Consider the following 72089-nt stretch of genomic DNA (forward strand, 5'->3'; position numbering starts at 1 on the left):
AATGTTGTGATAACTATATTAAATGTCAAGTTATAAAGGATAGCTTACCTTCAAGAGAGATCCTAGTTACTTACAAGCGGTGGCTTGGTAACACCTAACAGTGTGCGATGATTTTCTATGTGTGTTTGTTGTGAAACATCCATTGTTGGAACAATAACCGATTCAAGGTTTATAACTTTGTTGGATTTGATATGCAAGTTTCTCTCAAGGGCGAAGCTTCATTGAGGCCCGGGTGGCCCCGCCCCCCTGTTTTTTTTCGTAGTAGTGTAAATTTACTCGTTTTTGGTCCAAATTTTTTATACGTAGTGTAAGTTTAGCCTTTTTCGGCCGAAAATTTGTGCTCCCCCCCTCCCGTGCCTCAGTCCAAGCTTTGCCACTGTCATTCTCTCTTCTATTTTTTTTTCTTTGGTATAAACCCATGTCCTCTTTCAAAATAGCAGTCTTCTTTACTGCGTGTTTGTCGGACTAGAAGGTGTACATGCTATATTTCATCAAAAGCCTGGTGGTACATGAAAGTTGTTCAATATCCAAAAATGCACCTAATTGTGGAACATATACAACTATAATTCATGAAGTCAATGTGGGTTTTTGGTTTCTAAATGTAAGAATAATTATTAGTATCTATTTATTTATATGTGATCATTATAATCATTTATATAGTATTATACTAAAATATTAATTATACCATATCATATATTAGTTCGGTAATTGCTGATAGGCTATATTACCTTTAATTAATTAATAAAAGGGTTCTCCTTGGGTATATATAAAGAGAGACAAAAATTAACATTATAACCTAATCTAAAACACACATACAATTTTGTGTGCCTCCTCTTCCAAACCGGGTTCATCTCAAGAACCCTAACACCGTCGTTAACTATATATTTTAAAAGGAAACCCGATCAAGATGACAAACATGTCGATTATATCATACTCTGTTGCGGTTACTACTCTTCATGTTGTAGTTGGTTTATTCATGTTTATTATCATTCATGTTTCTATTACTTACATGAAAAACTCTATGAATAACACTGACATCAAGCTGGGGGTTTTCTCCGTGTACGCCTAAGGGAGGTTAGCATGATGGTGGCCAAATTGGTCCGCAGGCACCCAATCAAACAATACAAGATGAAAATGTCTAAGTACGAGACCTTCTCGATGCCATATGGCGATTAACTATGGTCAATGCAATGTGGTGTAGAAACCAATAAAACAGGTCGTGGATACGGGAGCAGGGGCATGGTTAACACGCAGACACCATCGACGATTGTTGTCCAATATGTGTGTCACCCCACCCCATGGGGATCAGGATCCTTATCGATTCATCTAAGATACAATATGTTTTTCAACGACAAAGTTATAATAGTTCTAAGACACCTAAAATTCATATATAAATATACACTTGCATTTACATGGGTATGAAATCAAAACCTCCCATTAAAAGAAAAGAACATCTACCAAGTAAGCCAGCCTACATTCACCGCAAATACAATATCATAAAATTTGTCAGAGTAAACAATTAAAAAAATGTCTTAACTAAGAAGTTAGTTAAACGTTTAAGCTGAAATTCTGAAACACAAGGGTTCTAGACTTCTAGTAGGTCTAGAGATTAATGAATGTGTAAATGACCAGGTGTAAAGATATAATAACTCACTACAAATAAAAAGCTATTTAATAGCACACAAAATGTGTCACAAGAAAACAAAGAAGTGTCACTAGAGAACCTTATTGGAATGAGTGGCACACAAAAAAGTGTCACTAGAAGCACTACCACTAAAGCCTTTTAGTGACGCTTTTTTCGTCTGTCACTACAAAGTTTTGGGCTTTTAATGACACTTTTTTCTCTCTGTCACTAAAGATTTTTTAGAGTTTTAGTGGCACTTTGTTTTGTCTGCCACTACAAACCTTATGTTTTTTAATGGCACTTTTTTCCGTCTGCCACTAACAATTATTGAACTTTTAGTGGCACTCTATTTTTTTTATGCCACTATAAACTTTTGAGCTTTAGTAACATTTTTTTTATTGCCACCACAAATTTTTGGTGTTTGGTGGCACTTTTTATCAATATAAAATAAAATTAAATCTTCAATATAGAAATCATATATTACCACAATTAAAAGTTCGATCAGATGCCACTCGCATTTCAAACACGTAGCAAATTTCTAATAACTCACATCAAACATTTAAAAAGGAAAATAACAAATATTTGAATAACTCAAAACTTCATCACCCTTGTCAACCTCTTTTACCATCTTCAATCTTCATGTGAGGTACCTAACAAGAAAAGCATTTTCATTATGTATAGCAAGATGCAATTTTTATGCAAAACACTGTAAGTTCACTACCAGACATTGATTCGAGACTGCCACGGTGCCACCAATGTACCTCCCGATCTTGATACCTACAACCAATTGTACCACCATGAGTTACAAATTATTAAGTATATTTAAAAGAGGAATGTGCTTTAAGGTGAAGCAAAACACTTACCCATATCAACTAACACGTGAAAAGTCATGTGACCGATTTAGGCTGACTATATGTTTGTTGAACAAAATTAGTGTGCCTGCAAATACACATTGAAAATAAATGAGCTGACTATATGTTTGTTGAACAAAATTAGTGTGCCTGCAAATACACATTGAAAATAAATGAGCTGTAAAATGTTGACACATGCACCCGATAATAAGTTGCCCCTTAAGGCTATGGTAGTTGAGGGACTACAATAATATTAGGGCGTTTTTGTCATGTGACGCCCAGTCAGCGAAGAGATGGTTTTTGTTTTAAAGGTGTAATGGTGTTGTAGCCTAATATATATATATATATATATATATATACTATTTAATAAATAAAGCTTTCAAAATGTCACATGTCGTCACTATGTTGATCCTTAAAATTTATTCTCTCCTCTCTCTTATATTAAATACATTTCTCTTTTTAATATTTCAGTTTCAGTTTTTAATAATTTCATCCTAATCTAAAAGAATTAATACCATAAAAAAATATGTTAATTTGTTTAATATAAAATATATTGTATTAGTTATTAATATTAGATTTTTATAAGTAACTAATACGAAACGGGTGGGTTTCTTTAACCGGTTAAAGTATCAGACATTGTTCATGTTAAAACAGTTTAAGATTAGAATGAGTCCTGGTTCACGAGTTGGTTTAAAAAAGTAGCCATTTACAACTAAGTTTTGATATAGAAAATAATAAAGAAATAATTTATGATTTATGAATTTTTTAACGAATTTTTATTTCCAAATTACGTAATATGTTATTTTTTTACCGTATAATACTATAATATATCTTTATATATGTGATATATTTTTTTTTGTATTTCACATTATGTTATCATTTAAAAAAAATACTTATTCTAACATGTGTGCTATACGGGTAACTAACCAAGTATATATATATATACATCACACATAATAATATAATAATAATATTTCCAACAAACAAGCCGGCCACAAAAAGAAGTTGCCCAGCCCAATTTCGCCCATTTTGTTGCCCCCCCGGGGTGGTGCTCTCGCCCCTAATCACCCAATTTCGCCCATATTTATAGCCCATTACATATGGCCTAAGAATAACCTTTAACTCAAAACTTGATTTAAATTTATTTATTTGTGGTTGCAACTAAGAATGCGAATATCATTGGAAAAATTATAGATATATTGTCTACATTACTATATGCTGCCATAACAACTAATTTTATAATGAACTTGGATAAAATTTTTGAATGAAGCTTAATATGCATAAAATACATGCAATAGTTTTATCGTTACTAAAATGCAGTGTACTACTTTATAACTCCTTCAGATAAAAATTGTTTACAAGTTTTTTTCATGCATATAAATCCAACTTAAAAGATTTGGCCTTTCAATGAAACTTATTATTCTACTTAAATAACTTTTAGCCATGCTAGGACTTTTAAAGATGTCATAATACTATAGCTAGCAGCTCGTGTGGGCCGAGTCAGAAGGTTAATGAGCCAGGACAGGTTCAGACTTCAGATCAACATGAACAAATCTAAAAGTATATCATTTTGGTTTAACTCAGGTTTTTAGCAGTGATTCTTCCCATATTAACATTTTGAAAACAAAATACATATAAAACTCCGTAAAGTTTTCATTGAGCGGCTATCTTAACTCCTATGCTTATGGTTAAAATGTCTACGAAAAACAATCCATTAATTTCCACCATTAGTTTCAACAAACACCCTATTCACTTTTAGAATTTACTTTTAGAATCGTTTGTTTCCAACTTAGCATACAACTATTATGCATATTGTACACGCATATAAAAGACAGCAACTAACTCTGGGAATTAAACATACCATTAACAAACAAACGACCAACAACCCAGCAGTTGTATTTATATATGAATCATCCACCCAAGAACAACTTAAATCATCCCCAAAACAAAACCTGAACTTAGGAACCAGTTCGATCATCCGAAATGGCAGATGAGGTGAAGTTGCTCTCGTTACTAGGAAGTCCAAACGTTTGCAGAGTGGAAATTGCATTGAAACTCAAGGGGATCAACTACGAATCCGTCCCACAAGATTTGATCAACAAGAGTGCCGACCTTCTCAAATACAACCCTGTTCATAAAAAGGTACCCGTGCTTCTACACAACGGGAATCCGATCGCAGAGTCGCTTGTGATCATTGAGTACATCGATGATGTCTGGAAAGGGGTTCCGGTTTTGCCTCAGGATCCTTACGAGAAGGCTCAAACTCGATTTTGGGCCAAATTCATTGATGATAAGGTAATTGTTTTTATGTTTTCATTTCGTTTGAGCGCGCTTTTTATCTTTTTGAACAAAGAAAAAGAAAACATATAGTTTTATTCCTATAGAAACTAAAAACTGAACTAGCACGTTGGTTATTTTGGTTACATAAGTGACAAAGTCGTAAAGGAAATAAATAAAAGTTAGGCTATGTTTGGTTAGGGTAAATTTGTATATATTGGCAGAATCTTTAATTATCATGCTCGTCCACATAATGAAATTTTTTTAAAAACCAATTCCATAGACGAATACTAGTCCTATTATCCATCCCGAATGATTAAATGATCTTCTTTCTGTTTGTGATTCAAATAGTTTGTGATTGAAATACAAATGATTGCAAATGAGAGGAAAGAAGAATCGTTTATTAGTTTGATACATTTACAAAGAAGACAATTGAATACAATATATAGGAAAAGTAGGTGAGAGTTAAAGAAGGTAATACAATCAATTGTTCATGGCTGGAAATCCTCTCTAACGGCCTCAAGATCAAGTGTAAGGTTGGCACAATCTTCTTAATATAGGAATTGATGTGATTGATCCACTTACTTTTCCACCAAAATATTTTTATTTTCTAACACTCCCCCTCAAGTTGAGTAGTGGGATCTCCGATATTCAACTTGACGAGACAATTGTTGAAGATTCTTCCATTGACGGCTTTTGTTAATATATCTGCTAATTGGTCTTCTGATCGAACGAACGGTAACTCTATAATCCCCGTTTCAAGTTTTTCTTTGATGAAATTTATATCAACTTCTACATGCTTCGTTCGATCGTGTTGAACAGAATTTTCAGATATTTGTATTGCAGCTTTGTTATCACACATGATCCTACTGGCTTCAATCTGGGGAAACCCAACTCGGTCAAAAGTCTCCGTATCCATAGTACTTCTGCCAGACCACGTTCGATTCCACGGAATTCAGCTTCGGCGCTAGATAATGCTACCACTTTCTGTTTTTTGCTTCTCCATGTTACTAAGTTTCCTCCTAGTAAAGTAAAGTATCCTGATGTTGATCTTCGATCATCTTCATCTCCTGCCCAGTCTGCATCCGTATACAGCTGGATCTTTAGATGTTTATTTGGTTGAAAGAGGACTCCATAACCTGGTGTTCCTTTGAGGTATCTAATAATTCTCCATACTGCTTCCATGTGAGTACTTGTGGTTGATGCATAAACTTACTGACCACCCCAACCGCATATGCAATATCTGGACGAGTATGCGAGAGGTATATCAATTTATCTACCAAGCGTTGGTATCTCCCTTTGTCGGCCAGATATGTCCCTTCTTCCATATGGAGTTTTTGATTAACTTCCATTGGGGTGTCGGCAGGTTTGCAATCTATCATTCCTGTCTCAGCTAGAAGATCAAGAATATATTTCTTCTGACATATAAAAATACCTTGTTTAGACCTTAATACTTCAATTCCAAGAAAGTACTTCAGTCTTCCCAAGTCCTTCATCTCAAATTCTTTGAACAAATTTGTCTTTAAATTATTCATTTCTTCCTCGTCCTTCCTTGTAATGATCATGTCATCAATATATATAATTAAACAAGTTACAAGTTTACCTCTTTGTTTAAGAAATAATGTATGATAGGAGTTGCCTTTTCGAAATCCATATCTCTTCATTGCATGAGTAAATTTGCCGAACCAAGCTCGAGGAGATTGTTTAAGCCCATAGAGAGATTTTTTCAAACGACATACTTCCTTTGTCTTGAAATTTTTTGTGTATCCAGGAGGCACGTCCATATAAACTTCTTCCTTTAACTCTCCGTGTAGGAAGGCATTCTTAACATCAAATTGGTGAAGAGGCCATCCCTCATTTGCGGCAATAGAGAAAAGAACTCAGATAGTGTGAATCTTGGCTACCGGAGAGAATGTCTCTGAGTAATCAATTCCGTATGTTTGGGTATAACCTTTAGCTACCAGTCTTGCCTTATATATTTCAATAGTTCCATCAGGTTTATGTTTGATTGAGAAGACCCATATGCACCCCACTGGTTTCTTTTTTTGTGGGAGGTCACATTTTTCCCATGTGTTATTCTTTATTAGCGCTTTCATCTCTGTATCCATAGCATCTTTCCAATTTTTTGAGTCAAGGGCTTGTTCCACAGTGGTTGGGATTTGTTCAGCGTATAGCGAAGAAGTAAAGGCTTTGGCTTCTTTGAATAAGTTCCCTTCAGCTATGTTTGCTATGGGATACTTGGAAGGCCTAGTCTTTTTTTCTGGGGAGTACCGTTTAGCTGGGATTCCTTTGTTTACCCTTGGCGGGAGAGCATATCTCTCGGTTGTTTCTTCTTGCGTTGTTTCTTGTTCTTGTTTCTCCTGCACTGTTTGTTCTATTTCTATCTCACAATTGTTAGAGATATCAATATCATGAGTTTCTTCATTTTGTATATCTTCATGTGTTTGAGAATTATTTACCTCAGACGTCAGGTTGGGGGAATTTTGGTTTGGGACACTGATTGTTGGTTCGTCCGATTGTTGTGAAACTAGTGACTCATCTTGGGTACCGTGATCTACTTCAGATGATGGTTGGGTATTGTGATTGGCTTCTTCTGACGATGAAACCCATTTTGGAACCCATTTTAGCCAACTCAGTGTGTCATTATCCTCTTTCCCCCCCACCCCCGAACACTGTGTTGGGAGGTATAGAAAAACTCGGTTTCAAGGAAGTCACAGTTCATAGTAGTGTACATATGACGTCTTTTTGGACTATAACACCGATATCCTTTTTGGTTAACACCATAACCCACAAAAACACATTTTTCAGCACAAGGATCGAGCTTGGGTCGGTTTATTTTAGGTATGTGGACAAAGACGGAGCACCCAAATATTCGTGGTTGTAACGTAAGCGTGGGTGGTGGTTTAGTAAATTCAGAAAGAGTTTGAAGAGGGGTTTTTAGGTCAAGGGCTTTGGTTGGTAGCCGACTGAGAAGGTAAGTGGCAGTGGCGAAAGCATCAGGCCAAAAAGACTTGGGGGTTTGAGATTCAATTAGAAGGGCCCTTGTTATTTATAAGAAAATGCAATTTTTTCGTTCGACCGTCCCGTTTTGTTCGGGGGTGGGAACATGACGTTTGGTGAATTATCCCTTTTTCTTGACAAAATTGTGTCATTGAGGTGTTAACGAATTCTCCCCATTATCGGATCGAAGAACCTGGATGTTGGTTTTAAATTGTGTATGTATCATGGCATAAAAATTTTTAAATTTATCAAAAACTTCAGATTTATGTTTTACAAAATAAATCCATGTCATACGAGTACAATCATCAACAAAAAGAACGAAAAAACGAAAATTTTGCCCCTCAATTACTTCAGCTGGACCCCATACATCTTAATGAATAAGTGAAAAGGGTAAATTAACTTTTGTGTTATTTGAAATAAATGCATGTCTATGAATTTTAGCCAAAACACAAGCTTCACAATTTAACGTTTTATTTAAAGGAAATAGTTTTGGAAACAAAAGATATAAATAACCGATAGATGGATGTCCCAGTCTTCTATGCCATAACCAAGCTTCTCTGTCTATATTTCCATGAGCAAGCATCACGGTACCATGTTGAGTCACTTGGTCCACATAATACAATCCATGACGTTCAGTGCCACGCCCAATAATCGCTCCTGTTCTGATGTCCTGTAATATAAAAAAGGTAGGGTGCATTAAAACAGAGCAGTTTAACTCTTTTGTTACATGGCTAATAGATGACAACTTGTGTGACAAAGAAGGAGCAAAAGACAATTTGAGAGTTTTAAAGTCGGGGAGATTTCAATAGTTCCTCCACCTTTTACGGGAACTATTCCCCCATTTGCGATTTTATTGTGGTCAATTTTGGGTCTGGATTTTGAAATCATATCTGATAATTCAAAATTCATGGTGTCGATAGCACCACAATCAAATATCCATGATTTATTTATTTGTTAACAAGTTTTAACCATATTAGCTTGACTAAAAGAATTGTTTTCTTCTAAGATGGGTTCATCAAAATTTTTATGGTCTGTTGTGTAAAAAATATCATTTTTTGAAAAATTATTTTCTTTTGTTATGGATTCATGAAAAGTCTTTTGGTTAGTTTCATAAAAAATAGACTCTTGAGAAATTTTATCTTGTAAAGTCATATTACTTTTTGAGTTATTAAATATATGTTGGTCAGCACCTTTTGAGTTATGTTCACCACTTTTCAATATACGTTGGCCAGTATCAATATTTAACTCATTACTTTTTGAGTTATTTAACTCAATATTTTTTTGAGTTATACGATATATCAGTATTGTATTTAACATCTCTATTGAATTCATTTAACATATTAAATATTGCAGGGTTTAAAAAAATAGGGTTCAAAAAAGAAGGGTTTGAGATAAGGTTCTTAAACCCGATAACTCCATCCATGTCGCAACCCAAATCTGCTTCGCTTCCATCTCCAGCAGACGCCATCCCACCGAATCCACTATTCCTCCCTTCGACAGCGCGATGGTTGGCGGTGCTACTAGTGGTGGTTTCTAAATTGCCTACAATAGAAGCAGATTTTCCCCCTTCTTTATTGTCCTTCTTGTGACCATCATTCCACCAATCGGGGAAGCCGACGAGTTTGAAACACTGGTCTTTGGTATGTTTTGACATCCCATAATGAGTGCACTTCAAGTTAGACTTATCAATCCGAGATGATGAACTACTAGTACTCTTACAAACCCAACCATCCTTTTGACAAGAACCCTAAACCTTGCCCTTCCGAATCGTGAGACCCTTTGGCGGCCAATCCCGCCGCCACCCCGTTTTGAGACGACGAACTATCTGTGAGGTTTCCTAGTATTCCTTGATGTGCCATCTCTTTTCGAACGGCTGCGTAAGCGCCCTCAGCCAAGGGTAACGGGTCCCATCGAAGGATTTCCCTTTCTTTGGCATCATATTGTCGGTCAAGGGCATTGTGGAACTAAAATAGTTTTTGTTCTGACCGGATCTTGTTGTAGGTTGCAATGTCAATTGTGCAGGTCATGGGATTCGGATCTCGCCTCCCCGAACGCCCTGCATAACGATCCAAAAATCCTCTAATGGTGACCCATTCTACTTGATTCCATTCGCCTTAACATGAAGATCAAAGGTTTGCAATTTATCTTTCCCGCTACTGTAGGTAACCACCAAAGCATCCCATAAGGTTTTGGCTGTGGGAAATTCAGTTAAGTTGCTTGCATGAGCGGGTTCGATATTTTGTATTAACCAAGAGAACACGACTAATTCGTCTTGTTCCCATTGTTCATATGTTTCATCGGTTGGTTCCGGTGGTGGCAGGTTTCCCGATAAGTGACCCAACAAATGTTTCGATTTACCACCGATGGCTACTAGAATCATTCGAGCCCATAGGGCGTAATTTTGACTGTTTAGCTTGAGGCTAATTTTCAAGCTATCGGAGAGGTTTTGTTTTGAGGTTTGATTTTTGTTGTTGAGGCTGCTCTTGAGAAGGTTTGTTATTTGCAACGCGAGCTCATCATTGTTTTTCCCCGGTCATGATGATTGCTCAAAGGTTTAGAAAGAAAAAAATATTTGGGGTAGATGTTGAGTGGTTATGAACAGGTTGATCCTAAGATCATACACCATGCTTTGATACCATGTTTGTGATTCAAATAGTTTGTGATTCAAATACAAATGATTGCAAATGAGAGGAAAGAAGAATCGTTTATTAGTTTGATACATTTACAAAGAAGACAATTGAATACAATATATAGGAAAAGTAGGTGAGAGTTAAAGAAGGTAATACAATCAATTGTTCATGGCTGGAAATCCTCTCTAACGGCCTCAAGATCAAGTGTAAGGTTGGCACAATCTTCTTAATATAGGAATTGATGTGATATTGAACCACTTACTTTTCCACCAAAATATTTTTATTTTCTAACACTTTCACTGCCATTTGTCTAGAACTGATGTTACATTATATGGTGTATTCAGTGCACTCCTGCAATATTGAAGGCTTTTGGCATGGAAGGAGAACAAGATGCTACAGAAGCTAATGAGCAGCTTCAATTTCTAGAGAATGAACTGAAAGTCAAAGGCAAGAACTTTTTTGGAGGTGATAGCATCAACCTGGTTGATATTTCTGCTTGTTTCTTAGCCTTTTGGGTTGGAGCAATTGAAGAAGCGTCCGGAATACAGCTGGTGACAAAAGATAAGTTCCCAAAGTTAACAAAATGGTGTGATGACTTTGTTGACTGTCACGTTGTCAAAGATAGCTTGCCTCTAAGAGAAGCCCTAGTTGCTTTCTTCAAAGGAAGGTTTGATAACAAGCAATAAATAGTGTCGTGGTTATAAATGTGTCCATGAAGGTGACGTTTGTGTGTAGATCGAACATCCGTCTATGTTCCAATAAGCAGCTCGTAAATGTTGATTTGTCTTGTATGTACAATATTGTATACAAATTGCGGGCGACAGTTATAAATGTGTGTTTATGAAGTTGGCGTTAGTGTGCAAAACATCCATAGATGTTTCCATAAGCAACCCGTAAATTCATGCTGATTTGTCTTGTAAAATATTGTTCTCATTTTATTTATGTTTTTGCGGGAGCTGACATGCAAGAGTCTACAACTTCGGTGGCAACAAAATCTTCAAAAACCGTCACATCAACGTCAAATCAGATTCTAAACTCTTTTTTTAAAACTTACTTATTTTAACAACAAAACTTCACAAACTACCACATCATCACCTAGAGAGTCCCACTTCTTGTAATTGCCACTTATCGTTTGTGTGGCCATCTTGCCTTGTAGTTACCTTGGATAATTTTTTGTTTCGTTACTCCTTGAACAAGTTTTAAGTACACTTTTAATAATATTTCTATTATTGCTTGCTTTACTAATCTCATTTTATTTTGAGGCTAAACCTCAAAACTGTATTTATAAGATAGATATTCAAAGAGACAATAACGTATATAATTTTTCTAAATGTATCATATATGACATTAATAATACATTTCTATGGCATTGCTGACTTCGCCACATAAGCAAGGCACAAATTTAAAGGTTCCAATCCGAGGGGATTCTTGAATCCACCAGACTAGACTCCTTTGAAGATTACGAATCTTCCTTAGTTGTCACACTCGCCAAGGAATCCTTCACCCATATTAATGAACGAGCTAAGGATCTGATATGACTTATACATACTGATGTATATGGCCATTTCAGAACATTGTCTAGAAATCATGAAAGATACTTCGTTTCTTTATCGACATTTATATACTTATGTCTTTCTTATGAAACACAAGCATGAAACTTTTGAAAAGTTCAAAAGTCTCAAAACGAAGTAGAATACCAAATCAGTAAAAAGATTTAAACACCTCGATCAGATCGACATGGAGAACCTTTCAGCTAGGAATTAATCCATCATATAGAGAGCGAGGAATTGTTCCACGGCTCACTCCACCAGGCACACCACAACATAATGGCGTGAGCGAGAGGAGAAATCGAACACTGCTGAACAAGGTCCGATAAATAATGTGTAGAACTAACCTGCATCACTTCCTTTTGGAGCTTTCCTCTTATAACCGCTGCCCACATTATCAATCAAGCATCGACTAAGAAGGTAAATAAGACACCATATGAGATATGGCATGGCTTAAAAACCAATTTGTCTTACCTTCGAGTTTGGGGATGTGATGCTTATGTCACTAGCGAGTATGGTGACAAGCTCAATCCTCACGGCGTAAAAGTTGTTTTCGTCGGATACAACCAAAGTGAAAATTATTTTAATCATCTTGATGAAAATTGATTTCTATCGAAAGGATGGCCAATTCCTCGAGAATGAAAATTCTCAAATGAGGAACTGAAAATCATATTGTCGATCTTGAAGAAATTCGAGAACCACAAACAACCAGTAAGAAAGTCGAAGAGTCTAATCAACAAGTAGTTGTTGCTGATAAATCAGACATAAACACAAGTATTCACAGAAGTAGTAAGGCTCGCGAAGAACCTAGTACATACCTATTGACATCTAAATGGTCCCGAAGTCCTATTAGTAGTTGAGTCTAATGACGAACCTGCTAACTACAAATATGCTATCATAGATCCGGAATCCGAGAAATGGAGAGAAGCTACGAATGCCAATATGCAATATATGCATGATAATCAAGTCTTGGACTTGGTTATGCTACCCCCCGAGTATCGGGCAGTAGGGAGCAAATAGATTTTCAATATACAAACCTGACATGCATGGAAATGTATGTACCTATAAAGCATGGCTAGTTGCGAAAAGCTTTACTCAAACTCAAGTTGTTGACTTTGATGAAACTTTCTAGTCTGTTTTTTTGATCAAACCGATTAAGGTGTGCAAACTGAATAAGTCCATTTATGGACTTAAACAGGCATCTCGCAAGTGGAATATTTGTTTTGACTAGAAAATCAAAGAGTGTGGTTTTGTCAAGAATGAAGATGAGCCTTGTGTTCACAGAAAGGGCTAGTGGGAGCATATCTCATTCCTCACCTTGTATGTGGTTGACATACTGATCATTGTAAACAACTTTCTTATGCTTGAGGAAGTCAAGAACCGGTTGGGATCTTGCTTCGCAATGAAAGATCTTGGAGAAGCTGCTTATATACTGGGAATCAAGATCTACCGAGATAGATCTAAGCGGCTTCTAAGGCTAAGTCAAAGTACATACATAGACAAAGTAATGACACGTTTTTCGATGGAAAACTTTAAGAAAGATGGGGTTCTCATTGCTAAAGGAACCATGTTGACAGATCTCAATCTCCTTCTGTCACACCCCCATCTTAGGCCTAGGCGTGCTTCCAATAGTTGGTACCACATTTGTAAATAAATCAGAGTTAAGGCCGTTAGCGGAAGTCTTATAAAAACATAAGGATCAAAGTTGTAAATATTTACATTACAAAAGATGGACGAAAGTTCCATATACGTTTACTTGTTTTTACAAAACCACCATATTTAATATTTTAAGATTAACAAAAATATCCGAGCCATCGGATTCTTAAGCCCTTCGTCTTCACAAGCTCTATTCTTGATTACCTGCAAAATGTTAGAAAATACGTCAACAACGAATGCTGGTGAATATGCCGACGCAAAAATATTTTTCTTTACTTAATCACCCCTCGAGACCACGTAAGTCTTGGCCCATCTTGGCTTAGGAATAATCAAGTTAAAACAATATCATTATAAACTCGAGTCTCTACACTAGGTCACCTCAGCAAAACACCGCAACGTTTCGACATTACTTAGGTACCATAAATATAGACATGTTCAGTCTCACTCGAACGTACTTAGGTCCGGCCCATCGTGGCTGGAGGTCGTGACCAAGCATGGTGTGATGTGCCCACCGCATTTTACCACATATGTAAGGATCCAGACAAACGTATACTACAGCCTGAGGGCTAGGCTTATACTCTTATTTACAATGTTTTTAGAGACACTTAGTCTCATGTAAAGTTTTACACATAACAAGTTGACTTGTTTGAAATCTAGTTTATAAAAGTTGGGGCATATTCACCTTTTGATTGGGATCGGCTTCAAACACCGTCTGTGGGTCTTTCCCTTGCTATCTCGCACCTATAGTACGAGTATAACTTTTTGTTAGTCGGATATACAATCCGGCTTAAGACTTTTAGTCTTAGTTTTATAATCGCCACCTCGATTTACTTTAAAACCTTTAGTTTACAAAGTAATCCCTTTATGTTCTTTTTAAACCTTTAATTTAAAATATCTTTCTTTTATAAGATAACCTATAGATATCTTATTTTTAAAACCCTACGTTTCTTCTTCTTTAAGAAACGTATACCTTACTTTTATTATTTAAGAATACTCATCATACTTAAATAATATCTATAACAAAGAATTATATATATATCTACACATGTATTTGAATATAATTTATATTTCTTTCTTTTCTTTTCTTTGTTATTTATTCTTTTATTTATCGAGGTATCGAGTATAACCTCGACTTTAGGGTTAAGCCTTTATAATATTTTATTATTATTTTATTTGGGCATTACGCCTACCTTTTCTTGGCTTAACAACCCTATTCACTGGAGCAGAACTTCGTTGCCGTTTGATTTCCTTTTCCTTTGATTAACACCTTTTCCTTGCACGCAACTTGAGGTACACCAATACTTCTTCCACGTCGGCACGCTTTACGAGGCACCCATTCTTCACGGTTGACACTTCAAAATGATCGTTGGGACGTCGGAACGACACCACTTCCTTGTTTATAATATCGTCGGGGAGTGACACGATTTTCGAGGTATGGCACGTAAAACGAGGGATTAAGAACACGTTAATCAAGATGGATCAAAGGCACGATTATCGAGGTGTAGAGAGATGTTAGAGAGAGAGTTAAGTGTGTGAAATTTGGTGTGATTTGTGAAGATCCCGGGCTTGCTATTTATAGGCAAATTTTGGAAGCCTGTCGCGGTACGCGACGGCCTCTTTGGCACCCGTCGCGTATCGCGACGTAGGTCGCCTGAGTCACCACATAGACCTGACACGTGGCGACACGTGGCAGGCATTGCACCACGTGGCGGCCATGTTGCCACGTGGCGACACATTGTGCCACCGTTTGCCACGTGGCACATGTGTCAAAACGTGCCAGATAACCCATCGCGCTACGCGATGGGTCTCTCTTATTGATTCATAGCGTATCGCGATGGGTCTGGAAAACAGATTTTACATATTTAACCCTCGCGTTTGGAAATTAACCGTTTTGGTCCTTTGACTTTGGATTTTGGCATTTTTGGCTCGAATTTTTCCGTGATGTTACACCTTCAACGGACATTGAACCTAAGCATATGAAAGAAATTCCATATGATTCAACGATTGGTTCTATCATATATGCTATATTATGCACTAGACCTAACGTCTCATATGCTTTAAGCGTGACTAGTCTTTTTCAGCAAAGTCATGGCGCTGCCCTTTAGACTGTAGTAAAGAACATTCTAAGGGACCTGAAAAGAACCAAGGATATGCTTTTATGTTTGGAGGAGTGGAAGAAGAGCTCAGTGTAAGGTGTTACACTGACACTAATTTCTAGAGTGACTGATATGTTTCTCGCTCACAATCTGTTGGATGAAGAAATTCATAGTAGACCTCGATCTGGTTCTAAGTTTTTGGAAACTGATCGGCGTAATTTGTCATTACATAGGAGCTATTGCTCAATCCAAAGAGCCTAGATCTTATCACCGAACCAAGCACATTTTTAGAAAGTTCCACTATAAATGGGAATTGTTGGAACTTGAAGACATTATAATAAGCAAAGTAAACACAAATCATAACCTAGCAGACCCGTTCACTAAGCCGATGACTCAGGACAAGCATGACCAACACAGGAATGCTGTCGGTCTTAGATTTTCTAGCCATATGTTTGGATTTAGTATTTGGATGTACGAATATTAAAACATTTGTACTTTTTAATTCACTTTTAATTTACTGGTTAAATGCAAATTTTGAATTCTACAACTGTGTTTGATTTTAATACGTTTAATCCATGAATCTTGCATTCTAAATTATCCGTAATCGGTCAGACTCGTGGGAATGACTCTGAGTTAAGACTATTCTGACTTTGGATTCAAAGAGTTGAATTCCAAACTCACAGGCCTCATTTGAATGATGTTGGATGCAACTCGCATCAAATCATCTTCATGGATCTTAGTCATAAGATGCTTTGATATTGGTATACTCATTTAGTCTCCTCTAACCTAGGATACATGATGGAGGCCCAAGTATTGAAGAGTGTGCCATGTTGTATTTGAAGGTCCATGATCGTGCTTCCAAAGGTGGCCCAAAAAAACGGGCATAACTTGGCCTACGAAGCTCCGTTTCTGGACCACGACCAGTCAAATCGAAGCTTAAGACGAGGAGCATGTTGTGGCAAAAGGCCTACAGCGGTTTGTCCCTTATCCAAATCCCAAAAATGTCTCCTAAATAAATTTATGGGCCTTTTTTATGTTTTTTCAGCAGTTTTTGCATTTTTATTTTTGGGTTTGTGTTTGGCCCATGGCCATTTTTGGGCCCATTTCGAATTTGAAAGTCTATTTATATGTTGCTTATGTGATCTGAAAATCTAGACATGAATTTTATCAATAAATATGTTTTTTCTTCATTTTTCTTGACTTTTGGGTGGGATTTGGGAGTTTGAGAAGTTCATCACGGAAGTTCATCAATACATACTAGAGCTTTTGTTTACCAAATACTATTCTTTGATTAGTGAGAACCGCTGTCGCGTAATTTCCAGCCATAAAGGCATTGGTTGGGAGTAGTTCTGAAGTTCGGTGGAGTTGTATGTAGTCAATATGGGATTATGTATTCTTACATTATATGCAACAGTTAGACATTGTGGCGCCCTCATTAATTCAAACTGGTGAATTATAAAGCCTTATCCAAACTTACTGTGTGTTTTATTTGACCACTTTGATTCTAAATCGAGAACAATAATAATTGAACACCATACGAAATTGATTTTTATCCATGTCCCATTGTTCAAATGATGTCTTATATGGAAAGGATATATGACAACGATTACCATAAGCTCATTATCTTGCAACGGGATGTTCCAAGATGTTTTGGCTAAAGACTTTAAAGTGCCATACCTTTGTTGGGAGCAACCATGTGTAGCTAGAGCACCGCTGGTTGTTTGCATTATGGAACTTAATCGAAAGCCGTCTAAGTGCGAGACTGTTGGAAATTATGGAGCGATCTGATTAAACTAATGCGGGCGACCGAGTTATAACGTGTAAGAGTTACACCTCGGGCAACGAATATAAACTTGCTTAACTCGCTTAACTGGTAATGACGAACAACGAATCAAACGGATTATGTTTATATAACTATATGATATATTTATATACATATGCGTAAGATGGATTTTATTATTTTTACTTAATATAAATAATAAATATACTTGTTTATTTACTAATTTAATAAACTGGTTTGGGCTTTAAAAAAGAGTTGAAACATACTGTGTTCCCAAGTTCTACTTAACAGAGGAAAGGAAAGAAAATGGATGGAAAGATTGAGATGTTTGTGTTTCCAAGTTTCATTTAAGGAGGGAAAGGAAATGAATGAAAAATATTTGTGTTCCAGAGTTTTATTAAAAGAAAGAAAAGAAAGGAAAGGAAAAGAAAGAGTAGAGAAAAAAAGAGTAAAATGGTGGGGTTTGGTTTATGAAGAAACATGAAATCTCACCCCTCCTGGGTCAGACGGATGTTCTCTTCGGTTTTGAACACGAACCCGCACCTCGATCTTCTTCTCCAATTGCTCGAGACCTGTCATGGAAAGACCGCCCCGGGGGGGAGGGGGGGGTAGAGGTGACTGCTAAAAGTAAACTCTTTTTTATAGACACAAAACTATTGGTGGAGACCAAGAGAGTCTAAGAGATGATCCGCTCAAATGAGATATGAAGGTTCTTTATATAGGGGACTCCATGGCAACCATCATGAACCCTAACCTTAATGGTCCAAGGCCGGTTAGGGTTACCTCCACAACCCCCTCGGCCCATTGGGCCTTAGTTAGTAAACAATACTAATATAACAAATACGAAACGTAATGCAATAAGTAAAGGGTCGTACTGGGGGTTTAGGACCCTACCCTTACAAGTCCCCCAAGTCCGTAGTTGCTCTTTTTAAAGAAAGGGGAGCTATGGACTATCAAGAGTGCTTTAGGGTTAAAATTAAAGGGTTTCAAGAGGTTTTAAAATCATGATGGTGAATTTGGGTGGAGCGTCTCCGGGGCGCGTGGGACAGATCGCGTCCGTCTTGAACAAGACGTGTCCGGGGCACCAATGAAGAAACATGAAATCTCACCCCTCCTGGGTAAGATGGATGTTCTCTTCGATTTTGAACACGAACGAACTCGCACCTCGATCTTCTTCTCCAATTGCTAGAGACCTGCCATGGAAAGACCGGGGGGAGTAGAGGTGACTGCTAAGTGTAAACTCTTTTTTACAGACACAAAAATATTTGTGGAGGCCCAAATTAGAAAGAATATGAAGGAAAGAAAGTAGAGGAGAAAGGAAAAAAGAGAGAAAAGAAAGAGAAAAGAAAAAAAGGAAAAACATTCCTTTTCTTTTTCTTTCTCTTCTTAATTAAACTCGGGAAAACAGGCCCGGTTAGTATTTAATAATTTAAATACATGATTATCATAATAATCGGATGATTATTATAATAACAAGAAACCCATGTATCTTGAACAAGAGTTTAGGGAGCCGGCCAGAACTCCAAGAAAGTTGGAGCAACAAAGGATATTCATCTTCTTTTCGTGGCATCTCGTTGTTTTACGGCAACCACAAATGGCCACCGACTAACGCTATTAGACGTTGGAAGCCACCATTCAATCAGTGTCACTCGCTGTCGCTTCTGAAATTGCGTGCCGGAAGTTACTGCTGCTACCGTGTACTTGTTGTCGCCGCCGCTGCTGTCATGCACCACCAGCCGCCACCTATATTGTTCGGTTCGTCAACTAGCAAACGTTCGTTGAACCTCGGTGTATCAAACGGTTAGTTATTAACCGAAAATGTATATCTATCTCATCGGTACATTGGATTAATTATTATTTATTCTGTGCTCGTATCGTTTGTAATCGGATCCTATCGAGTTTAATTTTGTTTCTGATTACTCATTTATTTCCGTTGCACACATATTAATTAATTTGATTAGTTATTATCTGACATATATATTGAACCATATTTTAATAAATAATTTTTTTCCGATCATCACCTAAACCCAACATATTGTTCCTTTGACTATGGCTGCATTGAATAGTAAACATGATCATTTGAATTTTATCAGTTCTTTAATTAATTTATTGCTTACAGCTGATTACATTTTATTGAAGCCTAAGAGCTTCGAGATCGATGCATGCTTTAAAAGGGACATTTTGTGCTCTTATGGTTAGTGGCATATTGCTAAACGTCGGCACTAATTATGTATGGACATGCTAAATCTTGTGCAAATGAACGATTATCGGCTATAACTCTATAAGTCCTCAACAACGTATGACGAATTAACTAATAACATATAATCCAATATGGTAAAAAATAAAAACAAAATGTAAGAATAAATATATTGTATATATTTATTTATATGGCCATCATTATCATTTATATTATATTAGATTAAAATATTAATTATACCTTATCATATATTAGTTTGGTAATTGTTGATGAGTCATACTACCCTCACTAACTAATAAAGGGTTTTCCATTGTGTGTATATATAGAGAGAATAAATTAACATCATAACCTAATCTCACACACATAAGAAAATCATGTGTCTCCTCTCTCTTCTAAACCAGGTTCCTCTCAAGAACCCTAACCATCCTTAACTATACATCCTAAAGGGGAACTCGATCAAGATGACAAACATGTCGACTACATCATACCCTGCTGCGGTTACTACTCTTCATGCTGTAACAGGTTCATAGGTTTAATATTTATCATGTTTTATGTTACTTACATGAAGAACTGAAGAACATGTGGCATCAGAGTGATGTTGATTAATCAGTTCTTCATGTTTTCTCTAAATCTGGAATTGATTCAGAAGACATGACTAAAACTTGATAAACCCTAATTTTTTAGGTTTCTTTTTTTTCATGTTCTATTACGAAAACAATACACGAAACTGTTTAAAATCTCTAAAATTCATATTTAGTAAACTCTAATATTTTCGAAATCTGTTAATTTCATGTTTAAAGATTTCGATTCCAAGTTTTATTTTTATGTTTAATTGTTAAAATTTTCGATGATGTTCTTCGTGTTCATCATTATTATCGAAAATTATACATATGTTGGTTCAAAATCTAGATTAAAATTTGTTAATGATTATTTAGGGAAATATTTTTTCAAATCTTGGATAACTTAGAAGTTTTAATATTTTCTTAAAAGAATTGAATCCCCTTAAAATAGGAAACAAATATAATTGTTAATCATTAAAAATATTTGAACCAAATCGTATCATTATTAATTTAGTTAATAAAGATCATGGGTTAAGGGCTTTAACCAGTTTACGGGTTCACGGGCTATTTAAAAATAATGTATTATGGGCTTAAAATAGCTTATGTGTTTTAAGAGTTTGTGAGTTTCTAAAATGGTTTGGGGTCATAACCCATAAACCCGAAAACTCACTAATACCGAAATCAACATTTTCCATAAAACTCCATAAAATCATGTAAACACCCAAATACTGAAAAACCCACTAAAAGCCGGAAACTGGCAATTCTCGGGAACCCAAAATTTTCGAGAACAAATTCCGCAAAATAAGTTCCTACCGGAAACTTAAAAATCCTTACTCTAAACATTTTCCGCTATTAACTAATTAAATGTTTTGTAAACCTTAAATATTATAAAATTTTACAAAACATAAAGGCTTAACTTGAATGAACTTTTGATGTAACACTTCTGCCTAAATGTGATGAGTTACATTTACCATATCATTCAAGAATAACTGAAAAGTTTTTGTTAGTTTTGCCTAACATGATACAAATGTCTCACTTCTGCCCAAAGGTGATTTGTTACATTTTTATTTAGCAAAACTAGCCCGTGCATAATTAAAATAATTGTCTCACTTCTGCCCAAAGGTGATGTGTTACAATTGTTTTGCACATATACTTAAATAAATTTTAATTCTGCCCAAAGGTGATTTATTTTTTGTTTAAGTAGAACTATTAATTATAGTCTATTAGTTTGATGTTAATAATAGACATATCACATCTTCAATAAAATATAGTGATCCTCATATTAATGATTATTTATTAATCTAATGATCATAAACTTTAATCTATATTATTTTAATATCCCATAATATTACTCACTATATTTTCTTCCATAAATAACGATCTCATCCAAATCATCCACTCTAATCTTAAAATACAATTGAATTTTGTCTCATAAAGAGTTTTAATAACATTTAGCTCTTCTCAATATTAATTATTCATTAAGACATAATATGGTTATCCTACTGCTCTTTCTAATAACAATCATTATATTAAAAACTAGAGCATAACAAATGAGATGCGTCAATCATAATGTCTCTTATAATAATAATAATTAATAATTTATTTAAATAAATGCTATCACTAGAGTTATTCTTGATTTAGTTTTTCCTAAGACTAATCAAAATAACTCATAAGATGCATGCATTCTTTCTTGAAAATTCTAACTATAAGGTAAAATGGCATTACTGAATACATCATAATGTAAAATACCATGACCCATAAAATTAAGAGCTTACACATGGAAATAAATACATTTTTTAGTACATTACATACTAAAATTTTCAGCAATACAATTTGGTGCCTTACGAATCAACTATAACACTCAGAAGTACCAAAGGAAAATGAGTGTGTTGATCAGCAACATATGTACACGAAAAGAAATGTCTGGTGCTAGAAATAAGATGTTATTCAACTCACTACCACTAAAACCTAAAAGAGGATAATTCTAAGGTTCATAGACAAAATACAAGTATTACTTCCAGCTTTATGTTTCTTGAGGAGAAGTCCCATTGCAAAAATATGTCATTAGATTAGGCATAGACATTACAAGACTGTCCATAATTCAAAAGAACAACTGGCTAAAATTGATAGTTGTATAATAATGATACATAAGTCTTCTAATCCTAATATTCCCATGAACACATGATTTGTTGAGTCTAGTTCTATATGTTTACCCGAAATCAACAAATAACTAACATGAGTGTTAGTGACAAATTTAAATGTTAAGGTTATTAGAACCATGATAAACTGTCTTTTAATTACACTTTATGATACCTTAAATATTCTGAAGATTAATCAGAATTTAGTATCAATACTTAAGTTACATTATGACAGTTATAAGGTTTGCATAGCCAACATAAATCACTCTTATCTTAAACTCTTATATTATTTGTTATCAATATCTGGATTGAAACATTTATAAAATAGAACTAGATGATAATGTATACTTTCACAACTTTTGTTATAATGCAAATAAAAATTTCAGGTTAACTCCGTTAATTCAAACTCCGTCAATTCAAACTTAAGATCACTAGAACTATAACACACATCTCATTACATTTAAACTAGGGTTTTAAATGACGCTTGACAATCACTACACATGTAGTCTTTCGGGATTGCACCGAAACGCAAACGAGTTGACACAAACCATTGGTGAACAAACGACAAACATCAAAACAATAAGTAATTGATAATTATGTGTTAGGTTTATGTGTTATTTGATATTTATATGTAGAACATTAACTCGAGATGCAAAAGTTTATTTTACACAAGAAAAGTAATAACTAAAAGTAGAGGGGCCATTGTGTAATATAATTAGTATTAATTAATAACAAAACCCTACACTTCCTCCCTCTCCCTCACAACCGATCGGCCTCCCTCTCCCTTCCCCTTGGCTGCCGTAAACATACACACACATACATACAACCTCTTTCAAGTTTTGTTGAAGAATTAAGGTGCTAGGAAGGTAATTAACAACTACTCTATGCATTTTAAGTGTTTAATTTTCATATTGAATGGGTTAATCAAAACCCTAATTCACGAAATTGATGATTAAGATGAGTTAGGGTTTGATTATATGCTTGATGATGATTTGCTAGTGAATTGATAACTAGTTGTGCTATTGTTGTTTGTTAATCATTGTTCTTTGATTTTAAACTTTAAAGAAAAACCCTAACTATGTGTGAAATGTGAGATTGATATGCATGGTTGGTAAATATTGTGTCTAGAGTGTTATATGCATGGATTATGGTTCATAGATTGTTGTTATGTTGAGTTTTGATGTAAATTGGTACTGGACAGATTGTTAAGTTTATGTTTAGAAGACTTTAAATGAATGTTAATGTGGTAATTGGTCGAAATTATTAACACTACAGTGTACTAGGTTGAGTCTAGTTTCTAAAGAGTCCAAATTTGTAATTTTTGGACGTGTAAAAGTTAACTTTTATTATTTTACAAAACTGAAATGCAAGTCTGAATTGTGAGGTCTGCTGTTAGGATGTTTTGTAATTATCATATCTCATAAACTACAAGACCAAATGGGTTAGTTACACTTCTGGAAGTTAACATATTGAGTTAAGAATCTAACCCAATTGGTCTTGCATTAATTGAATTTACCATTTAACGGGATTAACAAATATCATTATGTTGCGCATGATTTTGACTGCTGTGAGTTTACTGCAATGTTTTGGTTATTGTGAGAAATCTATGTGGAATAAAAATACAATAAAAATATTTCTGGAAACCAAACTCATGTGTGCTTTTGTGACCATTTTTGATAAATTAATTGATATGTTATGGTCTGTTGAACTGAGTAATCTTTCCAAGTAAAATTCTGTCTTGATAAAACTAGCTGCTGAACTATGTGAAAATACATGAAACGTGTTTGTTGATCGATAATTGCTATGTTTTGACTAAATTGCCCCTTGTGGGTAATAATTTACTAGTAATGTACAATGTTAGTATTTTATGCTTAAGTAGTTGTATACATATGTAACGTGTCACTAATGTGTTTGTTGGGTCACACATAATTCACAAACGAAACACGAAACGTATCTCATGCATAGGTATTATGTGCCGAGTCTAGAGACTCAATAATAGTTCCAACACTTAGAAAATCTCATTCTTGTTTTAGAGCGCTAGTGAGGATTTTCTGTGACGCGCATCTCTCGGTTGACTTGTTTTTGAATTCTTTGCAAACAGTGAGTTTCACGTTCTCCTTTTAACTCTTTTAAACGTTTTTTATTTGGGAGAGATAACATACTCCAAAACGCTTTAGATGTTGTTATTAATTATATATCACTTGTAAGGCTAAGTGGCAAACAAACCAACAAAAGTCCTTCATAACATCGAACCGTTTAGTATTTGTATAATAGCGAGTCACTGTTGAGTAGTACTACTGGGTTTGACAAACCCCACCCAACTCTAAACTCAACGGCAGGTCGAGTGGGTGTAATTTTGGCTAACACATTTTCCATGGTCGTGGTAGACATGGTGGCAAGGCAATTGATAAACAGTCAGCTTCGGTGTCGAACACTTAGTAATACTTGTTTTATAGGCTAGCTACCTATGGATATATAATTGACATAACATTATCTGGTAACGCAAATGCAAACACTTAAACGCAAACATTTTCTCTATTTATATATGTGAACTCACCAACCCCGTGTTGACACTTTTAGTATGTTATTCTCAGGTAGCCGAGGCGGGCGCGCGATATTGGAACATGCATTCCATTGAACTCTATCTTTTTTGCAAACTTGTTTTTAAACCGTTATTAATTGGGTTTTAAGTCGTCCTGCGTGACGCAACACTTGGTTTATGAATTTACGCTTCCGCACTTATTTAAACTTAAATGTTTCGTGGTTTGAAAACTTTACTTATGGTGTTGATTATAACTAATGATTCCGATCCTGTTAGTTCACACCCTCTGACGGTAAAACTCCGTTAGTGGATTTTGAGGGTGTGACAGATTGGTATCAGAGCCATTGGTTATAGCGAACTAGAATTTGCATGCATACTAGACTATAACCGCAACGACCCATTAGTTATAATTTCTACGCATTGCATATATATTTTATTTAGTCTTTCGTTATCTTTATCTCCTTACCTCATTCACTCATACGCGCGAATACACGACTTACCTGTAGGGATGTCGACGCCACCATCATCATCATCCGACCAGGTGACTCATGCCCATGGAAAGGAACCACAACCACCTACCTCGTCGCCACCCCGAGTAGCCCCGGAACTAGAAGCCCCTGCACCGATGAGGTATCGCCTATCTGGAGGCATGTACGACGACGACATTAGCTGGGATTGGTACCCGAGTCTGATCAGGCGTATGGTTTATCGCGAACAAGTTCCCCCACTACCTCACCCGAGCCGTCCTGCATACCCTAACACTCTACCACCCATAACCGAGCCAATAGAGCGTGTTCTCGCAGCTGTTGTTTCCTGTTTAGAGCGTGACGCGGGTTTTATGCGCTCGGCGAGAGCGAACGTTTCCGGATTGATAAGAGATGGAACCGAGGCTAGGGAGGAAATTTCCCGCCTGACAGCGGCTATGAAGGAAGTGCAGGATGCTAATGACCAGCAGATGAAGATTATGAGAAAAATGCAAGCAGAGATGATAGATTTGCAAGAGCAACTCCTTGTGGCAAGATCCCGGACAGAGATAGCACAAGAGCGTTGCGATATCTTACAGACGCAAATTGCCCAGAATGCAGCAGAACCTGAGGAAGAACCTGAGGAGGAACCCGAGGAAGATCCCGAAGAGGAACCGGAAGAAGAACCGGCTGAGCCGGAGGCACACTCAGAGGTGTCCTCAGACGATGACATCCAAGAATGATAACACCTAGATGGAGGGGTTGTCTCCATCCAAACTATTATTTTCTATGATTTTAAGGATTGGTTTTAAATACTTTGTAGCGAATACAATGGTTTTAATCATGAATTATTATTTGGATTATTATATGGTTGTGATGTGATGTTTGTTTCTTTTATTTTTCTTTCTTACCTACCTTTTATTACATGTATGGTGTGTTGTATATGAAACCGAGAATTCATGTCTAACATTTTATGCTGTGATTCTAGGAAATGGCTGGAAGAAACACTGGGCATGGTCGCGGTAACATCAACCTAACCGCAGCGGAACTCCAAACCCTATTGAATGACCATGCGGTGGCAGCTCTAGCCGCACATGTTCAGAATCAAGCCAGAGGTCCAGCCGGAGCCTTTACTTTCAAGAACTACTTGGATTGCAAGCCCAATTCGTTTAAGGGCAATGAGGGAGCCATAGGCTTCCTGCGTTGGGCTGAGAAGGCAGAATCAGCTTTCGAGATGTGTAACTGTCCACCCGCCAGTAGGGTCAAATTTGTTGCTGGAACACCGGAAGATTCTGCTCTCACTTGGTGGAACTCCAACGTGCAAATTCTTGGATTGGAATTGGCGAACGCTATGAATTGGGAAGAGTTCAAGAATATGATGCGAGAAGAGTACTGTCCTAGAGAGGAAATTGCGAAGTTGGAATATGATTTTTGGTCGTTGAAAATGGTGGGTTCCGAGATTGAAGCCTATACCACCCGTTCCCATGAGCTAGCAGTAATGTGTCCACGGATGGTAGACCCGCCGAGTAAGAGGATCGAGATGTATATCGATGGGTTGGTACCACAAATTCAATGTATGGTGGCATCTTCCAAACCAGCTACAATTCAACAAGCGATCTGATTATCTCACAAACTGACGGACCAGGCAGTGACACAAGGTGCGTTACCACCTAGAGGTTCCACCTCTAAAACCCGAGACAACTCAATCACTGACAACAACAACAATAACCCGAGCAATGGAAAGAGGAAATTTGACAACACCAGGTCCTCATCATCGAACCCCCCACAGCAACAACACTACCGTAAGTCTGAACTCGCTCGGAACTTCAATAATCAGGTTTCCAACAATAACAGCAACGGTGCCGGGCAGGGTTCGAGTGGCTATGCTGGGAAGTACACGAAATGCAACAAGTGCAACTATCACCATGCTGGCTCATGCGACCGTATCAAGTGTCTGAGATGCGGAAAAATGGGTCATCAGGCCAAAGACTGTAGGGGAGACCTAGCGGCAAAGGGTGCTCCTAAACAGCCTACGGGGACTAAAGGGTGTTTCGAGTGTGGTCAAGAGGGTCATTTTAGGAAGGATTGCCCCAAACTAAAGCAGAATGAGAACAATGGAGGCAACAACGGTGGCGGAAGTAGTGGTAAGGGTAGAGCTTTTGTCATTGGGTCGGGCCAGGCCCGCAGCGATCCGAATGTGGTTACCGGTAAGTATCCTGTGAAAGACTGTTTTGCTTCTGTTTTGTTTGACACTGGAGCTGATAGGAGTTTTGTATCGAAAGCCTTTAGTAAACTCTTAGACTTAACTCCAACCCCGTTAGATGCTAAGTTTCCTGTTGAATTAGCTGACGGTAAGTCTATAGAAACAACTCATGTACTTGCGGGATGTAAGTTGAAACTGTCGGGTTATACTTTTGATATCGACCTCATACCTTTTACACTTGGTAGTTTCGATGTCGTTGTCGGCATGGACTGGCTATCCGAGAACCGAGCTGAGATTATATGTCACGATAAGATAGTCCACATCACTACCCCTTCCGGAGAAATCATCTCGATACATGGCGAGAAGAGCGGCATGACTACAAGTGTTATCACCCTCATGAAGGCGCAGAAATATTTACGAAAGGGTCATCCAGCAATTTTAGCCCATCTTGTCGAGAAACCCGTGGAGGAGAAGCGAATCGAAGACATACCGATTGTGCGAGATTTTCCGGAAGTCTTCCCGGAGGATTTGCCTGGACTCCCACCTGTTCGACAAGTCTAGTTCCAAATCGAATTGACCCCCGGTGCTGCACCCATAGCACGAGCCCCGTATCGGCTCGCACAGGCAGAGCTTCAGGAATTGTCCACTCAATTGCAAGATTTGTTGGATAAAGATTTTATCCGACCTAGCTCATCACCATGGGGAGCCCCTGTCTTATTGTCCGAAAGAAGGACGGGAGTTTCCGCATGTGCATCGACTACCGAGAACTGAACAAGGTAACGATCAAGAACCGTTATCCCTTACCCCGAATTGATGATCTGTTCGACCAGCTGCAAGGATCGAGTTACTACTCGAAGATCGATCTGAGATCTGGTTACCACCAATTAAGAGTGCACGAAGAAGATATTTCAAAGACGGCTTTCAGAACTCGGTACGGTCACTACGAGTTTTCAGTTATGCCTTTTGGCTTAACCAACGCACCAGCCGTATTTATGGATCTCATGAACCGAGTATGCAAGGCGTACCTCGACAAGTTTGTGATTGTTTTTATTGATGATATCCTCGTCTACTCCAAGAACAAGGCCGACCACGAAGAACATCTGAAGTTGATCCTAGAATTGCTAAAGAAGGAACAACTGTACGCTAAACTCTCGAAATGCGAATTTTGGCTTCGCGAGGTTCACTTCTTAGGACATGTGATCAATGAGAATGGTATCCATGTCGATCCCGGCAAGGTAGAGGCCATCAAAAACTGGGAAGCACCTAAGACTCCGACTGAGGTGCGACAATTCCTAGGACTGGCTGGCTACTACTGACGTTTTATCGAGGGATTTTCAAAGATTGCTCAACCCCTCACCGCCTTGACGCACAAGGGTACTAAGTACAATTGGGGTGACGCGCAGGAATCCGCTTTCCAACTGTTGAAAACCAAACTCTGTAGCGCCCCTATCCTAGCCCTTCCCGAGGGAACAGAAAATTTTAAGGTACATTGTGACGCATCGATACAAGGTCTTGGTTGCGTGCTGATGCAACTCGAGAAAGTTATAGCCTATGCCTCTCGACAATTACGGATTCACGAGAAGAACTACACGACCCATGATCTGGAACTCGGAGCTGTGGTGTTTGCTCTTAAGATATGGAGGCATTACTTGTACGGTACCAAGTTTACCATTTACACCGACCACAAGAGTCTCCAACATATCTACGATCAGAAGGAGCTGAACATGCGAAAGCGTCGTTGGGTCGAGCTGCTCAAGGATTATGATTGTGCCATCAAGTACCACCCTGGCAAGGCCAATGTAGTGGCCGATGCTCTTAGCAGAAAAGAAACCGATAAACCTAGACGAGTGCGAGCATTACAACTCACGATTCACGCCAACTTACCCGATCAGATTCGTGATGCGCAACTCGAAGCCTTGAAAGACGATAGTCTCTCATCATAACTCATGCGAGGCATGAAAAGGCAACTTGAAACCAAATCGGACGGGGTCCGATATTTTGAAAACCGGATTTGGGTCCCTCGATACGGAGAGCTGAGAACCCTAGTGATGGAAGAAGCACACAAGTCCCGATATTCCATCCACCCTGGCTCAGATAAAATGTACCATGACCTAAAGGCACTTTACTGGTGGCCAAACATGAAAGTCGACATTGCCACTTATGTGAGCAAATGCTTGACTTGTGCAAGAGTCAAAGTGGAATATCTGAAACCATCTGGTCTGCTACAGCAACCGGAACTTCCAACGTGAAAATGGGAACACATTTCCATGGATTTCATCACGGGATTACCTAAAAAACCGACGGGATGCGATACCATCTGGGTGATCGTTGACCGGTTGACTAAGTCTGCACACTTCTTAGCAATCAAGGAATCGGACAAAATGGAAAGACTGACTCGCATCTATATGAATGAAGTAGTGTCTAGACATGGAGTGCCTGTCTCAATTATATCTGATCGAGATTCCCGTTTCACTTCGCACTTCTGGAAGTCACTACAGAGTGCACTAGGCACCCGCCTTGATATGAGCACAGCATACCATCCTCAGACGGATGGGAAAAGTGAGCACACCATTCAGACCTTGGAGGACATGTTGCGTGCGTGTGTGTTGGATTTCGGAAAAAGTTGGGAACCTCACTTGCCTTTGGTAGAGTTTTCGTATAATAACAGCTACCACGCAAGCATTAAAGTCGCGCCGTTTGAAGCTTTGTACGGACGAAAGTGTCGATCACCTCTTTGCTGGGCAGAGGTGGGTGAAAGCCAAATCACTGGTCTAGAACTAGTACTTGAAACCTCTGAAAAGATTGTCCAAATCCGAAATCGCATGGCAGCAGCACGAGATCGCCAAAAGAGTTACGCCGACAAGCGCCGAAAGCCTCTTGAATTTCAAGTGAACGACCAAGTATTACTCAAAGTCTCACCTTGGAAATGTGTGGTTCGCTTCGGAAAGCGAAACAAACTCAATCCACGATACGTTGGCCCCTACCGGATAACTGAGCGCATTGGTCCGGTAGCGTACCGGCTGGATTTACCAACAGAACTCAGTAGCGTACACAATGTATTCCATGTATCCAATTTGAAGAAATGCCTTTCCGATTAAACCCAAGCAGTTCCTTTGGACGAGTTGCAAGTTGATGAACAGCTACGCTTCATTGAAGAACCAGTCGAAGTTTTGGATTGGGAAACCAAAACACTCAAGCACAGCAAAATTCCAATCGTTAAGGTTCGTTGGAACTCGAGACGTGGACCAGAGTTCACGTGGGAACGCGAGGACCAAATGATGAAAAAGTATCCTCACCTTTTTGAAGGGTTGACCAAACACCGAAAACCGCGAAAGCCGTCAAACCGTCAGAAATCACCAGAGGTATGAATTAAATTTCGGGACGAAATTTCTTTTTACTAGGGGATGATATGACAAACTGAAAATTTTTCTTGCTTTTTCAGACACCCATCGCGATTTGACTCAAATTTTTGGGACGAAAATTCTTTCAACATGGGAATGATGTGACACTCGTCAATTTCAGGTTAACTCCGTTAATTCAAACTCCGTCAATTCAAACTTAAGATCACTAGAACTATAACACACATCTCATTACATTTAAACTAGGGTTTTAAATGACGCTTGACAATCACTACACATGTAGTCTTTCGGGATTGCACCGAAACGCAAACGAGTTGACTCAAACCATTGGTGAACAAACGACAAACATCAAAACAATAAGTAATTGATAATTATGTGTTAGGTTTATGTGTTATTTGATATTTATATGTAGAACATTAACTCAAGATGCAAAAGTTTATTTTACACTAGAAAAGTAATAACTAAAAGTAGAGGGGCCATTGTGTAATATAATTATTATTAATTAATAACAAAACCCTACACTCCCTCCCTCTCCCTCACAACCGATCGGCCTCCCTCTCCCTTCCCCTTGGCTGCCGTAAACATACACACACATACATACAACCTCTTTCAAGTTTTGTTGAAGAATTAAGGTGCTAGGAAGGTAATTAACAACTACTCTATGCATTCTAAGTGTTTAATTTTCATATTGAATGGGTTAATCAAAACCCTAATTCACGAAATTGATGATTAAGATGAGTTAGGGTTTGATTATATGCTTGATGATGATTTGCTAGTGAATTGATAACTAGTTGTGCTATTGTTGTTTGTTAATCATTGTTCTTTGATTTTAAACTTTCAAGAAAAACCCTAACTATGTGTGTAATGTGAGATTGATATGCATGGTTGGTAAATATTGTGTCTAGAGTGTTATATGCATGGATTATGGTTCATAGATTGTTGTTATGTTGAGTTTTGATGTAAACTGGTAATGGACAGATTGTTAAGTTTATGTTTAGAAGACTGTAACTAAATGTTAATGTGGTAATTGGTCGAAATTATTAACACTACAGTGTACTAGGTTGAGTCTAGTTTCTAAAGAGTCCAAATTTGTAATTTTTTGACGTGTAAAAGTTAACTTTTATTATTTTACAAAACTGAAATGCAAGTCTGAATTGTGAGGTCTGCTGTTAGGATGTTTTGTAATTATCATATCTCATAAACTACAAGACCAAATGGGTTAGTTCCACTTCTGGAAGTTAACATATTGAGTTAAGAATCTAACCCAATTGGTCTTGCATTAATTGAATTTACCATTTAAGGGTAATAACAAATATCATTCTGTTGCGCATGATTTTGACTGCTGTGAGTTTATTGCAATGTTTTGGTTATTGTGAGAAATCTATGTGGAATAAAAATACAATAAAAATATTTCTGGAAACCTAACTCATATGTGCTTTTGTGACGATTTTTTGTAAATTAATTGATATGTTATGGTCTGTTGAACTGAGTAATCTTTCCAAGTAGAATTCTGTCTTGATAAAACTAGCTGCTGAACTATGTGAAAATACATGAAACGTGTTTGTTGATCGATAATTGCTATGTTTTGACTAAATTGCCCCTTGTGGGGAATAATTTACTAGTAATGTACAATGTTAGTATTTTATGCTTAGGTAGTTGTATACATATGTAACGTGTCACCAATGTGTTTGTTGGGTCACACATAATTCACAAACGAAACATGAAACGTATCTCATGCATAGGTATTATGTGCCGAGTCTAGAGACTCAATAATAGTTCCAACACTTAGAAAATCTCATTCTTGTTTTAGAGCGCTATTGAGGATTTTCTGTGACGCGCATCTCTCGGTTGACTTGTTTTTGAATTCTTCGCAAACAGTGAGTTTCACGTTCCCCTTTTAACTCTTTTAAACGCTTTTTATTTGGGAGAGATAACATACTCCAAAACGCTTTAGATGGTTTTATTAATTATATATCACTTGTAAGGCTAAGTGGGAAACAAACCAACTAAAGTCCTTCATAACATCGAACCGTTTAGTATTTGTATAATAGCGAGTCACTGTTGAGTAGTACTACTGGGTTTGACAAACCCCACCCAACTCTAAACTCGACGGCAGGTCGAGTGGGTGTAATTTTGGCTAACACATTTTTCATGGTCGTGGTAGACATGGTGGCAAGGCAATTTATAAACAGTCAGCTTCGGTGTCGAACACTTAGTAATACTTGTTTTATAGGATAGCTACCTATGGATATATAATTGACATAACATTATCTGGTAGCGCAAATGCAAACACTTAAACGCAAACATTTTCTCTATTTATATATGTGAACTCACCAACCCCGTGTTGACACTTTTAGTATGTTATTCTCAGGTAGCCGAGGAGGCCGCGCGGTATAGGAACATGCATTCCATTGAACTCTATCGTTTTTGCAAACTTGTTTTTAAACTGTTATTAATTGGGTTTTAAGTCGTCCTGCGTGACGCAACACTTGGTTTATGAATTTACGCTTCCGCACTTATTTAAACTTAAATGTTTCGTGGTTTGAAAACTTTACTTATGGTGTTGATTATAACTAATGATTCCAATCCTGTTAGTTCACACCCTCTGACGGTAAAACTCCGTTAGTGGATTTCGAGGGTGTGACAAACATATATATGACAGATTCCCACGTCATGTACATCATTGAAACTTCTCTTGTATTTTACCGAGAGATATTAAAGATCAGTGGGAGCCTTAAGTGTCTCAATCATAACTTACAAGATTTGCAAGTGGTGGCAGAGTGAAAACTTGATATTATCTCAAATACACCTGTTGTACAAGACACTGCTCCATCATAACACAATTCCATCAAAACTTATCTTTTTAGAATTTACTACTACTCTTACAAAAGTTTCATTTTTGCTTAAACGTGGACAAATTCAGATTTCTAACTAAATTAATCCTCACCAAGAGAAACTGCAACAACTTATATTATTAACTTGTTTCTCTGTTAGAATCTATTGGTCTTTAAATACTGACCCTAAGTATGCTAATTTCCTAAAGGTTTCTAAGGTTAGTGGGGAGCAGTAAAAGTCTTTATAATGACTTGTTAGAAGTACAAGAGGCCGGGGGAAGAGAGATATTTAATTTTACTCCAATTACACCTCTTGTACACCATACTGTGCCAAATCTTACACACTTAGAATCCTGAAAATGATAGCAACCTAACTAAGAGCTAATCCATAAAACCGAGACTTTTAAAATTACCCAATAATCAACTTAAGAGGCCATCTAGGTTTTAAAACCTATTAAATTTGATGCTTATGTAACCTCCCTAACTAAAGTTCAATTGGATGTTGGAAAGTTTAATGATCATACCCCTTATAATTAAACCATTATCATCAATCATAATTGACTCCATAAGTCGCTAAAGTTTTGAAATTTGGTTGAACCACCTACAGGTGTTCATAACTAAACTAAATCCTAACACAAACGTTAAGACACTAAGAAGCATAATTGATTATTAAAGGTTAGCTTCAAAAGGGAATAAATCATCAAAGAATCTTATAACCTATATTATAAAACATTTCTTTGAAGATCATCGTTCAAATAGCTTATAATAGTTAAAGAGCTACGTTAGAAGAACATTAAAACAAATTTCCCTAATAACTGACTTACATATCTACATGCTCATAAAACAACCTAAATGTTATAAACTGGAGGTTAATGAACATTTAGTATATAAGTCAATAAAATCCATATATGGGTTAATGCAAACATCAAAGTTTGATGAAATATTTATACAATTATTTTCATCAAAAACCAAGTGGATTAATGTACCTACCTCAAGATGAGTGGGAGCAACTAAAAACAAACTTGTCCTTATATAGATGACATTCTTCTGACAAGTATATGTTACATAAGTCAAAGCATTGTTCACACACTTTGATATGAAATATCTCAAAGATATCCCTTACATAATAGATATCATAACATTCTGAGATAGACCCAAAGGGACATTAGTTTTGTTCTATAAGTTTTATCTTAAATGGGTCCTTACACATGTAACAAACAATATTGCTCTATTTAGAGGATAACAGGATCATTGAGATTATTACCTTATGCTTCATTAAGTAGAAGCCTTATGTAGGTTCAAGTCTATACTCGTTCAGATATTACTCAAAATTGTAACACACTAGATATGCCTAGATTAATGTGAAACATCTAAAAGAGTATTAAAATATCTTTAAAAGAAACGAAAGACTATAATTTAAAAGAAGAAGTGAGAATTCAAACCGGTATATTACTCTAAACTTTGTCATATTCAGAGATAAGAAAATGTAATTTTCGGGATATATTCTTATGTAAGTAGATAAATCTATCTCATGAAGGAGTCATAATGAACTGATAACAAACAACCTTAAGTCATAACAACATAATATGTTGATTAATTACAACGTTGTTGTCAATAAATGTTGTTGAATATTTATTAGTGGACTCATAAGTTTTATTAAACTCCAAATAACTTATATATTGAAGACTAATTGTGATAACGTTAGCTACCATGTTTTCTCAAACAGTAACAGTTTGATAGGTGCTGCATTAAATTTTGATATGAAATTAATTATTCGTTTATGAACGAATTGAGGAATCTAAATTTTCATATCGAATACATTCATGATATGCTTAAGGATCCTATAACTAAAGGTCTATTACCCATAGGTATTATGAAAGCGCTTATAATCATGAGGGGTTTATTAATGACCACGTACAACTGCATATCGTACTATGAATGATTAACTATTAAATTTTCTCACCAGTTTTGATTTTGTACGTCTCTTAATATGTTTAGCATGCATAATGACATATAGACGAATTAATATACAAATCAAACGTTCTGAAGGGATTACTTGAAAATTTCGATCATAACTACTTAGGTTTTAAATAAGGACTGCAGTATGATTAATGGGGGTCTTGAGCTGATGTTAAATTCAATGACTGTATTTCTCTGCTCCAGTTTGAGTTTAAAACTAAAATGAGTGTTAACTCCTGATCAGGCTTATCTAATACTCATAATAAATGATTACTCGGCCAAGTAGGAGAATGTAAGAATAAATATATTTTATATATTTATTTATATGGCCATCATTATCATTTATATTATATTAGATCAAAATATTAATTATACCTTATCATATATTAGTTTGGTAATTGTTGATGGGCCATATTACCCTCACTAACTAATAAAGGGTTTCCCCTTGAGTGTATATATAGAGAGAATAAATTAACATCATAACCTAATCTCACACACATAAAAAAATCATGTGTCTCCTCTCTCTTCTAAACCGGGTTCCTCTCAAGAACCCTAACCATCCTTAACTATACATCCTAAAAAGGAACTCGATCAAGATGACAAGCATGTCGACTACATCATACCCTGCTGCGGTTACTACTATTCATGCTGTAACAGGTTCATATGTTTAATATTTATCATGTTTTATGTTACTTACATGAAGAACTGATCAACACAAAACAAAAGTGCTAGAAGAAACAAAAGTGAACACGTTCATTTAGATTATAAATAAGTCAAAATCACGAAACCAAGAATACCAAGTCAAACATGGCTTATAGGTGTGTCTTGTTTGTATCTACTCCTGTTCACCAAATGGGGTTGTATCAAATATATGTCAAAGATAACTCTAAGGGTGACATAATTTAACCCATTTTTCAAATTACATTATTGACCGTACCTTCATATGTATTTTCTAAGAAGAAATGATAAATACTTTATACAATTTTTCCAAACCCTTTAGTCATAGGCTGACTGTGAACACCTCAAATCTCAAATCTAAGGCTTAATAAACTATATAACGGATCTAGTTCATGATGCTCTATATTGATGATATGTTAATGTTATGTATAAGTATTGGTTATATATATATATATGTGTGTATGTATAATATTAAGGTGAAGCTTGAGAGAGGATCTGGACAGAGGTTCGATATATTAATCTCTAAAACTTGAATTAACAGTGGATGAAACCACTATATATAGAAGATGGGTCTAGTTCGTTACACATTCCGTAACGAACTAGCTACCCACTTCGTTACATTACATTAAATGAACAAACATAACGAATCAACCCCTGATTCATTAAACATCCTTAACGAATCAGGAGGGAACATAATTTATAGTCTAGTTCGTTAAACATCCTTAACGAACTAGAAGACTACCTTAACAAACTAGCTCAATATCTTAATAATTATTGCATTAAATAAACGGTAAATACAATAACGAGAATTACAAAGACTCGAGATGCAAAACTGTGTACTAACAGACACCCCCTCGTCTTGAGCTCTTTGTCTTTAATTTACTTGAAGCGCTTGCTCTGCCAATCTCTGCAGCTGTGAATACCATGTTCATGGCACACACGAACAACACGTTGAAACTGCACTGCTCGGTCATAGTTTTCACGGCGCTCAAATAAAATCTAATTCTTGAAAAGCACGTCGTTGTCTGTCTCTGTCAAGTTCACGAGCCACATCGGATCGATGATCTTTATCAGCTCGGTCTATAACCCTTTACCCAAGACAATAACCGCCTCGCCAGTTCGGTTGTCGTAGTACCAGCGGTTGAAAGATAAATACATGTGTTGATTTAACGTCTTCACCGGTACACGTTTCATTGTCTTTGGTGGCTTTACTTTAAGAACCAACTTCCTCCAACCTGTCCTTGGATCAATCTCATCGATACGCTTTCGGGTTGGAACCTGTGGTTTGAAAAATTTAAAGCCATGGTTGACTTCGAACAACAGATGTTGATGAAACCAATCTGCATGTCGATCACCCCCACGGTTCATGAATGGTTTACACGCGAGGGTACGAACATCCCAACGCGGTAAAGAGAGAACATCGGTAATATTTTCATAGTATTGAATGCCTCTCTCCCATTTAACAATACAAACTTTCAAATCAGGATCAAAGAGCCACGAAATAATATCACCTTGTATTTTAGATACAGTTTTGAAGGATGTCATCTGATTTGCTTGGGCTCGAGCAACAACTTCAACCTTCTGCTCTTGATCCACATACCGATATGCCTTAATAATTTTACCAGATTTCTTGTCACGATAACCAAACCATCTCTGAATGTCAGCAACAGTTGGATCTCGTATCGAATTAAATCTTGTATCAACAACGTTCTTTCCCTCTGACACCTTTTCTAAATGATCCTCATCTTTTTTGACCGTTTCCTCAGTAAATACAAGAGCGCCCTGATCAACATTGGTGTGTTAAAATAGATCAGGATATTCCTCAGCAGTCATATCCTCTATCTCCACTTCCTCGTCTTCATAAATAAAAGCCGTGTTGATCTTAATAGTTGGATCATTTAAGATCTCTTCATCGTTCTCAACTTCCACATCAGGCTCAGCTTCTAACACGGTCAAATCATCATCATTTAAGCCAAGCAGTAACGAAATCTGCTCTCGTGTTAGTGACCTCTCTACAAATTTTCCCTCCTCAATCTCATCCTTATTCATAACACTTCTAACCACCCCCGATCCATCAACAAAAATAACAGTATTTTCCACGATCATCTCATTGGGTTTAGCAGCCGTATAATCATGATAAGCAATAATCTGCTTTCCTGAATCATCAGTAGCACTTGTACCAGCACCAGAAGACGAGTCGTGAGCTTGTTTCGGCTCACTTCCTCCAGCACCCGACGCATCAGGATCTTCATCATCATTTTTAAGTCTTTTCAGTGCGTCATCCTTGCAATTCAGTTGCAAGATAAGTTCCTCCTGCTCTTTAATCTTCACCCCCTGAGACGTAACAATCTCACGGAGGGACTTTGTTTCTTTCTGGCAATAAGAAATATAACTCATCAACTTCTTTTGATTTTCCAGCAGTGTATCTTGATTCATGCGATCAGCAGACATCTGGTTTTCATATAGGTGAAGCAGACTTAAGAGTATATTCATTTGGTGATCAGGAGGCATGGCTAAAAACGAAGCAGGCACAGGCTGCACAGGACCCTGTGGTGGACTCAATCTCAAGAACGAGATATCCATTGGTGGTGGAGGCATCATCATCGGTGTTGGAGAAACCACCGAGGTTGCTGCAGAAGGCCTTGGCAAAATAGATAAGACTGATTGTGGAATCATGCCAAGCCTAGCATCTGAAGTAACCGTGGTTGTCAATGTAAGATCCGGGGTGCTAGTAGTAAGCGGCACCGCCGGTCGTTGAGGAATAGACGGCCTTGGAGGTGGAACTCCAATTGAGATGCCATCACTAGCTGAAACTCGTCGCTTAGAAGATATTTCACCAGCCAATTCTTTCCCTTTCTCTTGCGTTGAGCAGCTATAGTAGCAGCTAAAGCCGCCTCAACCGCAGCTTGTTGTTCAGCAATAGCATCATCATCACCACCATTACCACCATCACCACCATCATCATCATCACCCTCGTTCCCACCTGCTCCTTCCTCACGCTCAGAATCTGAGTCATCATGGATCCAACGATCATTGGGAGGACATACATAGTCTGGGTTCACCAGATGACCAATCAATCTTTTGGTACGTGGATGAGGAGTCTGACGATATGACTTCATCCTTCGTATTGTATCTGTTGTCATATGGTCCAACTTCAATTTATCATCGAGACGTGTTGGATCGAGTACCAAATCACGTATAGCCTCTTCAACGAACAATTGAACGAAACGAGGATACATCAAAAACTTTGAACGACACTTCACAATAGTACAATTTTCTTTGAGATGATCGTAAATCATTTCAGAGAAGTTGAAGGGTTTGTTCAGCACTAAAGCAACGAATTTCGATTGAAGACTAATGCGACATTCATCGAAACCGTCTTTACGTCCACCAAGGCAATGTATAAGTACATGCAATAAATACTTGTATGTGGGACACAAGTATGCCTTGTTATACATGGAATCATCAAGATCACCATAATAAAATAATCGTCCAAATAACCCTCTGATCAGTTCTTTATGGTACTCACTCGGGCCATCAATTGTATCAACAAACCTCAGCACTCGTCGAACAGATTCAGGTGATACCACAACTTGTCTCGTATTCACCTCAGCTGTAATGTGGTTCTCAGTTTCCACATATCTCGCCGTATTCCAAAATTGACGAACGATACTGAATCGAATATCAGGATTAGCAGTGATGGAATAATAAATACGCGAGCGACGTAAGAACTCCAACATCCCCCCAAATATGTTCTCGTCAGCAAAATTTGTACCAACAAAGGCACATATAGTATGCTTCTTGTCATACGGAAGTAACGACATATCTTGTTGTTGATGTTGTTGTTAATCAGCCACGGGAGGATCTTGGTCCATATTATCGGCCATGGTACTAAATAAAAAAAGACGAAAGTTAGTAAGAATGAATAACAATAATACTTACATAATTAATAAAAAATTTAAATTAAACTAATTATAATAATGTATAATTTTAAAATAATTAAAATGCCATTCGTTAAAGTATCTGATTCGTTAAGACGAGTGATGACTCCTTATAGCGAACCAGCTACTTTGCTATCAAGTAAATAGTTAATGAATTAGGCTTAACGAATCACTAATAAAATTTAACGAAATATGGTCTAATTCGTTATAAAATAAAGAAGGAGAATCTGATTCGTTATAATGGACGATTCGTTATCCTGATTTGTGTCATATGTATAACGAATTGAGCACGAATAAGTTCGAATTCGTTAAACAGTAACGAATGGCCAATTAAGCTTATCGTGTTTTATGTTTTGAAACACATAACTTAGAAGAATTAAATAATATGTAAAATGAAAGGAAAATCTTTTTTGTATTTTGATAATTTAATAATACGGTTTTGTTGTCCGTAGCAATCGAATAAGTTAAAAATTAACTAAAACGTAAAATATTTACAAGAAAACTATCCGAAAATAAAAACATAGAATAGAAAATGTTTTTTATGGTTTTTCAAAAGCAGTACATATTTTTGGATTTTTGTTGAGTTTAAGCAGAGAATCATATTGACCGAATTTCCCTTCCATCTCAGTGTTATATTTCAGCGATATTATGACTGCGTTAAGTCGGTCATTGATATTGTTGTCCACCTAAATCTTATAACAAACCTTCAAGCGTTTTTGTGATATGATTAATGGTTCAATTAGAGCACAGAATATCAGAAACTATCAGCCTCTAATTTCGGTTCAAGCTTAATTTGATTTTTGCCATATCACCCCAGCTTGACTTAAACCATTATAGTGTTGATTAAAATTTTTGATTTACAGAAAACTATTGAGCAATGCATCAAATTTCCTTTACTGTGAGTGAGTATGCACGAGTCCATCTGTCGGCTAACATACATTGTATCCCCTGGGGTCCGTTTCTTATTAGTATTGAGACGCGCGCAAGGGAGGAACAATTGTATGACTAACAGCGGATTTTGATCAAGTCAGTAGTTTAGATTGTACGAAGTACTGCAGTGATCAAGTTTAATGACTTTGAGTTTGCTCTAAAAGCAAGTGAAATATTCATGCATATGAATACCCAGATGGTTAAGCCGCATAAAGACTCACAGTGTCCAAAAGCCTAACGCTTGTTATTTGCTTTTTTTGGTGATCAAACAACTATAAGGCTTGAGTATGACAGGTTATTACATTTCTGCCATCCTCACCGAGATTTTTGTTAGAAACTAACACCTCTTGCAATTTGGCATTTCTTTTAGTTTATATCACATACTTTACTCTTACAGCTTGTTTAAGACCTACCAATGCACCAATGCAATTATGCACTCAGTCTTTTAAGCTTATTTCTTGCTGGATTTGGGTCAATCAATCAATGTACTATCATTTTCTCTTTTTACTTCAAAAACTCAAAATTTTGAGGAGCATAAAATAAATTTAATTGCCCCGATCACTTTCAGTCTATAGATTAATTGCTATCATATCAATCTACAAGTAGATAACAGGGCCAATACATGCAAGCATGTTCCACAAACTTAAATAACCGACATAATTTTCAGCAAAATAATAAAGTAAAATGCATAACAAACACCCCAATTACTTTCCATTGTCAGGTAAATGGTTATCCTGAACATTTACGAGTAAATTTCAAGGCCAAACCTATACAAGTATATGTCCTTCAAATATGAGTAATTGACATACTTTCAGCGAACGTATGCAAAAAATCTTTTTGGTTTTTCTCTTTATATGCTTAAAACACAATCTTTTTGTCTTTTTAAGAGTTTTCTATACAAACGAGAAATTCACAATCTTTTTGAGTTTTCAGTTTTCTTATAAATAAAATTAAACTTCAGAATCTTTTTGGATTTTCGGATTTTTCCTATACACATGAAAACACAATCTTTTTGGTTTTTCGGATTATAAAAATGTTTTTGGATTTTCAAAAAAATTTTAAAGAAAAAATAACATTAAAGACATAAAACCACACTATTTTTGATTTTTCAAATTTTTCAATGTTTTTGGGTTTTATCTATACAAACTAAAAGCACAATATTTTTGTATTTTCTATTTTTCACCTCCTAAAAACCAAAAAAAAATTAAATTTATAAAAGAAAAATAAATCGAAAATAAAGATAATCATCCTTGTTTAAGGATATCAGCAAGGGTTTTTAATCCATTTAAACCAAGTAGAAACTGAAAACGCGTTTTGTCAAATGCTTTGGTAAATAGATCGGCTTTTTGAAAATCAGTGTGTACTTTCTCAAGATCAATTAATTTCTGTATGAAATGATATAGAATTTCGATATGTTTCGTTATAGAGTGTTGCACGGGATTTTTGGTTATGCTAATGGCAGCAGAATTATCAATCAAAATTGGAGTAGTAAGAAATTTCAACCCGTAGTCGTGAAGATGTTTTTGGATCCACAAAACCTGGGAACAGCAACTCGATGCTGCAACATATTCAGCTTCCGCGGTTGAAGTAGAGACCGTTGTCTGCTTCTTACACTGCCAGGAAACAAGTCGGTCTCCTAAGAATTGACATCCTGTTATTGTCGATTTAAAATTAATCTTGCATCCTCCATATTCTGAGTCAGAGAAGGCGGTAAGTTCAAAGTTATCATCCTTGGGGTACTATAACCCGATGTCTGGATTTCCCCTCAGATACTGAAGAATACACTTGACCGATTCCAGGTGAGTCACTCGGGGACTAGCTTGGTACCTAGCACATAAACAAACAGCAAACATAATATCATGGCGAGAAGCAGCAAGATACATTAACGAACCAATCATCGCTATATAAAGGATTGGATCGATAGTATCCTCCAATTCATCCGGTGATAAATTGTGACCCACGGGGAGAGGAGTTGAAGGGATTTTTCCGGCAGTAATCTTGAATCGGCTCAAGACGTCATTCACATACTTAGTCTGATGAATGAAGATTCCTTTCGCAGACTGGTGAACCTGCAACCCTAAAAAGAAGTTCATCTCTCCCATCGAACTCATATATATTTAGTTTGCATTGACTTCTCGAATTCCTTACATAACGCGTCGTTTGTTGACCCGAAGATAATGTCGTCGACATAAATCTGAACGAGGAGAAGATTATCACCAATGATCTTATAAAATAAAGTGCGGTCGACAGTCCCTTGCTTGAAGCCTTTAACAGTCAGATGGTCGGCAAGCGGGCTATACCAAGCTCTCGGGGCTTGATGTAGACCATACAAAGCCTTGTTTAAACGATAAACTCGGTCAGGATAATCCGGATCTTCATTGCCAGGAGGCTGTAGCATAAACACTTCCTCGTGTAGTTCACCATTGAGAAAAACACTTTTAACATCCATTTGATAGACTTTAATATTCTTGTAAGCCGCTTAAGCCAGAAAGATTCGTATAGCTTCCAATCTTGCAACGCGAGCGTATACCTCAGTGTAGTCTATACCCTCTTGTTGATGAAAACCTTGCAACACTAGTCGTGCCTTGTTTCTCACGATCACTCCACGATCGTCTTTCTTACATTTAAATACCCACTTAGTCGGAATAGGCTTCTTAACTCTAGATCCCAAACACCCAAACGTGCAAATTGTTGTAATTCCTCTTGCATAGCTTCTATCCAAGAAGGATCTTGAAGTGCCATACGAGGTGTCGTAGGCTCAACTTGGGATAGAAAACAAGTGTATTTGGAAATATTCACAATTCCAGAGGAATGAAAATCTACATAAGCACACAATACGGTATCTTCACTCGAAGAAGTAACTTGATGACGTGTTTGAACGCCCACATCAAGTTCCCCAATGATGTTTTCCTTTGGATGATAACTGTGAATCCTAAGAGTGGGATTCTCAAGAACAGCAACATTATCGAATAAGTTAGTGTAATGTTCTCCCAGCTCATGAGATGAATCATCACTATAAAGTTCAATAACTTAATCAACAGCTCGATTATCATCAGAAGAAGTAGAATCATAATCAAAAAATGCTGGAGGATTATCACTTGGATCTTCAGCTGGAGCTACATTTGGAGCTTCAACATCATTAGAACTTGAAAACCTTGGAATTACCAAATGATCTTCAAAGTATGCACGAACCAGATCTTCATCTAAATGCTCAGTTGTTGGAGTAAATGAATTAAATAAGCCATCGTAATCAAACATCCAGTCGGGATCTTTCCCTTGAGGAGGTGTGGTGTAATTTTGACAATCCACATGACACCATTCCTCAACACAACCAAACGTGAAGTTAAATACCCTCTTCTTCGGAGAAGCATAACTCAAGAAATAACCCTCGATAGCTTTTTCATCAAATTTACCCACGTCCTTTTTCAACATCGTACAAGGACACCCGAATGGTTCCAAGTACTTGAAATTAGGCTTTCGATTATTCAAAAGCTCATAACTCGTCTTCTTGATTCTCTTAACAGTTAGAACCCGATTGAGCGCATAACACGCAGTATTCACTGCCTCATTCCAAAATTGGAAATGAAGCTTAGAATCGGCAAGCATAATTCTAGAAGCTTCAATCAAAGTTCTATTTTTCCTTTCTGCAACACCGTTTTGTTGTGGTACATATGGGGCACTGTATTCTCGATGAATTCCTTTTTGTACACAAAAGAAATCCAATACAGTATTCTTAAATTCAGTACCATTGTCACTTCGAATTCTCCTCACTTTTTGCTTGTATAGTGATTCGATCTTAGTGATTAAATTTTGAACAAAAAAAGGTGTTTGATCTTTCGAGCTCATAAATAGGACCCATGAGTATCTTGAATAATCATCGGTAACCACGAGACAATACAAATCTCTAGAGATACTAGCACGGTTCACCGGACCGAAAAGATCCATATGAAGACGTTCTAAAGGTGTATCAATGGAATTAAATCACTTAGACGGATGTGACATTTTCTTCTGTTTGCCTTTCTTGCACGAAACACAATGGTCAGATAATTTAAAATTCTTCAAAGAAACACCATCAACCAAGTAATTCGCCATTAAATAATTCATCTTTCGAACATGTATGTGACCCATTCTACGATGCCATAGAATAGAGTCCTTCTCAGTTGCTTTTGAGACAAAACATGTTTCGACTGATGTTGATGCTCTAGAGTTCATATTTAAGGCATAAATATCATTTGATCGAGGTTATCGCATGACAACCATGTCCTCGGGAATGACGTATCACGGTTTCAAAATCAGACATTCTTTATCATTAAATACTGTAGTGAACTTCTTGTCACGGATCTGAGAAACGCTCAATAAGTTATGATCAACCTTGTCACAGTAATTGACCTTCTCAAATGTAATATGCCCATTCGAAACATCACCTTCCTGTGTAATCATACCCCCAGAATTCCCAGCAAAAGCCACATAACCCCCTTGAATATTCCTCACATTAGTTAAAAGGTCGAGATTTCCAGTAATATGATGAGAACATCCGCTATCCATAATCCAATTTTCACCATATATGGTCTTGGATGTACCCTACACACAAAAGAAAATGAATAGTTCAGAAATGCAGCCCAGGCCTCAATCTTGGGAACCTTTTGATTTCCATGAGTAAAATTAAACTTGGTTGAATTCAACTGTTGTTCAACAACTTGAGAATAAGTTACAGACTTCTTATACTTTCGTCTCATATATGCAACTTGAACGACATTTGAGTTCACATTCTTGCATATCGGTTCAGTTAGAAAAAACTCGGGTTTAACTTGACCATAAGTTTCATTCACATGAACTACCTTTCGAGGATTCACGTTTGAGAACATGATGTGAGTATCATCATTATACGACACAGGTCGTTTCAGAATCTCCTTTATCAAAGGAACCGGTTTCAATTGGTCCTTGACAAATGGATGAAGATTCTGAGATTTCTTCTGTCCACAATTTCTCACAACGTAACCTTGTTGACTGCAAAGAAAGCAACTTTGGATGTCCACATGATCGTTTTGAGGTTTAGCAATAACGTAAGACACAGAAGGATGATGACTCACGTTCTTGGTAAAGCTCTTAGCCAAATCATCAGACGACACCGATTTCTTTTTCAAATAAAAAAAAAGATTCGAGCTGTTTGAAAAACTTTGCAAAGTGTCGGTTCCAGTAGATTTTACAAACTGAACTTTCTTAGCATGTTTTAAGACTTGTTTAGCTTTAACTAGTGGATCTTATGTGTTTGATGTTTTGGAAGAAGCATACTGACGTTCAAGATCTTGAATTTTGAAGGTTTCATTGTGAAAAAACACACTTTCAATCAGTTCCGGTTTAATAATACTAATTGGAATGTCTTTCTCAGTGAACATCGTGTCAATTCCTTTTAATTTAAACACACGACCAGTTGATGGCTTTGAAACATTAGGATAGATGAAACGTAACAAATCCTCATCAGAAATTTTGGGTTTTTCTGATTTCTTAGTCTTCACAGGTTTCACCTTCACTTGTTCTTCTTGTCTTACACGAGTTGTGTGTGAACCATACACAACCTCCTCAAATTCATAAGGTTCACAAAGAATGTGATTAGAACTTGGAATGTTCTTGTTCTTGTGTATTATTTCAGGTTCAAACACATCCTCAATGATGACTTTATCAACATTTTCAACAAACACTTTGTTGCTTTCAACATGAGGTTTTTGAGTTGTAGATTGGGCTTTAACAGTTTCAGGTTTAACTGGTTTAGCTTTTTTTGAAATCATAGGTTCTTTTACAATCACATCCTCTTCTTTTCTAGCAAATGGATTTGGTTTATAATCATTTTGAAAAGGTGGTGGAATTTCAACAAAACCTATACCTTTCTTTGAATCTTTTTGCTTACCAGATACTTCTATTATTTCGTTTAGCAAAAAGGAAGAGTTTCTAAATTTGCCCAATTTGTTCTGTAACTCAAGAACCTCATTCTCAAGTTTAGTTATATTTGATCTATGTTTCAAAATTTCTTGAAACTTTTGATCGTTAATGGTCATTTTAACGGATAACTCGGCCTTGAGATCATGGTTACTTGTCGACAAGACTTCAATCTTCTATTGAGATCTCATTTGAGATTCCAAAGATTGTCGATAAGTATCTTTTAGTGAAGCAATTTCTTTCACTAAACAGTCATTGTGGTTTTTCAAGGAGTCTAATTTAGGCTTGTTTTTCTCACATTCAACACAAAGAACAGAAGAACTAACCTCGTTGATTTTAGCCATGCACACAAAAGTAGTTGGAAGCTTTTCACACGAGTCATCAGAATCAGATTCAGTATCATTGTCATAAGATAGCTCGCATCCACTTGCATCTTGGAAATTCTCATTTGAACCAACATAGCCAGATTTGCTTGATTGTTATTGCACAGCAATCGTTGTGACAGTCAGTTCCATCCAAGTTGGACAGCATAGCTTGTGATCCAGAAAAAGACGGTTTAATTCCAGAAGACTTTCCCGCATCATTACCACTTTTTCCAGATGAATTCTGATTTTATTTTCTAGGACCAGTGTACTCCTTCTTTGGCTTATCACATTCTTTAGAAAAATGCCCAAACTCTTGACAGTTATAGCATTTAACCTTTAATTTATCAAAACCCAACTTCTTGTTTAATGATGGAAGATCTTTGCCAGTTCTTTGCATAAACTTTTTCACTTTCCTGACAATCATAGCCATATTCCACTTTAAGTACATAAGTTCCAAATCATCGGGATCAATTTGATCATTGTCTTCATCAGTCAAATCGCTTGTAGCAATCTTACTACTAACCAGATTCTCGTATGAAGTCATGAAGGCAAACAAGAAAGCAAAATTTTGTTCAGCCTCCCTCATGTTCACATTTGGTTGTGATGAGAATTGATTTTCAAGTAATGAATTTCCAGACCCTCCAGATGAACCAGAAACACCAGATGACCCAGAATTTCCAGCAGTGTAGAAACAAGCACGTGGATCACAATAAATAGTCGTAGCATTATCAAGTTTATGCTATCAACTTGATGAAAAATGTTTTCGAGTAAAGCCATTGTGAGAGTAGAGTAGGCTTTTGTTTCAATCTCTAACGCTTTCTTTTCTTCTTGAGGGTATTGAGAGATGGCCTTTGGTATAAATCCGATAATCTCATCTCCAATCATTGGAATGGTATATACCTCATCCAAGCAATACGAACAATCAGGGTGAACCGACCCTAGATGAGCACGGAAACGAGGTTCCCAATTAGCAAAGTCGCTAAATTTCATTAAATTAGGACACTTCGAATGAGATCCGATCTCGGTGTCCAGTTGTAATATTTACTGCATAAGCATATTTTGGGAAGCTAATGCATACATACCAGCCATGTTGCTAAATAACAATACTTTCAAACTCCAAAGGTTAAACTTGAAAATATATCAACTAACTGTGAACAGTGGTATTAACGAACTGTAAACAGTAGTTAACGAATTATGAACAGTAACGAATCAGGAATAGCTTTAACGTATCTGGAAGTCAAAGTTAAAGAAGGGAAATCTTAGCGAATTAAGTCAACGTTAACGAATTAGTTTGACGAAGTAGGTCAACGAATTAAGTCAACGTTAACGAATTAGTTTGACGAATTAGGTCAACGAATCAGATTAATGAATCTGAATTCAATGTAACGAATTAAGGAGACGAATCTCTAAGTTCCCTTAATGAATCAAGTAACGAACCAATAAGAGAAATCTTAGCGAATTAAGATAACGAATTGCTACAGTTGATAAAGAATCAACTATCACGAATCAGGTGGTTAAAAACGGTTGTAACAAACTTTTACAACTATTGCCACGTGTCACACCCTCAAAATCCACTAACGGAGTTTCACCGTCAGAGGGTGTGAACTAACAGGATCGGATTCATTAGTAATAATCAAACCATAAAACAAAGTTTTCAAACCACGAAAACGTTTACGAGTAATTAAATGCGGAAGCGTAAAAACCATGAAATAAATGTTGCGTTACGCATGACGACTTAAACCAAATGATAACAGTTTTAAAAAAATAGTTTGCATAACAAAAGCGTTTCAAGCAATGCATGATCCTATACCGCGCGCCCGCCTCGGCTACCTAAGAATAACATACTAAAAGTGTCAACACGGGGTTGGTGAGTTCACAAGTTTATATAAAATAAAGCGTTTAGCATTTGTGTTCAGCGTTTTGCGTTTCAGCGTTTTGCGTTACCAGATAGTGTTATGTCAATTATATATCTATAGGTAGCTAGCCTATAAAACAAGTATTACTAAGTGTTCGACACCGAAGCTGACTGTTTATCATTTGCCTTGCCACCAGGTCTATCCCGACCATGGTATGTGTTTAGCCAAGATTACACCCACTCGACCTCCAGTCGAGTTTAGCGTTGGGTGGGGTTTGTCAAACCCAGTAGTACTACTCAACAATGACTCGCTATTATCCAATATTAAACGGTTCGATGTGAGTGAAGGACTTTAGTTATTGCGTTTGCCACTTAGTCTTTACAAGTGATATTTAATATATATTAACAAAATCTTAAATGCGTTTTCGGAGTATGTTATCTCCCCAAGTGAAAAGCGTTTGAAAACAGTTTAAAAGGGGTAAGTGAACTCACTCCTTGCAAAGTATTTCCCAAAATAAATCACCAAGGGATGCGTGTCACAAAAAAACTCTCTCTAGCGTTCTAAAACAACAAAGAGATTTTTCTAAGTGTCGGAAATATTATCGAGTCTCAAGACTCGGCACATAATACCTATGCACACAATATATTTCGTGTTTCGTTTGTGAATCGTGTGTGACTTTAACAAGTACATCTGTGATACGTTGCATGTGTGAGCAATTATTTACGTGTCATGTATTAATAATGTACATCACTAGCAATTACTTCCCGTAAGGGCAATTTGGTCAATGCTCGCACTCTCCTGGGTTGGTATGAATCATGAGTTGCAATGCTCGCACTCGCCTGGGTTTACTGTTTCTTTTCTGCTGAGAGCGTCGGCCACTACATTGGCCTTGCCAGGGTGGTACTTGATGGCACAATCATAATCCTTAAGCAGCTCAACCCAACGACGCTGTCGCATGTTCAGCTCCTTCTGATCGTAGATATGCTGTAGACTCTTGTGGTCGGTGTAAATGGTAAACTTGGTACCGTACAAGTAATGCCTCCATATCTTAAGGGCAAACACCACAGCTCCGAGTTCCAAGTCATGGGTCGTGTAGTTCTTCTCGTGAATCCGTAGTTGTCGAGAGGCATAGGCTATAACCTTCTCGAGTTGCATCAGCACACAAACGAGACCTTGTATCGATGCGTCACAATGTACCTCGAAATTCTCTTTTCCCTCGGGTAGGGCTAGAATAGGGGCGCTACAGAGTTTGGTTTTCAACAGTTGAAAAGCGGATTCTTGCGCGTCTCCCCAATTGTACTTAGTACCCTTGTGAGTCAAAGCGGTGAGGGGTTGAGCAATCTTTGAAAATCCCTCGATGAAACGTCGGTAGTAGCCGGCCAGTCCTAGGAATTGCCGCACCTCAGTCGGAGTCTTTGGCGCTTCCCAGTTTTTGATGGCCTCTACCTTACCGGGATCGACATGGATACCGTTCTCGTTGATCACATGTCCTAAAAAGTGAACCTTGCGAAGCCAAAATTCGCATTTCGAGAGTTTTGCGTACAGTTGTTCCTTCTTCAATAATTCCAGAATTACCCTTAAGTGTTCCTCGTGGTCTGCCTTGTCCTTGGAATAGACCAGGATATCGTCAATGAACACAATCACAAATTTGTCGAGGTACGCCTTGCATACTCGATTCATGAGATCCATAAATACGGCTGGTGCGTTAGTTAAGCCAAAAGGCATAACCGAAAATTCGTAGTGACCATACCGTGTTTTGAAAGCCGTCTTTGAAATATCTTCCTCGCGCACTCTAAGCTGATGGTAACCAGATCGCAGATCGATCTTCGAGTAATAACTCGATCCTTGAAGCTGGTCAAACAAATCATCAACTCGGGGTAAAGGATAACGGTTCTTGACCGTCACCTTGTTCAACTCCCGGTAGTCGATACACATTCGGAAAGCCCCGTCCTTCTTTCTGACAAATAAGACAGGGGCTCCCCATAGTGATGAGCTAGGTCGGATAAAACCCTTATCCAACAAATCTTGCAACTGAGTGGACAGTTCCTGAAGCTCCGCCGGTGCGAGCCGATACGGGGCTCGTGCTATGGGTGTTGCACCGGGTGTCAACTCGATTTGGAATTCGACTTGTCGAATAGGAGGGAGTCCGGGCAAATCCTCCGGGAAAACTTCCGGGAAATCCAGCACAATCGGTATATCTTCAATTCGTTTCTCATCCGCGGGTTTCTCAACAATATGCGCCAAAATTGCCGGATGACCCTTTCGTAGATACTTCTGCGCCTTCATGAGGGTGATAACGCTGGTGGTCATACCGCTTCTCTCGCCCCGGATCGAAATGATCTCGCCGGAAGGGGTAGTAATGTGGACTATCTTGTCGTGACATATAATCTCCGCTCGGTTCTCGGATAACCAGTCCATGCCGACCACGACATCGAAACAACTAAGCGTAAAAGGAATAAGGTCGATATCAAAAACATGACCTGACAGTTTTAACTTACATCCCGCAAGTACATGAGTCGTTATTATAGTCTTACCGTCAGCTAATTCAACAGGAAACTTAGCATCTAACGGGGTTGGAGTTAGGTCTAAGAGTTGACTAAAGGCTTTCGACACAAAACTCCTATCAGCTCCAGTGTCAAACAATACAGAAGCAAAACAATCGTTCACAGGGAACTTACCAGTCACCACGTACGGATCATTGCGGGCTTGACCCGATCCAATAACAAAAGCTCTTCATTTACCATTGTTTCCACCACCACTGCCACTTCCATTACCTCCATTGTTGTCGTTCTGTTTAAGCTTAGGGAAGTCTTTCTTAAAATGGCCCTCTTGACCACACTCAAAACATCCCTTAGTCGTCATAGGTGGTTTAGGAGCACCCTTTGCCGCAAGGTCTCCTCTACATTCCTTTGCCTGGTGACCCATCTTTTCGCATCTCAGACACTTGACACGGTCACACGGGCCAACATGATGATAGTTGCACCTGTTTCACTTCGGATATTTCCCAGCATATCCGCTCGAACCCTGCCCGCCACCGTTGTTATTGTTGTTGTGACCCTGATTGTTGAAGCCCCGAGTGAGTTCGGGCTTATGGTAGTGTTGTTGCTGTGGGGGGTTCGAGGATGAGGATCTGGTGTTGTCAAACTTTCTCTTTCCATAGCTCTGGTTGTTGTTGCTGCTGTTGTCAGTGCTCGGGTTGTCACGGGCTTTAGTGGTTGAACCCCTAGGTGGTAGCGCACCTTGGGTCACTGCTTGATCCGTTAGTTTGTGAGCTAACCGAATCGCTTGTTGAATCGTGGCTGGTCTGGAAGACGTCACCATACCCTGGATTTGCGGTGCTAACCCATCAATATACATTTCAATCCTCTTACTCGGCGGGTCTACCATCCGTGGACACATCACGGCTAACTCGTGAGAGCGGGTAGTGTAGGCTTCGATTTCTGAACCCACCATCTTCAATGACCAAAACTCGGATTCCAACTTTGCAATCTCCTCTCTCGGACAATACTCTTCTCGCATCATGTTTTTGAACTCCTCCCAGTTCATAGCGTTAGCCAGTTCCAATCCAAGAATCTGTACGTTTGAATTCCACCAAGTGAGGGCAGAATCTTCAAGTGTTCCAGCAGCAAATTTGACCCTACTGGCAGGGGGACAATTACACATCTCAAATGCCGATTCGGCCTTCTCAGCCCAACGCAGGAAGCCTATAGCTCCCTCAGTGCCCTTAAACGTACTGGGCTTGCAGTCAAGGTAGTTCTTGAAGGTACACGTCCCTATTGGACCTCCAGCTTGGTTCTGGACATGTGCGGCTAGAGCAGCCACCGCATGGTCATTCAGCAGAGTTTGGAGTTCTGCTAAAGTCAAGTTGATGTTACCACGTCCGTGTCCAGCGTTTCTTCCAGCCATTTCCTAGAATCACAGCATAAAATGTTAGACATGAATTTTTCTTTCATATGCAACACGTCATAGATGTAATAAAAAGATAGGCAGGAAAGAAATAAGAAACAAAAATCACATCACAACCATATATTAATCCAAATAAAAATTCATGATTAAAACCATTGTATTCGTTACAAAGTATTTCAAATCAATCCTTAAAATTATAGAAAATAATAGTTTGGATGGAGACAACCCCTCCATCTAGGTGTTATCATCCTTAGATGTCATCGTCTGAGGACACCTCTGAGTGTGCCTCCTCCTCAACCGGTTCTTCCCCCGGTTCTTCTTCAGGTTCCTCCTCGGGATCTTCCTCGGGATCCTCCTCAGGTTCCTCTTCGGGATCTTCTTCGGGTTCCTCTTCAGGCTCTGCCTCAGGTTCGGCTCCGTTCTGAGCAATTTGCATTTGTAGGACATCGCAACGCTCTAATGCTATCTCGGTTCGAGTCCTTGCTACTTGGAGTTGCTCTTGCAAGTCTATCATCTCGGCTTGCATCTTTCTCATAATCTTCATCTGTTGATCACTAGCCTCTTGCATTTCCTTCATTGCCGCTGTCAGGCGGGAAATTTCCTCTTTAGTTTCGGTTCCATCTTTTAACAGTCCGGATACGTTAGCTCTCGTATAGCGCATGTAACCCACGTCACGCTCCAAACAAGAAACAACAGCTGCGAGCACACGCTCTACAGGTTCGGTTATGGGTGGTAGGGTGTTGGGGTAAGCAGGATGGCTCGGGTGAGGTAGCGGGGGAACTTGTTCACGGTAGACCATACGTCTGATCATATTAGGGTACCAATCCCAGCTAACTTCGTTTTCGTACATGCCTCCGGATAAGCGATACCTCTTCGGTGCGGGAGCTTCGAGTTCCGGGACTACACGGGGTGGCGATGAGGTAGGTAGCTGCGGCTCCTTCCCATGAGCATGAGTCATCTGATCAGATGGTGATGATGGTGGCGTCGACATCCCTACAGGTAAGCCGTGTATGCGCGCGTATGAGTGAAAGAGGTAAAGAGATAAGATAACAAAGACTACACAAACTTATGCAGTGCGTATCATTATAACTAATGGGTCGTCGCGGTTATAGTCTAGTATGCATGCAATTTCTAGTTCGCTATAACCAATGGCTCTGATACCAATCTGTCACACCCTCAAAATCCACTAACGGAGTTTCACCGTCAGAGGGTGTGAACTAACAGGATCGGATTCATTAGTTATAATCAAACCATAAAACAAAGTTTTCAAACCACGAAAACGTTTACGAGTAAATAAATGCGGAAGCGTAAAAACCATGAAATAAATGCTGCGTTACGCAGGACGACTTAAACCAAATGATAACAGTTTTAAAAAAATAGTTTGCATAACAAAAGCGTTTCAAGCAATGCATGATCCTATACCGCGCGCCCGCCTCGGCTACCTGAGAATAACATACTAAAAGTGTCAACACGGGGTTGGTGAGTTCACAAGTTTATATAAAATAAAGCGTTTAGCGTTTGCGTTCAGTGTTTTGCGTTTCAGCGTTTTGCATTTCAGCGTTTTGCGTTACCAGATAGTGTTATGTCAATTATATATCTATAGGTAGCTAGCCTATAAAACAAGTATTACTAAGTGTTCAACACCGAAGTTGACTGTTTATCATTTGCCTTGCCACCAGGTCTATCCCGACCATGGTATGTGTTTAGCCAAGATTACACCCACTCGACCTCAGTCGAGTTTAGCGTTGGGTGGGGTTTGTCAAACCCAGTAGTACTACTCAACAATGACTCGCTATTATCCAATATTAAACGGTTCGATGTGAATGAAGGACTTTAGTTATTGCGTTTGCCACTTAGTCTTTACAAGTGATATATAATCTATATTAACAAAATCTTAAATGCGTTTTCGGAGTATGTTATCTCCCCAAGTGAAAAGCGTTTGAAAACAGTTTAAAAGGGGTAAGTGAACTCACTGCTTGCGAAGTATTTCCCAAAATAAATCACCAAGGGATGCGTGTCACAGAAAAACTCTCTCTAGCGTTCTAAAACAACAAAGAGATTTTTCTAAGTGTTGGAAATATTATCGAGTCTCTAGACTCGGCACATAATAGCTATGCACACAATATATTTCGTGTTTCGTTTGTGAATCGTGTGTGACTTTAACAAGTACATCTGTGATACGTTGCATGTGTGAGCAATTATTTACGTGTCATGTATTAATAATGTACATCACTAGCAATTACTCCCCGTAAGGGCAATTTGGTCAAAACACGACAACTATTTAGCAAGTATTCCCCGCAGGGGCAATTTGGTCAAAACATAACAATTAACTAGCAATTATCATGTTTCATGCATTTTCACAAAATTCAGCAGCTAGTTTCACCGAGACAGAAATTCTACTTGAAAGATTGTACTATTCCACCAATCATAGCATCTCAATTAATTTACCAAAAATCATCACAAAAGCATGCATGTGTTAGGTTTCCAGAACATATTTTATTTTATTTTTATTCCACATAGATTTCTCATAATGATCAAAACATTACAGAAAACTCATAACAGTCAAATTCATGCGCAACAGAATGTTATTTGAAATTCCCGTTAAACTAAAAATCCAACAAATGCAAGACTACTTGGGTTAGGTTCCTAACTCAACAAGTCAACTTCCAGAAGTGGAACCAACCCAATTGGTCTCGTAGTTCATGAGATATAATATTTACAAAACAACCTAACAGCAGGTCTAACAACTCAGCTTTGCACAACGTTTTTGTAAAATCATAAAGGTTAACTTTTACACGTCCAAAAATTGAAAATTTATATTCTTTAGAAACTAGACTCAACCTAGTTTACTGTAGTATCAATAATCTCAACCAATTTTCACATTTACACCCCGATACAGTCAATTGAACATCAACAACACAATCTGTCCAGAAACTGTTTGCAACAAAACTCAACATATTAACCATCTATAGACCACAATTCATTCATATAACATTCTAGACCCCATAACCACTATCCGTGCATATCAATTACACCATTCATACATGGTTAGGGTTTTATTTGATCTCAAAATCAAAGACACAACAATTAACATGTAACAATATCAATTCTAGTCGTCAAATCATCATCAATACATCATCAAATCAAAATAAAACCTATGAACACATATACATATGAAAAATCGGACCTAGGGTTTATAATTAACCCATTCAAAATCAAGATTAAGCATAGAGGATGCATAGGATAGATGTTTATACCTTCTTAGCACCTTAATCTCCAATAAACTTGAATGATTCTTGTATGTATGTGTGTGTGTGTGATTGACGGCAGCCAAGAACAAGGGAGAAGGGGGGCTGGCCGATCGGTTTTGAGAGAGAAAGAGAGGCTAGGGTTTTAGCTTAATATTATTTAATAACAATCATGTTACATCTAGGTCCCTCCACTTTCAAATGTTACTTTTCTAGCTTAATTAACTAGTTCTAGCACATTGAGTTAACGTTTATAACAATGTTATCACATAACACATAAGTCTAACACATAATTATCACATAATTATTGTTTTGGCGTTTTTCGTTTATTCACCAATCGTTTGCGTCAACTCGTTTGCGTTTCGGTGCAAATCCCGAAAGACTACACATTTAGTAAGTGTCAAGCGTCATTTAAACCCTAGTTTAAATGTAATGAGGTGTGCGTTATAGATTCAGTGATCTTTAAGTTTGAATTGACGGAGTTGAGTTAACGGAGTTAACCTGAAATTGACGATTGTCACACCACGTGGCAAAAGTTGTTGGAATTAAAGTTAACGAAGTGGGACACGTGTCACACGAATTGACTGACACGAATTAGAGCAGGTAACGAACTGAGTAACGAACCACACACGAATTAGCGAATATCAATAACGAATTAGCAAATAATAATAACGAATTGACTTGAAGTTTAACGAATCTTCAAATCTTCAAATTTTCATCATACATTTCCAGAATTTTGGACATAACAAGAACACCAAACCAAAAACCCAGATCTGTAATACTCTTCCAAAACTACACCAAATTGCTCATATGACCTATCAAAATACTCGCAACATCATCGCGACCTCAAATCAAACCATTCCGTAACCAATTAACACTACCAAAAAAATCCCCTGTTTCAGCCGAATTTAGATCCAGACCAAAACAATCTGAAACCAAACCAATTTCCAATTCCAACTCACAAACCCTTCCAAATACCTTAACAAACACAAATCGAATCCAAATCAATCCATAACCAATCAAATTCACACTCAATTTGATCCCAATCAAACCGAAAACACACTAATACCAAACTTATACCAAACAGTCTTTAATTAACAAATGAATTATCAAATCATGAGCAATCGGGCAACTGAAGGCTCTGATACCACTTGTGAACACCTCTGTTGGTACATGTGTGTCAGTAGTTCATAGTCTAGCATTTGTAATAGAGTCTGTAATGTAATTATGTTTTGATTTTGATTATTTGTAAAACGCGAAGTTGTCAACAAGTTCGCTATGGCGAACTTGTTGAATCAGCGAAGTTATTGACAACTTCGCCTGTGGCGAAGTTGTCGTATATATAAACTGTTCAGCGTAACAGTTTATGGGTTGGTCGTTTAGGGTTTTGTTTCAGTTGTTCAGTGAACGTGTTCGTGTCATAGTCTGTAACAGTGACCTCGGGTCACGTGTTTGTTATCAATATAACGTGGTTGGTTTATTGCTTTCGTGTTCGATTTCTACATACTCTACACTCGTATCTACCCACGCAGGGATTCCGCACCTGCGTTGTTAGCGACGTCCCGTGTATGATCCGTCCAGGAGCCTACAATTGGTATCAGAGCCATCGGCTCGATTGTGAGGTTCGGGATTTCACGCGGGTGTAGAAAACGTCTCGTGTGACCTATTCGCGGGACGTGTTTTTGTTGGGATTGTGTTTTGCTCGTGCTTGACAGTCATTTTCAAGCCATTGCATTGATTGGAAACGGCTGGATCGACGAAAACAGATCTGAACAGTTTCCTTGTTCATCGGGCGAAGTTATCGTTCTTCGGGCGAAGTTACCATTCTTCAGGCGAAGTTGCCGTCACGGGAATTAGGGTTTTCGGCGAAGATATAAGGATTAGCGAAGTTAACCACAACTTCGCTTATCTCATAAGTTCGCCTTAGCGAAGTTATCCGCAACTTCGCTTCCCACCCAAGTTCGCTTAACTCCTAAGTTCGCTCATTCTAAGCGAAGTTATTTTTAACTTCGCCAGGTCAAGCGAATTTAAGACCCAGCGAAGTTCTCTTTTCAGCGAAGTTAACTTTCAAGCGAAGTTATTCTTAACTTCGCCTACTGAGCTGTTTTAATATTTTTTTTATTATTTTCAGGTTTTTCAGGTTTTCGCAAGGATGTCGTCGATTAACATCTCCGATTTGGTCAAGATGAAAGTAGAAGCGGGGTCTGCCACTAAGGCCCCGAGGCTGATGAAAGGAACTGACTTCGTGGCATGGAAGGACAGATTCATCCAATACATCAAATACCAGGATGCCAAAATGTGGGTGTGCATCCAGGATGGATATATCCCTCCAACTATGCAATACGAAGGCCGTGACGTAGTTAAGAAGTACAGCAAAATGGAGGACGAAGAAAAGAAAATGTACGAGGCCGAAAGCAAGGCCCATGCTGCTATAACAATGGCACTTCCTCAAGAGGTTCTCCACACTTTCCGAAAGTACACTTCTGCGAGAGAGCTTTGGGATGCTCTTGAAAATAGATTCGAGGGGAATGTGGGTATCCGTGCATCAAAGATCAAACTCTTAAAGACCCAGTTCTCCGTCTTCAAATTTTTGAAGAACGAATCACTGGATGATATTATCACCAGATACTATCATCTAATGACAGAGCTTAGCAATTATTCGATTGCTTACCGAGAAGAAGAGATCGTTGAAAAGCTTCTCGATGCTCTCCCACCGAAGTGGGAAATGTACACCGTTCTTATGAGGGAAGACAGAGACTTTCCAAATTATGATCTTGAAACGGCAGTAAACAAGCTCAGAACTTATGAGCTTAATATGGTTCGAAAAGAAACACCAACTGATCAGATACAAGACCCTGGTATGTATGGTGCAAAGGTTAACTCAGGCTCAAGTTCTAGGCCTGAATCTGCTGCTTATTACTCAAAAGGGGAGTCAGGTTCTGACTCGTCTCATGAAGGAAACGTTTCTGTGAACATGAACGGTGATGTCTGTTTCGCTGCTGGAGGATCAAGTACTTCAAAGCCTCAAGCATCCACAAGTAGTTTTTCTGCAAATGCCTCAAGCAATAATTATACCAAGATGCCTATGAGTGTTAAATCTGCTGAAGAGCAGTTTGCAGTCTATGCGTCATTTATTGCTTCCTACGAAAACTACATCCAGGGGAAGATTGTGGACCCTGCTGTACTAGATGAGGATTACGACCAGATCGATGCTGATGATCTGGAGGAGATGGATTTGCAATGGCAAATGGCAATGATTGTGAGGCGTGTGAAACGGTTTATGAACAAAACTGGGAGAAAGTTTGTTGGTGGTCGGCCAGGGTTCGACAAATCCAAGGTAAGGTGCTATAATTGTCAACAGTACCGGCACTTTGCCAAGGAATGCAGAAATGAGAGGGTTGAACGAGGACAAGGTCGGCCTACACAACACTCTGGAGTTAACAGAGAGATTAACGCCATGTTGACCAGAGAAGCAGGTGAGTACAACTGGAACCTGCATTCAAGTGGTTCTGGTGAGCAAGCAAACATGGCTGAGACTGAAGTTAAAGAATGTGAGAAGGTTGATGGAAATGAGAAAGCTACTGAAGAAGAAACAGCTTTCATGGCAGATGACAAGGACACTCGCTCCGAGGTATGTAATAAGAATATTTGTACTAATTGTGAAAATTTGTCTGAGCAACTAACAACAATGACTGATCAGTACGTCCGTTTAGATGCTGACTTTAAAACTATTAAAGAAGATCACCATTTTACGAAAGCAAGAGAAACAAGTTATAAAATTAAAATAAAAGCATGTGAAAAAGACATTCAAAGCTTAAAGCTTAAACTTGCTGAGAAAATTGAAATAATTGATCTTAGTTATGAAGTTTTGGAGGAAAAAACTAAAGTGATTGCTGATCGGGATAAACAGATTGCTGACCACCAGGTAAAGGTGGTGGAACTGAACCGCAAACTTGAGCAGTTCAGGAATTCCTCGGCAATCCTTGATCACCTCGTGAGTGATCAAGGTACCTCTGCAAAGAGGGGAGGAATCGGTTATCACGAAGTTCCACCACCCTTTAACCACAACTATACTTATAATCCGAGTGTTCAGAAATCTGTTGATTACGAAGTTCCTCAGACAACTCCTATCAAAATTACTAGTGTAGAACCAAGTGTTAGCTGTGGCGAAACAAGTTCGCCTGTTTCTAGTGTGAATATTTCTGTTTCAAGTCCAGTCTCATCGGATTCGGATAAGTTGTCCGAATCTGGTCAGACAAAAGAGAAGGTAAGTTTACCCACCGAAGGAGATAAAATTAAAATTTCTAAAAAGAGTTCTCCACTCAATCCGTACGTCCCACCTTATGTGAGACGAACGGCTGGTAACACTGCCTCTACATCCAAACCAACATTTGACAAGAAAATGGAGAGTCGATGTTGCTTTAGATGTAACAAGTTAGGACATCTAGTTGCAGATTGCCCTTTGAAACCGAGTTTCAGAGGTGTGAAGCCAAATAAAACTGAGTATAAGCGTCATTTTGCTACTACTAAAAATGAAAACTTTAAAAAATGCCAAAATGTAACGAATTCAAGTTTTCATAAAAACAAACCTCAGTTTTACAACCAAACCACAAGATATAACACTTTCAATTCTCAAAGGTTTGGAAGGCATTACACTAAATCTGCAGGGAGATTCCCTAACAGGACTTACAGAAATTATCCTGATGCTAACTTGAGAAAGCCAGGGTACGGGACGTATCGATCCAAGACCAATTGGTCTTGGGTCCCAAGATTCTAACTCTTTGTTTTACTGTGCAGGAACAGTTGAACAGGGCTGCCAACAATCTTTGGATTGTAGATAGCGGCTGTTCCCGGCACATGACAGGCAACAAACACTTGTTGCAAGACTTAAAACCTGTTCAGGGAGCTAGAGTTAGTTTTGCTGGTGAGAGCGGTGGTAGGATTACCGGAAGAGGAACTGTGTCGAATGGGAGAATGACACTTGAAAATGTAAATTTTGTGGAGGAGTTAAAGCATAATCTGCTGAGTGTGTCGCAGATTTGTGATAAAGATTACACTGTCCATTTCACGAAGAATGAAGCGATAGTATTGAAGCCTGGTTTTCAGATACCAGACGAATGGATAGTTATGAAAGCTCCACGTGAAACGAATACATATGTGATGGACATGAGGTCTACTGAAATGGCCACCGGAGAATCTTGTTTAATGACAAAAGCAAGCGAATCAGAATCAGAATTGTGGCACAGGAGAATGGGACATATTCATCTTCGGAAGATGAACTTCATTGTCAAGAATGGGCTTGTGATGGGTGTTCCCTTAAAAAGTTTTAACTTTGAAGACAAATGCATAGCCTGCAAGAAGGGAAAACAACACAAGAAATCCCATCTCACCAAGAAAATTAACTCGATTGCCGGTACTCTAGAACTACTTCATATGGATCTCTTCGGTCCCGTGAATGTACAAAGTCTAGGTGGTACCTCTTACTGCTTGGTGATAACTGATGACTATTCGCGATACTCGTGGGTATATTTTCTGAAAACGAAAGACGAGACGACTCAGATGGTGAAGAATCTCATTACAAAAGTTGAGAACATCATGAGTAAATCAGTTAAATTCATCAGAAGCGACAATGGGACAGAGTTCAAGAACTTTGAAATGGAAATCTTCTGTCTTCAGAAGGGAATTGAGCATCAATACAGCGCTCCGTATACTCCACAACAGAATGGAGTGGCTGAAAGGAAGAACCGAACGTTAATTGAAGGAGCCAGAACTATGCTGGCAGACTCGAAGCTTCCTGTGATGTTCTGGGCTGAAGCAGTTGCTACAGCCTGCTATGTTCTGAGTAGGGTGCTAACCGTTAAGAGACTTGGAAAAACTTGTTACGAGCTTATGCACGGAAGGAAGCCCAACTTGTGCGGTCTTGAACCATTTGGGTCTCCTTGTTCGATTTTGAAGACTAATTCGAAATTTGGTGAAGTAGCCGATGAGGGAATCCTAGTCGGTTATGTTGTTGGGACTCCCAACAGACGGGGTCTTCAATACGTCGACTTGCAAGGTGGAGGTGGTTTGTAACACCGACATCACTAGTTACCAACCGCCAAAACCAAGCAATGGACCTGCTGAGCTTTTCGACTATGTTAAACTTTTTAAGTCGTTTAACGTACCTGATTTGGAAATTTCTGAAGAAGACGAAAGAGCTGTGTCGAAGATGATGCTTGATGAGGAAGAGAATCTATTGCAACATCAGATGTTTGAGAAATCTCAACCTTCCACATCAAACCCTATCAATACCCCTGCGGCCTCAACTGAAGATGAATTTATTAATCCTTTTCACTCTCAGCCAGAAACAACCATAGATGAGATCTCTTCAAATTTGGAAGATAATTTGCATGTCGGTGCTGTTCCGACCACGAGAATTCACAAAGATCATCCATTGGAGAATATTATAGGTGATGTGTCCTCCGGTGTACAAACCAGAAGTAGCTTGAATGAGCACACCTGTGTTTATACAAGCATAAAAGAAACGGGTATAATGAATGAATGTTTGTACTCCTGCTTTATAAGCCAAATTGAACCAAAGAACTATCAAATGGCTTTAAAGGACAGCTCGTGGGTCGAAGCCATGCAAGAAGAGTTGGCTCAGTTCGAGAAAATGGAAGTTTGGACCTTGGTTGAAAAACCAAGAAATGTGCATGCTATAGGCACAAAATGGGTGTTCAAGTGTAAGAGAGATGATAAGGGAATTATCGTAAGAAATAAGGCGAGGCTGGTTGTTAAAGGTTTTAATCAGCAAGAGGGTATTGATTACAATGAGGTGTTCGCTCCTGTTGCCCGGTTAGAAGCGATTCGATTGTTTTTGGCGTTTGCTGCATTTAAAAAGATGAAGGTATTTCAGTTGGATGTGAAGAGCGCGTTTCTAAACGGGAAAGTTGATGAGGTTGTGTATGTTGAGCAACCTCCGGGTTTTCCTGACCCAGACTTTCCTGATCACGTATACAGGTTGAGCAAGGCGTTATATGGGTTACATCAGGCACCTCGTGCCTGGTATTCAACGTTATCGGACTACTTGCTGGAAAATGGTTTTGAAAGGGGATTGATTGACAGTACGTTGTTTGTGAAGAGAGAAGGATGTGACTTCCTACTGGTTCAAGTCTACGTGGATGATATCATTTTTGCTGCATCAAGAGTATCCATGTGTCAGGATTTTGAAGCTGTCATGAAGAAACGATTCGAGATGAGTGCTATGGGTGAACTAACTTTCTTTCTAGGATTGCAGGTTGATCAGAAGAAGGACGGGATGTTCATTCATCAAACGAAGTACGTTCATGATGTGCTAAAAAGATTCAAGATGGAGGACAGTTCTCCATATGACACTCCAATCTGCGTCAATCACAAATTGGGTGCTGAATCAGATGGTGACGCAGATGTGGACCCAACTCTGTATCGGGCGATAATAGGTTCATTAATGTATTTAACTGCTTCTAGGCCTGATATAATGTTTGCTGTTTGTCTTTGTGCACGTTTTCAGGCAAATCCGAAAGAATCTCATTTGAAAGGTGCAAAGAGGATACTACGGTATCTCAAGGGCAAGCCGAAGCTAGGGTTGTGGTACCCAAAGGGAGGAGACGTTGAACTGGTGGCATATACAGATTCTGATTATGGGGGATGCAATCAGAGTCGGAAGTCAACGACAGGAGGCTGTCAGTTTCTTGGAGGAAGATTAGTTTCCTGGCAGTGCAAGAAACAGACATCAGTTGCAATTTCAACATGCGAAGCTGAATACATGGCAGCATCCAACTGCTGCTCTCAGGTTTTGTGGATTCAGCAACAATTACGCGACTATGGTCTGAATTTCTTACTCACTCCTATTTTAATTGATAACACTGCCGCTATCTCAGTAATTAACAATCCCGTGAAGCACAGTAAAACTAAGCATATTGACATTCGTCATCACTTCATACGGGATTGTGCTGAGAAGAAACTGATCAAGATCGAAAAGGTTGATACACTTGAAAATTTTGCTGACTTGTTTACAAAAGCGTTTGATAAATCTAGATTTCAAAACCTAATTGAGCTGAACGGGATGATCAATCCCGAGTAACCATGCCTTTGTGTTTATTTAAAAAAAAAAAAAAAAAAAAAAAAAAAAAAATTTGTGTCATTATTGCTTAAAATTAGTCGGTTACCTCAGTTTGATGGACATATCCTCGGATATGTTTTGGTCCTCGTTTCAACTTAGAGAATGAGGATAGCCATTAACCGGAAGACTGAAAGTGACCGGGGCAGTTATGACATGTGTTCTTTCAGTTGCTGAAAATTAGTCGGTCATTCTTATTAAGAAGGACACATACTTGTATGTGGTCGGTCCAGTAGATCCATTGGATCTTCAGGATAGCCGTTTACCTGACGACTTTGACGTGATCGGGGCGATTGAAATCAAAATTTTTTTGGGAAATGAAATTACTTTTCAAGTCTAATACTTCGTAAGAAGTTCTTTGCTGTGTTTAACAGAAAATTGATCCAACCTTGGAAAATGATATATATACTGATTGTGTGTGCTTAACTAGTGAATTTATTAGGCTTAAAAGGCTTTAGAACAGTCATTGTATGTCATGGTAATTTTTATGGTGCGTAAAAGTGTATGTGATACTAACTTAAACTACTCGAATTTACGTGGAAACTCCTTAAGAGTTTTGTATGTCTTCATACATATCTTTCCGAATGATAGGCAGAAAAGCGACTACCCAGTCATACACGAGCCCGTGAGTGATCTGATTCCCGTGAAGAAAGCATTTCAAGACACTGCAGTGATTCAGATTCGGGACTTGCAGTGGTTTAGTACTCCGAAGTCAATAAGAATGTTTGGTTGAAAGTTAAAAAAAAAAAATGCATGTATATTTCTAGTACTTATGAGACATAGTAACAATCAAGACTTCTCAAGTCTGGAGTAAGAAGAGAACGGGAAGCAGACAACGAGTATATACAAGTTAATCAGACACTATGGGTCGAAGTCAACTCGGGGTGACTTGGGTATAGCCAAATACGCTTTGAGAATAGATAGAAGACATCATTATCTCTGAGTTGTTGCCAACTTAAATTTTGAGCTTAACTGAACCTTAATCCGTATCACAGAAACAATGAAAACCATTTAAGTTATTTACATGCTTACAACCTGTTTCTCTATGTCATAATACAGCTAAACACGGATCCAAGTGACAGTCACATAGTTAGTATGATTCCTGTTGGGATCTTTTCTAAAAACATAGTGGTCCCTGACTAGACTGAAATTTGATCCCTTATTTCGTAAAATTTTTATAAGTTTTTCTATTTTTGTAGTTGTGTTATTGAAAAACTGGTTACTTGGACATGATCATTTTTGTTTAACTCTTTTTGGAAACTTCTAATGTTAAGTGCAAGATTATTCAAATTTAAAGGGCTGATTTTGAACTTACGGGCGAAGTTGTTGAATTCGGTGAAGTTGTGCTTAACTTCGCCTAGGCGAAGTTAAACGTAACTTCGCCTGAACCAACTCAGCCCTATATAAGGACTTTCAAACGGGAACAGTAACATATATTGCAAATTTTCCGGCGAACATAATATCAAAACCATTATATCCGGCGATCTTGTTTTCATTCTGTTTTCGATCCTTGATTTCCGTCTCTTGTGCTCATTGACGGTATATGTTGTCAATATCATTCCCAAACATACCCGTTCGTTATAGTTTTACCCGGTTCGAGACCTCGGGTCGTCGAACCTTCAAAACCAAGTTTTTCACCTTTGTGTTACGTGTTCATGGACGTCCTTTACGTCTCAATGTCATTAACCTATGTTGTTCTTTGCTGATGGATCGTCAAATCGATCCGAAATCATCGGATCTAAACCTTGAATCTGAACAGTCGCCGTTTCAGATTCAGGCGAAGTTAAGGTTTAGGCGAAGTTATCCACAACTTCGCCAGGAGATTAATTTCGCCTGTGGCGAAGTTATCCGTAACTTCGCCTTGAAGCTTAAGTTCGCCTGTGGCGAAGTTATCCGTAACTTCGCCTTGAACTCAAGTTCGCCCGTGGCGATGTTGTGATTCGGCGAAGTTATCATCAACTTCGCCTATACCATTTTACTTAACAGTTTTTAGACGAAATTATAGTTGAAGCGAAGTTGTTTCCAACTTCGCCTCACCTATAAGTTCGCCTGTACAGGTTTAATCACAACTTCGCTCGTGGTACTTAGCGAACTTGTGAGCTACTTACACACTGTCTAACTTGTTTTGTTTGGTGCAGATATGGCTGCTATTGGTGGTGCTGGTGGTGATGATGGTGATGAGCAACGACAATTCTTTCCAGCCCATAACCAGTACATCACGTTAGATCCAGACGCACGAGGCGTAGAAGACTACAGGGAGATTATCACGTTTCTCCTGCGATCAAGAGTCTTTCACGCGCTGACAAATACACTGCCTATTTCTCTGCCTAACATTGAAGACTTTTGGCAGACAGTGTACTATGATTGCAGGCCTGAGCCTCCGGTGATGCGGGCAACCGTAAATGGTCATAACATCCAGTTTTCCTCGGAAGACATACGGTTGGCTCTGCAGTTCGGTGAAGAAACAAGAGATGACCCAACGGAGTTCGTAGCTCCTTTCCGGGATGGAGCTTATTTGAGGATGGGTTATTCGGGTCCGCTGGGGGACTCGCAGAGGAGGAAAGGGTTTCTGCTAGATCAGTGGCGCTTCCTGATGCATGTGTTAATTGTATGCATGTCCGGCAGGAAGGCAGGAACAGATGGGATGGGCGCGACGATGCAGTCGGCCATGATAGCGCTGACTTACAACCGCAGATATTCCTTCAGTCAGCTAATCTTTTACGAGATTGATCGTCAGCGAAGGGCTGTGGCGCGCGAGCGATTCACTATGTATCCTCGTTTCTTACAAATGATTTTAAATCATGTCGCTCCGTCGCTACCACAGAGACGCCCAATAAGATACGTCGAATGCGTGACGAAACGTATCTTTGCTCAGTGCCGCACCTCGAGCACTCGTAGCAAGCCTGAGCTGCGTCCCAGGCATACTCCATTATTCGGATATCTCATCAATCCGGAGTATGTTCCTGCAGGAGGGGACGAGTTCAGAGACCCCCAACCACATCAGCCGGCAGCACCTCATGCTGTATCAGCTGCGCCTGTTGTTTCTACTGGTGCCTCTGCTGCTGTGCCAGCTACTGTATCTCATGCTGTGTCTACTGCTGAAGATGTTGATCTTAATGCTGCCTTTGGCGTACATGGTGTGTTTGATATGGATGTCTCGGGTCCTCAGTTTGTAGATGTTACTAGAGCAGTTACTTCGGTAGCTGACTCCGATCTAGACGAGACGTTTGCTGAGGCGAGACGACTTATGGTGTCTCGGGAAAGGACTACGGGAAAGAGACCGAGAACGTTAGACGAGGATGAGGATGAAGTTGATGAAGAGGAGGCAGTGCAGATTGTGCTCAGACGTTCAAGAAGAGAACAGAGAGGTATGGGTTCGGGAGCTGGAGAATCTTCAAGGCTGGTGCGTTTTGCTCCACCTGCCTTGTCTGGTATGTCTCTTATTCCTACTACAGCACAGGTTACAGCGGTCGAGACGTCGGCCCCAGCAATTGTGTCCCTACCACCCCAACCGCTTAATCCACCGGTGGTAGTTGCACGATTTGTGGAGTCGACCATCACTTCTACTGCAGGGTTACCAAGTGTACCACCTGCGGTCACTTCTGCTGCTGATGTTCTGCCAACTCCAACGCCTACTTCTGATTCCGAGAGGATTACTTCACTAGAGCGGATTGTTGCTGATCAGACAAAGACCATTCAGAGCCTAGTGGAATCCAATCGACTACAAGCAGCCCTCCTGGTTGAACACGGAAAGGTAATAGATGCCTTCAAGGCATTCTTGGCATCTCAGGGGGAGAAGACGTGTAGGGGTGATGAGTTGAGGACGAAACGAAGAGAAGATCATGACGATGATCCCAATGCACCGGAAGGTGCAGGTGGTGAGCTGCCAAGAACCTCTCAGGCTCTTGGGGCTTCCACAACTGAGGGGGAGTCTACAAATGCAGCTGGTGACGACGTGGTAGCAGTTGATGATGATGCTGATGTTGAAGACGTGATAGATGCATTGAAAGAGTTGGATGAGGAGGATGATGAGTTTATGATGGAAGATGATGTGCTGCCAGTGGATGAGATTGAGAGGATTGGAGAACAGATTACGGTTGAAAACATGTTAGAAGAAGGTGAGATGGTGGATGACTCCGTGGAACACGAGATTCCGGAGGTTGACAGAACAGGTTTGGGTGATGAGAATGTGGAGGAAGATGCTGAGTGGGAGGAACAACCGAAATGGAAGGAAGGTTGTGCCCACTGGTTCGTAAAGACGAAGAAGCCGGCGGTCCCTAAGATGTTCAGAAAAAGTTACAATATTAAGGGATACGCGGAAGCCAAGAAAGGTATTATCTGCTGGTTATACGACGAGCAGCTGCGGCTCTTCGTGATCAAGAGGTACGATGGCATTCAGTACTTCCAGAGAAAGTTGAGATCTCTAAACACACTGCCAGAATGTGAAATAAAAGATTTAGCCAGATTGGGATTGGTAAACAGAAGCGAAGACAACATGGCTAGAATCATTGCGAAGATTGTGTGGAAAGAGTGCGTTAAAGAGAAAAAGTTTGAGCTACTGAAACCACAAAAGGGAAAACTTGTCAAAGACAAGGATAGAGGTCTGAGAGTTGATGGAAAACCTTGGATGATTATGAAATACAAACCTATCCGGTGCCTTAAAGAAGTACCGATGAAGTTCATGCCCAAGGACGTGCTCAAAGATCTAAAATGGTGGTACGTGGATTGTGAGACAGCTGAGGCGGTAATGGAAGATGAGGATGAACAAGAAGTACTTCGGGTTTACGACCCAATGCATCTTGTTAATCTATCGAAGGCTGATCTGAAAGTGCTCAACGAGAAGAAGATCTTCTACATTCCTGCTTGGAAGGATCAAGCTAGGAAATATCAACGGGTGGTGTCGGTATGTGTTAGAGAAGGGGCGCATGCGTAGAGATGCAAGATTACAAGACTCAAGATTTGAAGATCAAGATATGAAGCTACTGCTAAGGGGGAGTCTGTTGGTACATGTGTGTCAGTAGTTCATAGTCTAGCATTTGTAATAGAGTCTGTAATGTAATTATGTTTTGATTTTGATTATTTGTAAAACGCGAAGTTGTCAACAAGTTCGCTATGGCGAACTTGTTGAATCAGCGAAGTTATTGACAACTTCGCCTGTGGCGAAGTTGTCGTATATATAAACTGTTCAGCGTAACAGTTTATGGGTTGGTCGTTTAGGGTTTTGTTTCAGTTGTTCAGTGAACGTGTTCGTGTCATAGTCTGTAACAGTGACCTCGGGTCACGTGTTTGTTATCAATATAACGTGGTTGGTTTATTGCTTTCGTGTTCGATTTCTACATACTCTACACTCGTATCTACCCACGCAGGGATTCCGCACCTGCGTTGTTAGCGACGTCCCGTGTACGATCCGTCCAGGAGCCTACAACCTCAAATCTCAGATCTAAGGCTTAATAAACTATATAACGGATCTAGTTCATGATGATCTATATTGATGATATGCTACTGTTATGTATTAGTATTGGTTATATATATATATATATATATATATATATATATATATATATATATATATATATATATATATATATATAGGATTTGGTTCATTTCAAAAGTAATCTTATGGTGAGAAGTGCGAGAAGAGATTCTAACCAATCAAAAGTTTTCTATTTAATTTTGTGTTAAAAAATTGTAGAAGTATATTAGTAAAAAGTTTAAGAGTTTCTTTTGGTAATTAATACTAATTAATGTTAAGTTACAAATGTCTAAAAATTTATTTTTATTTTTTAATTTGATTTAATCTTCAAAAAATACATAAAACAAAACCACCATACTCATACTCTAAAATACATTAACCATCATAAAAACAAATACCTACACAAATCATAATATTAACATACACATAAAAAAACTAGTTCATATTATCACCTACACATATCACAATATTAATATACATGCACATAACTAGTTCATAGTAACCTACACAAATCACAATATTAACCTATATATACAAATTTATTTCGTGTTAGCCTACCCATTTGTATTTACCTGCGCAGATCACAAAATTAACCTACGCAAACAAAACTTGTTCTTGATATCACATACAATTAATAGTATTAACCTAAACCTGTAAAATATTCGCAACGTAGGAACACATCATGTTTTTTTATTTTATTTTAATTATTCGATAATCTATCTTTTATGTGTAGGTAATACGAGTTATTTGTAGGTGAATATTATTTATATGTAGGTGAAAATAAAATGAACTAGTAATCTGTGTAGGTGAATACGAGTTATGTATAGGTGAATATTAGTTATGTGTTGGTGAAAACAAAAGAAACAAAATTTGTGTAGATGAAAATAAGTTGTGTTTGTAATACGAGTTACATTTTGATAAAAATAAAAATAACTAACAATTTGTATAATTAAACATGAGTTATATGTAAATTATTGTGTTACTTGTGTACGTGATCAATTAATTACTATTCACCTACATATACATTTATTTTCATATGTAGGTACGTAAAAGAAAATTCCAATAAATTTTATGAAACCATGAATGTAAAAAGCGTTCTCTCGATTATATTTCATCTAAATTATTCTAGAGGATGTTTTATGTAAAAGTTAAATTATTTTTTCTAAAATTTGTAACTTTATACAAGATTTAATATGAAGAATAATTTAGGAGTAATTAGCGGAATTAATGCTTTGAACAACTAGGAGATAATCAATGGTTGAGATCGACTTCTCGCACTTCTCGCTATAATATCACTTCTCGCATGATCCATCCCCTATATATATATATATATATGCGTATGCAGTGACGGAACCAGAACATTTTTATCGGGGGGGGGGGGGGGGGGGGGGTTCGTAGCATAAATGGTTTTTTTACCGTTAAAGCACATCAATCACTGTCTTTTACCAATTGACTTAGCGACTTGTAATTGTATCTACGAGACCCCATAGCTTGAAAACTTTGTAAACTGCTTCTTTTTCAACACTTACAAAAACATTTTTCTCAAAATAACAGAATGTTTTCATTTTCAGACCCACTCAATTTCCTCTAGGCTTCTTTTATCATTATTTTCATTAGAATTTAACAAATTTGATGAATTTGTGATACTTGATTTGGGTTGTTTACCTAAATATGTCTGCATGTGCATTTCTAAACATAAAATTAATAGAAAATTATAACAAGAATTGTGTGAAATATGAATCTAATTGAATGTAACATCATATATGGCAAAACAACCGTACTCCCTTCAATTAAACTTACTTTTTAACTATTAAAATAATAATAACAATTAATAATTAAGAAAATTACTAAAATAAAAGAAACTTAATTTTTGTGATTGTAAAAAGCTGGACCTTTGTCCAAGT

At 38.1% G+C, this 72089-nt stretch overlaps 1 protein-coding gene across 1 annotated transcript; it reads left to right on the plus strand.

The window, feature by feature from the left end:
- The first annotated feature begins 4206 nt into the window (after positions 1–4206).
- On the plus strand, positions 4207–11105 carry LOC143630136 (putative glutathione S-transferase). The gene is made up of 2 exons (XM_077099219.1): positions 4207–4770; positions 10727–11105. The coding sequence occupies exons 1-2, from the start codon at positions 4459–4461 to the stop codon at positions 11066–11068; spliced, it is 654 nt and encodes a 217-aa protein (XP_076955334.1). The 5' UTR covers positions 4207–4458; the 3' UTR covers positions 11069–11105.
- Positions 11106–72089: the final 60984 nt, after the last annotated feature.

Source organism: Bidens hawaiensis, unplaced genomic scaffold, assembly GCF_021521415.1.
Source record: "Bidens hawaiensis isolate Kalapana, Puna unplaced genomic scaffold, B.hawaiensis_p1.1 tig00005567_1, whole genome shotgun sequence".
NCBI classification, from domain to species: Eukaryota; Viridiplantae; Streptophyta; class Magnoliopsida; order Asterales; family Asteraceae; genus Bidens; species Bidens hawaiensis.

What these genes read in the sequence shown, in the direction of transcription:
- LOC143630136 (XM_077099219.1), top strand. Translation starts at nt 4,459, where the DNA reads ATGGCAGATGAGGTGAAGTTGCTCTCGTTACTAGGAAGTCCAAACGTT. An exon ending in CCAAATTCATTGATGATAAG is followed by an intron (nt 4,771 to 10,726) that starts GTAATTGTTTTT and finishes TGGTGTATTCAG; the next exon opens with TGCACTCCTGCAATATTGAA.